Source organism: Scleropages formosus, chromosome 9 (assembly GCF_900964775.1).
Source record: "Scleropages formosus chromosome 9, fSclFor1.1, whole genome shotgun sequence".
NCBI lineage: Eukaryota > Metazoa > Chordata > Actinopteri > Osteoglossiformes > Osteoglossidae > Scleropages > Scleropages formosus.
The window spans coordinates 31317921-31388692 of NC_041814.1; the positions used below are offsets into that span (position 1 = coordinate 31317921).

Here is a 70772-nt window from a genome sequence, read left to right on the forward strand (position 1 = left end):
TGTTGGCAGCCCTGGAATGCGCACTGGTTCTGAGAGGCGGCCATGTGATCCTTGACATCTCAATGATGTTGGTGCATACATCTCATTTTCTGAGCTAAAACTCTATAAAAGGTAGTTACAGAACACACTTTAATGTGTTAATTGTAGCTCAAAAATATGAAATTCATTTTTCAGTTTGAGACTTCTGTAGGTCTCAACATGAGTTTAATGTTATACAGTCATTGTTGCCCCATGTACTAATCATGTAGGAAGCAATCCGGGTTGTGAAAACTTGTGTAACAGCGGAAACAACTGTATTTATTTTGAAAACTAGATTCAGGAGCGCTAGTCATTCATCAGTGAGAAACATCCAGTAGTACCTCAGCTTGAGACATCAGGTAGGCCCAGCAAACTGCTGAGTGTTCAAAAACCTCATTATCGTCAATGATTCTTGGACCTGTTCTCTTTGCAAGACTGGGCAGCAGTTCTCTGAATAGAAAGTACAGTCCTTCAACTAGAGCGATCTAAATAAGACAATTAAAAAAAAAGAAAAACCTTTATAAAACATTTAAAAGGGTCTATCTATCTATCTCTGAAAAGTTCTGTCCCGATTATGGGTATACATCACCTTTTGAATTCTTGTAAGAGTTTCTTTCCTGACCATAAGATGATGCAAACTTTGAGCCAAAGCATTACAGCCAGTGAGGTGTCGTACGTAGCCCAGCACTTTTTTAAATCCTTCTCCAGACTGCTTCATGTTCTATAGAAAAAATGTTAAGGAGGAAAAGTGAGACTTGTGGGAGCAAGTACTTTACTTAATCAAAACATTCAGTGTTTTAGCTGGTTGTTTCAAATTTACATAAACTGTAATAATTATAGGTTAAGATTATTTCTATGCAGACTAGCTGTATTGGTGTCTAACTACTTGCACTGGGCTGATCTCTTTCAGGTGCCTGACTCACTTATCAGCTGGGGTTGATGTATGTAATGGTGCTTCCTATCTTAAAATGTGTAGTCAAACACTGTTTTGAGAAGACAAACTTACATTAATCTCATCAAGTCATATTCATAGTCACTGTACAGAAGAACACACTCTCTCTTCCAGTAGAACACATTACCATTACGGGTAGAGAGACACACACATCACCATATCAGCAGCCTGTACCAAAAGGGTTCAAGGGTTCACGTATAGTCGTGAGATTAAACAGACCTAGTGAAATATGCCAGACGTACAGAAATACTGTACTTTGTTATTTTTTTCTTTTTTTTGTATTTGGTTTCACACAGTGTTGCAAATGGTTTTGTACAATAATAGCTAGAGAAAATTCAAATCTTTAAATGTGCTGATTGTACTGATTCAGCAAACATTGTGGTCAGAACAAATGTAAAAAAAAAAAGGCACAAAAAGTAACTTCTCACAATGGCAAGTAATGTTGAGAAGAAAACACTCATCCCCTTCTGTGACTGTTGTATTGAAGGACGAACATCACTTGTGAAGAACGTTTGGAAATCTGGTGTGTCTGCTTCAGATGATGACAGGTAAAATTGTACAACTGACTGGCTATTGATGCCAGCTTTCTCCAAGACTTCTGTGAATCCTTCTGTAATATTTCTGTGAATAGATAATAGACATTCATTATTATTATTATTGATGCTGCAACAGCCTGTAATCCCTCTTTGCCGAGCTATTCTCACAACATCATTGGCAAGTAAATAGTAATTATAAAGCAGCATAATTCCTAATATATCAAACATAGTAAGCTATTTGTTGTAATGATATCTTTCAAGAGAATTCTATGTGTTTGATCGCTTCAGGTTTTAAATGCGGTTATTTCTTTGCATGATCTTTCTTTGTTTAATCCCACAGTCCAAAGGCATATTTCAAGTGAATCGGCAACATGAAATTACCTGTAGTGTGTGTGTTAAGTACAGTACAAATTAATTGGAAAAATAAACCAGAAATATTCATATTTTTGGTATTGTGGCATTCACTTTTTGGTCCATGTTAGTCTCATACAGGGAACCCCATCTATATAAAGTCATGCTATTTTTTCGAGTCCTGCTTGGGGTGCCTTGTGATGGACTGGCATCCTGTCCTGGGTGTGTCCCCTCCTCCATCACCCTTGTGCCCTGTGTTGCTGGGTTAGGCTCTGGTTTGCCGTGACCCCACTCGGGACAAGCGGTTTCAGACTGTGTGTGTGTGTGTGTGTGTGTGTGTATATATATGTGTGTATTTATATATTTAGCAAACTCTTTTCTCCAACGCAACATACAATACTATATATTAAGTAGAATTTTGCTGACACTTATATCCAACATGACATTTACATGAGATGGCACAATTGGTAGTGTAGTGGTTACAGTTACTGCCTTTGTTTTGGATCCAAAGATTCCAGGTTTGATCCCCACCTCCAGCTGTAGTACCCTTGACAAAGGTAGTTACTGTACATTGCTGCAGTAAAATTACAAAACTGTGTAAATGGGTAAATAATTGTTAGCCTGCAATAATTGTAGCCAGAACACTGTGTGTTGCTAAGGAGAAAAGTGTCAGCAAAATGCATATAGCATTAAAAATATTACAGTACGCAGCCTATAGTCAGTTACACAGCAGAGCACTCTAAGGGCAAATGAGAGTCACCACTTCACCTGAAATATATTTCTGAACTTTGGAAAGAAACCAGAGGACTCAGAGGAAACCCACAAGAACATGGGAAAAACATGCAAACATTGCCAAACCAATGTCCTTTTACAGCACACTGGTGCTGTGAGACTCCAGCACTAGCTGCTGTGCCACCCGTACTATTTTGAATAAACTAATAAATAAATAAAACTCCTCCCACTTAAAATGCAGGACCCGTGCAGGTATTCCACTTTCGTGCGACAGCTTGTTTCTCAGATGTCGCAGTGTGTCTGTGGTCAGGTCAACGTTCACTTCAAAGTCCCCCTGTAATTGAGAAGCACATGAACAAATCAGACAACTTGCAAATGATAATTATGATAAGCATCTTTATAGAGGTGTTTACTTATTTACTTGTTTGCCTGTTTCTTTATTGTCCCATCTGTAATTACAATACACTGCTATTTCTCTGTGGATGTGGAATCCAGTCCCATGTCATGTTCAGTGTCCAGATCCATTCCCAGAATCTTTTTAGTAATTAAAAACTGAGGAAAGCTGATTCAGATTGAACCGTGTTACAAAGTTCTTGTCTGAAAAGTCACACACTGAATGTGGTAAACAACACTGGTACTAATACTGTGTTTGTACTCTTTTCTGCAACAAAGACAAAACTACTCAGGGATGACTATACCCATAATTATTTCCTTTTGGTGTGCATTAAATTCATCTGCCCCAAAAAACTAACAGCAATGAATGTAATAAAATATGAATTTTTAAAATTCCGGTTTTGGGACCAAAAATAAAGACATACAGAATAACATTTAAGCCTAATAAAAGTTTTAAACAGTACTGAAGAATAAAAAAAACATTGTTACTTTCATTAATCTGCAATGGAATTCAAGTTTTCTGCTGTTTCCCACATAAGGCATGACTGTCCACCCCGGTTTTAAACAGTAAACTAGTAAAGTGTGCAATGCTTACACAGCCATTCAACGGCGGAGACATCTGAATGACGGGTTATAAAGAGTTTTGCACAAGTACCTTAAGCATGATGTGGCATCGAACATTATCATCTCCATCAGCAAGATCAGAATCTGGGATTGTGTAAACTGGGACCTGCAGGTTTGCCTTAGGTGTGAATATGGCATAAATTTCAGCTCCATTTTCAATGTGCCTTTCATTCAAACACCCTGTCAGTACAGAAAATAATACCAGAAATTACCTGTAAGTTAACAGCTTATAAGTACTACTGAAAACACACACCTAACTGTATGACATCATCACATTTTAGGATATTTCTTTGCAGTACTCAGGGATTATAAAAGAAAGAAAATGCTTTGGTAACATAATATACCGTATTTAATGAAAAGAGCAACATCACACGTTCTCCACGACAGCTTTGGTTAATGTGATTTGAGTTCAGGTGATGATCTCAGTCTTGCTTCATAGTTACAGCAAACCATGCGAATGACAGGTGAAAAAGCATTGTCACTATATAGATTATATTCTATACACTATGTAGACTCACATGTGTTGAAGAAAGGGTCATCTGTTAAGGGCAAACCCTCAGCTGAATAAAGACACACAGCCAGATCGTTGCTAATGGTCTCCTGATGATGAATTCGTAGCATCAGATCCTCGAGTGTATTCTGGGATGGATCAAGATCTGGGTGTGAAAAAAACTGTGTTAAATTAAATCTTATAACAGTAACTCTGCATAGAGAGTTTCACTTTTTGAGGCTTAATCGAAGAAAATGTATTTTACTAATACTTTATATTGAGCCAAGATAGCTCTGCAAAAAATACATGGAAAACTTAATAAATTGTATTATTACACAAACACAAATGTGCTTTGCTTGGACAATTGATGGATTTGTATGAATGAAACATTTCTTGGTTTGTTTATAACTAAAACGTTTAATCTGGCAATGAAGAACGAAAGGTAAAACAGTGTTAAGGCATGATTTTACAATGATCTGGTTTATTTTCAGTGAAAATGAATGTTGCAGAAAATTTTCCTGTTAATGTTTGTAGTTTGTTACACAAGACATAAAAAGCAGAGAGGATTTCTGAATGTTTACCGCTCAGAAATAAACGTATCACATAAAACAGATGAAATGAGTGAAGCAAATGAGAAAGAAAGCAAGTCTAACAAAGGGCTCAAACCACTCATGTCATCTTTTCATGAGGGATGTGATCGATATCATGGGAAGGACACAGAGGAATGGGCAGTAGATGGAGAAAAGGAGAGAAATGTAAACTATTTATTACTACCATCGACTTACCGCTGATCGTTCTGGTCTCTGGACATTTTGGAAATCTGTACATCAGATGGTATGCTTCACTTGGTTTCTTCAAGACCTTCGCAGAGCCTGAGAGGGCTGCTGAGTTTCCCAGCTTACGAATTTTTGCCTGCATGCTCGAAAATCGTCGCTTTTCCACATGAGTTAAACCTTGCAGGGTAAAAGAAAAGTCATTTAAGTATATTTAATTTACTCCATATACAAGAAATCTAGAAGACACAGATTAAATATAGAAATATTAAGGCACAAGTGCAACACAAAGGTTTGTGCCTTTGGGTAAGAAAGGTAGAAATTTTATCCATAAACAGGTCTAACATTGTCATTCTTTTGAACAACTGCAAATCAAAATGGAATCAAGGAAAATATTACATGTCAGAGAAATTAGATGAAGTAACGACTGGACACATTACCAACAGCGTTCAAGGTGTCATCATCAATACTGTCTAGAAAATCTCGTTCATCTTTCACTCCCATTTCAATAAATTTCTTATAGTACATCTGCAGTCTAAATTGGTCAAGTAGGTTGTATATCTTGCGTTCCATCTGTGCAATAAAAAGAAGCAAAAAAGAAAAAGAAACTATAATACGTATTCAGCAGTTGGTTTATTTTTGCATAATGGTACCCCCAACAGCACTGACCACATTTCTAAAGTGTTCATAATACATTGGGGAGCATATGTATGGAGAACATGTATACTTCTCTCTCCCTTTGTGTGTGTGCGTGTAGAAAAAGTACTCATAACTTGTTTATTGTTATTGGAGCACCTGACAAATATTTCAACTGTTACAGTATAGCCCAACATGGCAACTCGACTGCAAGACTGGAAAACTGTTTGATTCGCATTCAGTTTCTGTCCCCTGTAATTTGCACGTTCTCCCTATGGATTCCCTCCCACACTCCAAAGACCCATAAGCATCTGGTGACTGTGGATGTACATTTACATTTATTCATTTAGCAGATGCTTTTCTCCAAAGCGACATACATCTCAGAGAAAATACAATTTGTACATTACATTAGGAGAAAGAGAGACATAGTTGCAGACTTGTGATTCGTAAGTAAACTTGTTTGTTTCTATCCACTTTACGCACCAATGTTCATCGCACAAGTAGGTGTACAAAATTCAAAACAGATGATTCCTGATCACCTTCCTACATTCTTTTTAAAGGTACACAAACATTTACATAGAATAAAGGAGTAGCAGCTGGGTAAAGGCTTTTCTGGGGATGATCATAAAGTTACGGTCCATGAACATTTACACCATATATGAGCTGGAGAGCTCATGAGTGAAGTGAGTCTGGAAGAGGTGAGTTTTCAGACCCTTCTGAAATGTGAATTGCCTGCATTGTGTGTGTGTGTGTGTGTGTGTGTGTGTGTGTGTTAGCTACATTTCTCTGTTGTGTAGCCTACATGAGGTAAATAACTGCAGGTCAGCCTCCTTCACTGTACTGTACCTAGCATGATAAGGCATTTACATGGGGGCAGCACGGTGGCACAGCGAGTAGCGCTGCTGTCTCACAGCACCTGGGTGGTGCGAGAGAACATGGCTTTGATCTCCGCTCAGTCTGTGGTTTGCATGTTCTCCCTGTGTCTCGTGGGTTTCCTCTGGGTGCTCTGGTTTCCTCCTACAGTCCAAAGACATGCTGTTCAGGTGGGTTCACCCCTAGTGTGTGAGTGACACAGAGAGAGTGTGTTCCACTGATGTATGGATGAGTGATCAATGTAAGTAGTGTATCTAGCAGTGTAAGTCACCACGGTGAATAAGGTGTGTGGGCTGGTAACACTACATAGTATCTGTTGTAAGTCGCTTTGGAGAAAAGCGTCTGCTAAGTGAACAAATGTAAATGTACTGGAAATCACCTGACTGGACTGGTATCAGAAAAGAAAAAAAAACAAGGGAAAATTCGAATATTAACGTGTTCATATGAGTGATGTTGCACCACTGAATAACTGGTTCTCTCACTTTATTTGATGTTTTAACCCATTTCTTTACCATTATTATTGTTATTAGTAGTACTAGTAGTTGTAATATTTGCAAATCTGTACTATTTCTTTAGTCCTGTTCTGTTACAGATCACTTTCACTTTCGATTTGTATAAAAGAAAGTGCTAAAACTTAATTTTAACAATGTTTTGCGTTTAAAGGCGGCACCTTGAATGATCATTGAAACTCTTTAAAAAAAAAAAAAAAGTGTCAGCTTTCTTTGATGACCTAATGTGCTTGTAATGAATAGATAGATGAACTAGATTAACTTTACGTTTACATAATTGCTCCAAATAGCTCCCAGATATTTAGAAGAGTTGTTGATCAACCGCTAGCCTACACCCCAACCAGACCTCGTCGCTCTTCCACATCTTCCCGCTTGGTTGGTGGTCCCGCGCACGAAAGGTAAAGTGTGAAGGTTCTCGGTTCTGTCTCCGTTGCGGTGGAATGACCTCCCCCCTCTCACTCAGAACTGCTGAAACTCTGCCCACATTTAAGAAGGGTCTGAAAACTCACTTTTTCGGGACCCATTTTTTGCCCAAGATCTCTCCAGCTGGTGTAAATGTTCATGCGCAGTAACTTCACGATCGTCCCCAGATAAGCCTTTACACAGCCACTACTCCTGTATTGCATGTGAATTTTTGTGTATCTTTTCATTAAAAAAAAAAAAAAGTCAAGAAAATTTTGGTAGGAGGTGATCGGGATTCATCTATCCTGCATTTTATGCACCTACTCGAGTCGAGCGAGGGATGAACATCGGTGCATCATGCGGAAAGTAACAAAGTAGGTTTACTTAAGAATCTCATGTCTGCAACTATGTGTCTCTTTCTCTTAATGTAATGAGCACATTGTATTTTCGCTGAGATGTGCGTCGCTTTGGAGAAAAGCATCTGCTAAATGAATAAATGTAAATGTAAATATATTAGAAGTATGTCATTGATTTGTCCACCAACTAGGAAATCACCTACCTTCCTTTCAACTGCACGAAGGCTGTCTAAGAACTCTGATCATGAGGACAAGGAGAAGTAAATGATCTTTGAACAGCACAGGTCAACAAACAGGATTACGTCATGCGCTGGTCAGTGAACGTGTCTGACAAACTTTTAAATATATATACTGTATATATAAAAAGAAACACACGTGAAGGTTGTCAGAGAGAGACAAAAATCATGACATCAAATGTAAAAGAAAGTTAAAAAGCTGAAGTTTTAAATCATTTTAACCATTTTAAGATGACAATGAATCACATTCTTCGTAATGACATTGATTTCGAAAACTTTCAGAGGAAAAAAGCAATCTGTCAGGGCAATTTAGAATTTCAACATATTTAGATCATGAATTATGAAATGGATAAAAATGTCACCTTAACAGAAGATGCGAGTTTTCCTGAACCGCTTGGCTGTTTTGAGGCAAAGTTGCAGTGTTTTTACTTTCACATTCCTAGAAAGGAGGCGCTTGTCACGACCCCAACTGCCAGCACATCGGCGACACCTGCTGCTCCTTGATGGGATAGCAGATAAAAGGCAACACCGTTGGGTCCTCAATGCGGAGCCTCAGTAATGAGTGACCGCTGGTTTCTGCTTGACCAGCAGTTGCCGCAACACTTCTCGGATTACTGGTCTTTTGCCTGTTTTCTTCTCGACCACGAATTGTGTCCTGTCCTGTCCTGTCCTGTCCTGTCCTGTCTTGTCTTTTCATCAAGGTTTGCTGATTGCCTGGCCCTTGACCTTTTTTTTTTTTTGCCTGATCCTGGATTGCTAATAAAGCAGAAAACTCCATCTGCACTTGAATCTGTCACCTTCCTGAGCCTTGTCACCATGACAGAGCTAAACTTTGTCAGGCAGGGTGGGGGTTTGTTCCAGTGAAACATTTTCCGGCTAAGACATGGGGGGCACACACGCACGCACACTTACTCGTCCTATACAGGGTCTCGGGAACTGGAGCCTAACCCGGCAACACAGGGTGTAAGGCCAGAGGGGGAGGACACACCCAGGACGGGACGCCAGTCCGTCGCAAGGCACCCCAAGGGGGAAATCGAACCCCAGACCCACCGGAGAGCAGGACCCAGTCCAATCCACCGCACCCCCTCATCTTAAATATATCATACTTTTTTAAAATGAAGTATTTTGTTTTTATTGATTTAACACCCTGGGGGTGCGGTGGCGCAGTGGGTTGGACCACAGTCCTCCTCTTCGGTAGGTCTGGGGTTCGAGTCCTGCTTGGGGTGCATTGCGATGGACTGGCGTCCCGTCCTGGGTGTGTCCCCTTCCCCCTCTGGCCTTACGCCCTGTGTTGCCGGGTAGGCTCCGGTTCCCCGTGACCCCATATGGGACAAGCGGTTCTGAAAATGTGTGTGTGTGTGATTTAACACCTTCCTCCAGTACACATATTTTGTTACAAGACAGAAGTTACAAAAGATATGTACTGCAGCGAACTGGGTTCTAACAGAGTGAAAAAGAACATTCAGACAGTTGTCTTTAAAAGCAATTATTGGAACCCTAGCACACAGCTAAAGATGCCAACACAAAAAAAAACAATATTTTTGGTTGGTGAGGAAAACTCTTTTCCTCAAGGACCTACACCTCAAGTCAGCCTTTCCAGCCTACTTAGCACCTCTCAAACTCTTCCTCCATGCTTTACTGGCCAACTCTCTCAGCCCCTTATATTCTCCGTGAGTTCCTGCAATGGTTGGACACCATTCCATCTTACCCACAATCAATCTATTTACAATAAACCCATTCCAGCCCAAACTCCCAATAATGCCAGTTATGCCCAGTAACGCACCATCCTAACATCTGTAGATTATGCCTGTTCATAATAAGATTTTCTGGTGTGTTTATTTAAAAAACAAAAACAGCTGACTTAATTACTTCATGGCATTCACACACGTTGTCAGAAGCCGCTGTGCCCGAACAGGAGTCACGGCAAGCTGGAGCCTAACTCGGCAACACAGGGTTCAGAGCTGGAAGGGGAGGAGACGCACCCTTGACGGGACGCCAGTCCATCGCAAGGCACCCCCAGAGAGCAGGCCTTGGCCAAACACATTGCGCCACCAAACACCCCTTACAACATTCAAAGTCCTGCAAAAATGTAAGCTTAGCAACTTAGCAATCCATTCAGTTCTTGCACAAGATGAGGATGGATCATCTTGAGGATCTCAAAGAACCTCGATTTGACTTCAGCTCCCCCACAGCGAAAGACAATATCGTAAAGAAGTCTCATCTTCTCCTGGCGGGTGACTGCAGCTCGCACCTTGGCACAGGCCTCTGGGTGGACCAGTGGGGACAGCTTGTCCAGAATGGTCTCCACTAGCGTCACCCTCTCAATGAGAGAGGCCCGGTGCTTGTCCACAAAGGCAACATCTGGAAAAGTGGTCAGTCAAGAAAGGTGCATTTCTGAGGGAATTCCGATATATGCTGTAACACTTGCATCTCGTTCCCTTAAATTTATTGGCTATTCCTTTTTGATTTTTTTTCCCACGAGTTAACTGTGTGCCTCATGAGGACACAATGGGAGATGTTTAAATGGATATATTTACTCATCACGTGGCACTTCTTTTGGCATAACACAAATAAATCTAGTAAAACAGAGTCATAGCTGAGTCCGTGTGAGGTGAACTAAGAGCTAGAATGGGTAAGACCTGTCTTGGATCCTGGAAAATAATCTTCATTTAGCATGGCACCTCCTGTTGTAAGTATTCAGTGCCTAAATATTTTGTGCTTCATTCATCAGGAAATATTTACACCCCAGGGCTGACAATTGTACTTACTTTCCTGATATGAGAGAGGGTCATTGACGGATTCTCGAAAGGCTGTAAAACAAAACATTGCTATCAGCCTACGGCTTTTCTAGTCTAGAGGAAATATACATTTTAATGTATCACAGATTTTTATATGTAAATAACAGCAATCATACTTCATTAATCTGTTAATTGACTTGGACTGCTTTGGCACCAAACGTGTTTGGACTTAAGGGGGAAACCCACACAAAAACAGGGAGAACATGCTAATCCAAAGAGACTGACTGGAGACTGAACGCCTTTTCTCTCGTACCATCCTGAGAGACAGCAGCGCTTTCCCCTGTGCCACGATGTCCACCTGTTTATTTTGACTATTTTAATGATCATTTTTATGTTAACTATATTTGTATTCTATTATTATTTTATTGTGTTCATAGGGTTGCAAAACATTTGTTTGCAAATGTTTTTTTTTTTTTTTAAAAAAAAAAAAGGGGTGCGGTGGCACAGTGGGTTGGACTGGGTCCTGCTCTCCGGTGGGTCTGGGGTTCGAGTCCCGCTTGGGGTGCCTTGCGACGGACTGGCGTCCCGTCCTGGGTGTGTCCCCTCCCCCTTACGCCCTGTGTTGCTGGGTTAGGCTCCCGTGACCCTGTATGGGACAAGTGGTTCAGAAAATGTGTGTGCATTGTGTACAGTACGGTAACCTGTGTTAATTCACTAAAGCGACTCACCTGATCTTTAGCTGCTGGTGTCCTTCTGTATCTTAACTTCAAGTATCTCTGGGTTCCTCTACGGTGCACGGAAGGCAGGAGCACCACTGACAAGAATCACAGCTACAGTTATCTACTAAGTAAGTGAAGACCGAGCGTAAGAAAGAGGAAATGATGCAGTGGCCCACTGGAGTCTTGTTCATGACTCGCTCTTCTGGAATCCTCTTGTGGGTGCAAAGGCTCTCCCATGTAATTAGTGTCTGAGTCAACAGATATTTCTTTGGCTTGGCTTGTGATAGTCTTATTTTCTACTACAGGTTCTGAAATCTTTGAAAAATGTGTATAACTGCCAAATAAAATTTTAATACAAAATAGATATACCTATAAGTATTTCATGCCTACTGGGGGCGTGGTGGTGCAGTGGGTTGGACCGGGTCCTGCTCTCCAGTGGGTCTAGGGTTCGAGTCCTGCTTGGGGTGCCTTGCGACGGACTGGCGTCCCGTCCTGGGTGTGTCCCCTCCCCTTCTGGCCTTACGCCCTGTGTTGCCGGGTAGGCTCCGGTTCCCCGCGACCCTGTATGGGACAAGCGGTTCAGAAAATGTGTGTGTGTGTGTGTGTGTGTGTGTGTGTGTGTGTGTGTGTGTGTGTGTGTGTGTGTGTGTATATATATTTCATGCCTTGTCACTGCCTGGACTTGACATGCCTTGGTGAATCACAAATACATGTTGTCTGAAACCACTTGTCTCAACTGGGGCCATGGCAAACCGGACAAAGTGGTGAGACAGCAGCAGTTAGAGCTTCCAGGAAAAGAGAAAGTCAGAGGCCTAAGGTGGTGGGAAGGGATGGGGCTTGAGGGTGCTATGCGTTAGCAGTACTGTTTTATCATTTCCTGAATGAGGGCCACTGCTTTTCTTGACTCGTATGGAATACATTTTGTTTTCCTTTAAGTAGTATTAGAAAGCGATGTGCATTGCTTTGGAGAAACGTGTCGGCTAAATGAATAAATGTAAACATAAAATAATGTATGTGCTGTGTAAATGGTAAGATTATGTGTCTATGTCATTAAAGATATGTATTTTTCATTTCAAGATTTTATTTTCAGAGGTATTGTGGCCAATGTGAAGGAGGATTTCATTGTGAAATACAAATGTTTTCTGCTGCTACAAACAGCGTGTGTTTAATTGCTTGTTTGTGGAATGAGGTCTACGGGCTCATTACTCTTGGATTTCATACTCTCAGTTATATACTGCAACAGCACACCTTTGAGTGCGATGTTATTGCTGATAACACCAGTTACGAAAACAGCGTCAACCAGTGCCGAGCGAAGATAGATAACCTCTGTTCCGTTCACCTACATCAAAGGTCATATGCATTTTATAAATAAAGCGATTGAGTCATTTCCTCTGGACACACGTTCATCTGTGGAGCTGTTGAACTGAAACTCCTCGATTGCTGCTGAACATTTAAACACATTTCGACACACACGACCCATTGTAAGTAGTGTATCTAGCAGTGTAAGTCACCTTGGTGAATAAGGTGTGAGGGCTGATAGTAACACTACATAGAGTTAACTGGAAGTCGCTTTGGAGGCTTGTCCTGAATGGGGTCGCTGTGAACCGGAGTTCAACCCAGAAACAAAGGATGCAAGGCTGGAGGGGGAGGTGACACACCCAGGACGGGATACCAGTCTGTTGCAAGGCACACCAAGCAGGACTTGAACCCCAGACCCACCGGAGAGCAAGACCTGGTCCAATTTAAAAGGGCTGTTCAGATGGGAGGAAAGTGCCTGCTAAATAAATAAATGTATAATATTAAATGTGTGTATATATACATATATAGATATAGTTACTATATATACATATCACATCTCAGTAAACGGTTTGTTCAATGTTCTTTACATGAGCTGTCATGGGGAATGGTGTGGGCTGATATGGCAGCCAAAATGATAAAATCGTCGAGCCCTGTCAGGTGCAGGCCATCACTCTCGTGTGGTTTGCACATAGATGTTTATTTTTGTTTGCTGAATTGTTAATTACTTTTACACAATAGAAAACACAACATGTCGCATTAACAAAGCAAATGTCTCTTGAGTGGTGGCTTGCAAACGTGCAAGAAATGATATTTTCTTCAGCATTGTTTCTTCCTCTGTAATGATTTACATTTCAGCCCTGAATTGAACGAATAGATGAATACTGACATTGACAGAACTGACACATTTACAATATTGCTTACTTTTCAGCCACATGCCTAGTTTGCAAAAATCTGAACAAACATTAGCCTCTTTTGGCCTGATATCATGCAACTTTTCTGGTTTTGTAACTGATTTCAAAAATGCCTCCCAAGTGCAATTTCAGTTAATATGAGAAAAGAAATTTCATTTTCAAGACCTCTTTAAGGCCCACTTTATTTCATTGTATTTTATTGTTTCAGTTCATGGCAAGTAGGACGATCTATACAGGTCTATATTCGGTACTGTATACAGTACTATATTGAAGATCTCTAGGCCATAGTTTGCATGTTACAGTTTGTTATTTCATCTCAGATTGCACTACTAGTTTTAATAAACTGTGAACATCTTAAACTATCATTTGCTTTGGAGTCAGAAAAGTTCTAATGATAATAATTCAGACAGTTAATGAAATAAAAATCACATAGTAAATATGAAACAATGCATCTTTGTTCATTTTCGCACCTTCAGTTGTCGCTCTACAGTTTGTAAAGTGAGGTGCTGTCAGGGTTAGTGGTGGGATGGAATGTGTGGAACTTTGAGATCAATATTGCCCTTTTGCAGGCAACGTACAAGTGTGTATCGTTGTATCTACGCACACATTTGGGATGGGTCATTTCTGCACTTGAGCACCTTTGATCACAGATGGCTTGTGGTTAACTGTGTTTGAAGGGGGTGGGTCTTGTGTTTCCTGCCTCTTACCGCCTCCTTAAACGGACAGAGAGACAAACGAGGAGCTGAAGGACGGTGATGTTCTGGACGAGCAGGAACTCACAGTCAGCATCCAGAGAGCTGCAGTCTGTCCCTACATATCCATGGCTTCCGTCCTTTTCCTCCTCCTCCTCGTCCTCCTCTTCTTCACCAGGTTCCCAGGTAAGAGAAACACGTCTCATTGGAACAGTACATAGTGCGTCTTTGGAACACAAGATGACCAGGAGCGTATGATTTGTATGTAGTTCTTATTCCCTGTTTGTTACCAGTAACTACTAATTCAGCATGGGGCACAGAACCAGTCCTACAAAGACAAGGCAGCTACACTCAACAGTGACCTCCAGTCAAACTATTTTTTTTTCATAATTCATCTTTCATCCACTTAAAAAAAAAAAAAAACATATAGTCCCACAGTGGTGTAACAGGTAGTGCAACTGTCTTGCAGAGCCTGGGCTGTTTGGTGTAAGTTGAAGCTCAGTCTCTGTGGAGTTTGCATATCCTGCTATATGACATTCTCTGTGTGCAGTGTGGACTGACAGTCTGCAGGGTAGTAATGCCAAAGGAGCTCTTTCATAGCGTCACTTGGAATTTTGACACCAGCGTCTCACTTTACATCTGCCTTACATTGTGCTTCATCCCTGTGCTCTTCGATGCTCTTCAATTAGAAATTAAAAGCAAGTTGTTCAGATAATAATTCTGATAAATTATTTACCTTTTCTGTATGTATATTTTCCTCACAGCTATTAAAGGTGTAAGGACTGAGAGCTGGTTGTCAGCAGAGAGAGGAGGATCTGTCACCATCTCATGTCACTATAATCAGAAATATAAACACCATGTAAAATACTTCTGTAAAGGATTTACATGGGAATCCTGTAGTACCATGGTACGCACCGACTCACCACAGAGTGAAGATGAGGTGTCCATCACTGATGACCCTGACAAACCGGTCTTCTATGTGACCATGAGGAACCTGCAGGAGAAGGACTCTGACTGGTACTGGTGTGGAGTGGAGACTAAAGGTACTATGGAAAAATCAAGACTTCTGTACTTATTAGTAACTGCAGGTAAGAAGGTTTTCCAGCAGCCTCCGTCATTTTTATGAGATGACACTTAAAAAGGATGTTCAGATGTGAACCATTTGATAAAGACACAAACCACGTAAATACACTTTTCATAAAACCATAATACTACTAATTCTGTATTAAGGGTTTCATATGAACTGGTTATATTTTTAATTTACCATGTCCTAGTTATATCACTTCTTCAGATTTCTTAATTTTATATAGCATTCTCACTTCAATATACTTTGTTCTGCAGCCTCTCAAACGATATAATGTTAGAAGGATTTATTATATATATATATATATATACTTCTGTTCTACAGGCATCCAGGGCGTGAGGGCTGAGAGCTGGTTCTCTGCTGTGACAGGAGGATCTGTCACTGTCCGCTGTCACTATAATAAGAAATTTAGACACCATGTGAAATACTGGTGTAAAGGTGAAACCGGGTCATCCTGTCTCACCATGGTACGCACTGACGCACCACAGAGTAAAGGTGAGGTGTCCATCACTGATGATCCTGACAACTTAGTCTTCAAAGTGACCATGAGGAACCTACAGAAGGAGGATTCTAGCTTGTACTGCTGTGGGGTGGAGACTGATGGAACTGTAGTTAACTCCGCACCTGTGTACTTAACAGTAACTACAGGTAAAAAGGTTTTACTTTTTCCTATTGACAGCATTTCTGTATTTATTTATCTTTATGGAAAATGTGATTTTTGGTATTATGATATTAGACCACAAGTACTATTCATCTTAGTTTTAAGTGTTTGAGCATTAGCTGGACTTTTAAAACGTACGTATGAATGTGCATTTATTTAATGCAAATAAAAGTAAAATGCTTATATTTTACTTGTTTTTTTAAACATTTTTCCAAGTTTTAGAATTTTCACTTACCCCTTGAAAATTTTTCAACAAAGATATGTGAAATTTTACTTTTGTGCAGTTTACCAACATGACTTCAAAAAGTTGATTTTAAAAAGACAACTAAACCACAAGCCATGTTATGCACTTGTATGTTTTGTTTTGGTTGGACTTGAATTTATACCTTTCAGTTTGTACTCTTTAGGAAGGAAGAAAGCGCTCTGAAACATTGGTTGTGAACACATTTCCAGAAGACTTAATGAATGTTCTGCCCACAACTTTCCTTTCTCTTTCAATTGCTGGATGTTCTGTTGAAGGATATCTCATTTTTATTCAGACTGAAATTAAGCAAATGAGCCTTCCATCATGTTTCAAATAAAAAGTTTTCTTTTCTTTTTTTTTTTTTTTTAAATCACTAACTCCCCAGGCAGGGAAACATAATTAAACATGACTGAACACTTAAATTTTGAATAAGCAAGTTTGTGACCTTTCAACCGACACATTAATTCCACTTTCGCTGCTGGAAACATTGTTGCTATGTATACACTGAAATGGGCTGAAAGTGGTGGGTTTCTTCATAAATCCCTCCTTGTGCTTCTTAAACTCATGTCATATACATGTTCAGTGTTTTTAACTCATCCGAGGTACCCTTTACCCTGTCAACTCCTCAAATATCTCTTCTCTTCAGCTACACAAAAGAGGGATGTTGTGCCAACAGCGACAGACCACACAGCGAGATTCACGGTTACAACAATGTCTGTAAGCGCCTTTGCTCTTGTGTCAACCGAAGTGAATTCCAGCATCAGCACTTCATTTTGGTAAGATTTCTTCAATAAGGAGTAGAGCGCCATTCAAAAAATGTACTTTTTTATCATTGGCCAGACACAAAAACTGACAGCTTTGTATAACAAACATTATCAACAGGGACATCTGGACAGTTGGTAGTGTAGTGGTTATAGCTGTTTCCTTTGGCCCCAAATGTTGCAGATTTGATCCCCACCTTCTGCTGTAGTACTCATGAGCAAAGCACTTACCCTAAATTGCAACAAGACAATTACCCAGCTATATAAATGGGTAAATAATTGTAGATAGACTAACATTATAAGTCACTTTGGAGAAAAACATCAGCTAAATGTGTTGAATATGTACAAATTCAGACTTTATATTTGAATTTTAAGTTCTTTAAGCAGTAAATGATAATCAGTAAATTCCTAAAGCAGAGCTATTCCACTTATCACAGAATAAATTGGAACAGAGATTTCTTCAGTCATACAAAACATTTTTTTGCTCACAAGGATTTGCACTTTCAAACACCTTGACATCATGTGTGAAAAACTGTTGTAGCAGTTGAACTGGAATCCAGCAGTGACGTGTCCATTGCGGACCTCTGAAATAAATCTACATTCTTTGTTATCAACATGGTCTCTTTCACCAGGAGGTGGAATACAGACACACTGCTGCACGCTGCTGTTGCTCTGGTGTATCTCATCTGCACCATCGTGGCTGTACTGAAGACCTGGACCCTGTGCAGTAACTCATACCCACATGGTTGTGCTTCTTTGTTCTTTCATGTTCATTAGCACTCCTTATTAACAACACATAGATATCCTTGGTTTCACATTGGTGTGCCACTCATCCTTGTCTCTGATGTGGAATGGAAGTCCATTTATCATCTCTGACCCTTGGAAAATGAATATTATTGGGTACCAATTCCGAGAATTGGGATTCTCTTCAAGTTAAATACACTTCCTATGCCATTTTTCAGAGGATCTCTCTTTTGCTTCGGCTCTGCTTATTTCTGAAGATAGCATAAGAGTTAGTAGAGGTACTTGGTGTGCAACAGACTTTATTTTTGGTTTGACCCCTTTTAGATTTTTAAGTTTGTGTAGTTTTTGAATTGCTTAAATGAAGGATTAGGTTCACTGATGTTGTTTTTGTTTTCTTTTATCGGTACACACACACACACACACACACACACACACACACACACACACACACACATTTTCAGAACCGCTTGTCCCTTACGGGGTCACGGGGAACCGGAGCCTACCCGGTAACACAGGGCGTAAGGCCGGAGGGGGAGGGGACACACCCAGGACGGGACGCCAGTCCGCCTCAAGGCACCCCAAGCGGGACTTGAACCCCAGACCCACCGGAGAGCAGGACTGCGGTCCAACCCACTGCGCCACCGCACCCCCCTTTATCGGTACATCTAGGTGTTTTTTCCTTAGAACTTTTAAAATACTTTAAGTTCTTAAGTTTTCCTAATATAAACCGATTATTATCGCACTAGAACATTAATGACAACCTTCTGTATGCTAAAGGTAAACAGCACTCTACCATTCCACCAAACACCTCATGTCACAGTGACCAAACAACAGAGTTTGGTCAAATAAATACAGATTGGCAAACACTAAAGAACAGAGATCATTGAGAAACAAATATGTACAGTAGGTAATACTGAAGAACAAGATATTGCTATTTTATCTTGAGCCCTGCCTTCCTGGTCTTCTAACTGAACGCTGCACAGCAGTGGTCTGTGGAGGCTAAGAAGAAGCTCTTCGAGCAACCATTCTTACTATGAGTAATAAACATTTCCACCAGTTCTCAAATGACATTTTAGTGTCAAAAATGTAGCTCTTCACATCTGGAGATGGGGGAGTTGGAGGGTTCAATCATTTTTATGAATTTCAAACCCTCTTGGAAGTATAAACATGACACCCTAATAAATGCTATTCAGCTCCTGGACAAGATGAGGATGGATATCCTTGAGGATCTCAAAGAACCTTGATTTCACCTCAGTTCCCCCACTGCGAAAAGTGATATCATACAGAAGTCTCATTTTCTCCTGGCTGGTGGCTGCAGCTCGTACCTTGGCACAGGCCTCTGGGTGGACCAGAGTGGACAGCTTGTCCAGAATGGGGTCCATCAATGTCACCCTCTCAATGAGTGTGGCCCTATGCTTGTACACAAAGTTAGCAGCTGGCAGGGAAGACAAGGTGATGAAGGGGTCATTTAAACTGACTTGATTCACCTCATGTCACCAGGACCAAAAGGTAAGAGGTATAAATTATATTTACCTTGCTCAGCCTCCAGAGGATGACTTAGGATTTTTTCAAAGGCTGTAAAACAACACATGAACTGAACATAAAATGCAAATACATTGCAAGCATTATACTGAAATAAAGACATTAAATAATTATTATACTGGCTTTGAATTATTATCAGGTCCTTCGTGTTTTAAAGTAAAATTACACTCTTCAGTCAGAAAAGACACAAAGAGAGGAAAAGCATATCGAAAGTAAGTTCACATTAAAAGCAGAGCTTCAAAACTTTGTCAGCACTAAGAAACAAGCAAGAATGTGTGGATAAATAAAAGTGGGACTGATTTCCAGGAAAGGGGGGGCAGTGGCACAGTGGGCTTGGCCAGGTCCTGCTCCTTGGTGGGTCTGGGGTTCAAGTCCTGCTTGGGGTGCCTTATGACAGACTGGCATCCCATCTGGGGTGCTTCTCCTCTCCCTCCAGCCTTGCAACCTGTGTTGCCAGGTTAGGCTTCGGCTCGCCACAACCCCGCTCAGGACAAGTGGCTTCAGACTATGTGTGTGTAAGTGTAATTATTATTATTAGTAAGTAACATAATGAGTATCTATCTGTTAGGCCAGATGAAGTTTGAGAGGTAGCACGGTAGCTGGTATACCTGGCAACTTCACTTTGCGTTTCCACACTTCTGTACCTTGCTCTTGGTCCATGACTTTCATATTCATGTCTTTCACATCCGTGTACAAGAAAACTTCAAATGTCGGATAGAAGTTTACATCGATGAAGCGATAAAATTTCTCTTTCTTAAAACAGAAAAAAAGTGAGTATGGTTCTCCAAAAAGAATTACATGAGATACAAGTTTCTACCCCCATTCAAAACATGCAACACAGAACATCACTGCATGAATCAAAGTAAAGCTCAAATCAAGGGCTCAAGGGCACTGGTGAACTCATATAATTAAACACAAATACTTTAAATTGCATATGTAGAACTAGGTAAAATTTTGATACCAAAATATTTTGTTAACTCTCCTTTGGCATGATTACAACCTTGCAATATCAGTTGTGGTTTATGAGACCCCGTGTCTTTACCTTGGGCTGAATGTAATGTTTCTCCTCCAAATCACAGTACACACTGTATTCCCGCTCATGAGTGAGGGTGCAGACGGAACTTGTTGGGATGTGGATGCTGTCTTTCTGGTATCCCTGTACCTGCAATGGGAGAATGTGGAAGTTAAGGTGTGGACAAATGGATTTTGTATTTTGCAAGACATGGCCCTTTAGTCCATCATTGAAGACACTGCTCCAGCTGTACACACATGGCTTACCTGGGTGAGCAGCACATTACTGGGGAGTAAGAAAACATTCAGTATCCGTTCCTGGTCTTCAAATATTGGTCTGAGGAACAGCAGAATCTGGCCACGAATTGTATGGGAGAGCCAGCTTGTGATGAGGCCAAAAAGGGAGAGGTCAGTGATGCTGATGGTTACATGAGTATCATTCACCTCCAAAGGCGAGAGAATCTCCACACCATCTACGGTCACATGAGCCACTGATAGGAAGTCCCTCCTTTCCCCTGGTGAAGAGACCAAGGATCAGCTATAAGGTCAATGGCTCCTAGTAGCAATGTGTGGGTCTGGAAAACAGTCCCGTCTTTCATTGTTATTTTATCTTCAGCCAAAACCTTTTCATCGTTTTATTTGTGACTTTCAATGATGATTTAACCATAGACACTTGAACCTTTGGTGAACCTTTATTAGGACCCTGATCTATTTCAATTCAACAAGCACAGAGTTCTAAACAAGGTAAATGACGGTCAAAGGCAGGTATCAAACTTTTTGATTTTTATTTGTGTGTGATAATTTTGTGTAGAAACACTTTCTGTGTTTCTCTTCTGTCTAACTTTTTCTCAATATCTCTTACATTAAGACACAACCTGACTCTTGGGATGGAGACGATACTCCAACTATCTCCAATCTACTGCAGCATCGCTTGTGAGCAGATATACTAAACTGCATAAAGAAGAATAACCTAATAGTCACTGATATGTCTCACTAAAACTCACCAGTGAAAATTTCACAGTGTGGGAACGTTATCTGAGACAGAGTCTCCTGAGGACATTTGATGTCCCATAAGGGTCCAGCAGGTGTCCACCCAGTAGGAATGTGGAAGGTACCAGCCCAGCTAGCTGTGCTGTAGACCACCTCTCCCATGTCCTTCATTCTGAACATCAGATGGGTTTCTCTGCACTGGAACCAGCCCGCCTGACTGCACAGGACACTGCAATATAAGCAATTAGTATTATTCCCATCAATATTAATTCATTATCACAAATAATGTGATCATATTAATTGTATGTGTTTCACCTGTAAATTGCATGTCCATTATTTTGCTTCAGCGTGGGCGTAATCACAGTGGGGAATTCACATCCGGACATCTGAAACATTTAAGTACATCACTTTGTTGAAACGGAACTGGCAAAAGTATTTGGTATTTGGAAAGGAAGCTTTAAATGTCAAAAACAACTGTCAAGTTTAACTTAAATAAGGCAAAAACATTCATTTTTAGTTTACAGCCACTGTGTTACCATGCATCTGTAGGAAATAATTTACATAATTACTGCATTTTAATAGAACAGTTCACTTGAAGTATTATAGAAGAACGACGTAGTGGTGTATAGTCTGGCAAATGCCACACTAAATCAAAATGAAGTGAGGGACATGGGGAAGGATATATAGATCAGCAAGGAGAAACTTACTTCTGCTGCAGATTTTGCTGTGAATCTGTCAACTGGGAATAGAGTAGACCATTCAGAAGTGCTTTCCTGAATTTCCTTAAAGTGCTTAATTTCACAAGTAATGTAGAAATACAATTTGCAGCTTGCCTGGCTGACTGCTTCTTAAAGTCATTTCTTTTCCTTTTTCTGGTGAAGTGTGGTGTTCTGAAACCACCTTCAAAGGTATCCTTATTTCATCTGTGGCTGTATCTTGCAGCTCTTTATATTTTATTACCCAATTAGCCATGCATATGACTGCTGAAAGACAAACTCTTATTAAAGTCTTTGATTTGGATCGGGTGAAAGTAGGAGAAAAAGAGCTGCTTAACCAGAATGGCGCTCTGACCCTGAGAGATGACTGGCAGAGCTAAAGATACGTACCTTTGTAAGGGTCATCCTCAGTACCACTAAAAACAGCAAAAGATGGAAAGTAAGTAACAGAAAAGAATCTTCATGCACTTAGAATATGGAATGTGGGGAAATACACACATACATACATACATACACACACACACATATATACATACATACATACATACATACACAGGGTCCAAAACCGCTTTTCCTGAACAGGGTTGCAGCAAGACGTAGTTTAACCCGGCAACACAGGGTGCAAGGCCGAAGAGGGAGGGGACACACCAAAGACACCAGTCCGTCGCAAGGCACCCCAAGCAGGACTCGAACTCCAGACCGGCTCATATTTAAACAAAACTCAGTAAATGTTATGCTTGATGAACCACTTACATGATGGTTTAAATATCTGCTGTTTCCGTAAATTGGTTTGACTGACCAAAAAACAGCTTTGTAAATGTTGAAAGAAACAAGCTGTAAAGACTGAAGCTCTTGATTAAACCAAAAACTAATGACTGTAGTATAATGTGTGCAATGTTCAGAATGTAAGGGGGGCGTGGTGGCGCAGTGGGTTGGACCGGGTCCTGCTCTCCAGTGGGTCTGGGGTTCAAGTCCCGCTTGGGGTGCCTTGTGATGGACTGGCATCCTGTCCGGGGTGTGTTCCCTCCCCCTCCGGCCTTACGCCCTGTGTTGCTGGGTAGGCTCCGGTTCCCCGCAACCCTGTATGGGATAAGCGGTTCAGAAAGCGTGTGTGTGTGTGTGTGTGTGTGTGTGTGTGTGTGTGTTCAGAATGTATGTTCCGTATTCATACAGTGAACTGAAAAACATGGCAAACACGATAGAACATACTGTAACTTTACCCAAACAATTTAAATCATATCAGAGATTATTTGTCTCTCACTGTTTTGTAATATGAACATGGATAGATTAGTATTCATACTCCACACTCATAAGCAGACTTGGAGGTGAAGGATGTTCTTGAGGTGGTGGAGATGGCTGGACATCCAGGGTATCCTGAGCATCTGTCCTTCTTTTGCATGAGCTGCGCATGAATAAAAAGCTGTGATGTTTGAATGTTCAGAAAAATAAACAAAACAATTCATATTTTCTGTAAACAACATCTACAAAACATGAGGAAATAGGGGAGGAAAAGAAAAAGAAGTATAGATGAGAAAACAGTGTGAACCCCAAATAGTTCAGGATTTTGAATAGAACTGTGCACTTACCTCTGTCTAGTGGAACAGATCCATTGCAGGGTAGCAACATTATTATTATTATTATTATTATTATTATTATTATTATTATTTCAGGTACTCCTTGATTTACGACACGTGACCTACAATGACCTGTACTAATGACAGCCGTTGCATTAACATGTTATTTTTAAGATCTGATGTTCATAACATTTCATTGTCAACTGCTGCATCTTCCGTAAGATAGTATTAACTGCTCACGCTTCTGTTCGTTTTAAACATGAATAATTTGTAAAATTATTGAAAAAATATAGCAAATCCTTGTCATACCATGCAACATTCATGCACGTTAATGGTTTATATAATACAGCATCAGGCTAACAGAAAAGTCAACGTACTATGAGATCGTCGGAATGTCGAAAATTGAGGACCACCTGTATTATTTCTTCTCAGGTTTTGTGTATATGTTTAGGACATACATGGGAACTTCAAACATGAGTAGACTGTTAGATTCTAAAGAGAAGAGCAATTATAGGGGTGAAATGTTTCCAGTATACTTGTAGCTATATAATTGTATACTTGTAGCTCTATAATAAGTGTGTCACTACGTGAGAAGAGCACTCTATAAAATAAAAAAATAATAATAATATGGTTTATAACTGAAAGACTGTCTCAAATGTTGCCATAACCTGAAATCATAAATCCAAAAGTCCAAAGTCAGTGTTCAGTGTTATTAAACATGTATTAAGCATAAATTTTCTTCTTCAAAATAGTGTCAAAAAAGGCTTTTTTAAATCTCTTCACTGTATTTTGCATTTCATTGAAAGCTGGATTCACTGAATACATTGACTTCAGCAAAGAACTTCTGAATGGACTTCACAGGTTACATGAAATCATTCTGATATGATACCATCAAAAATGCTAAATTATTTTGCAGCGCTTATTTCTAATTGCTGATGGCAACTGCTGACAGCAAAGCGTCTGTATCTCGGATCGAAAACGGGAGGTGTGTTCCAGGCACAAAGCAGAGCTGCTGGTGTGATGTTACTTTCAGGGGGGTGTACACACCTGGGGGTTTTCGGGTGATGTCTGGAGAATCCTCTGAACTTCTGAAAGTTGGGTTTTCTGTTCCTCAGACGTGTCAACAGACCATCATTCCTGTGTTGTTGAAGGTTTCAGAGACATGTGACCGTAAGTCATGGTTCAGCAAGATGAAATCAAGTTGGTTTCACAGGATGAAACAAAGGAGAGTTTATTATTATTATTATTATTATTATTGAGCTTCCTAATTTACAAGCACTAATGTCTGCAGACACTTGACTGATGACTTGAAATTAGTATTTTTGGAGTTATTTGGTTTAGCTGTTGATGTTGTGTCCAAAATATTATGTAGTCAGTCTGTAAAATCAATTCTTCGCTGGCGCAGTCATTGATAACTTAAAAATGAAGACACAGGGGAAAACATTCAAGATCCAGAAACATTAATTCCAGGAAAAATAAGTAGAAATTGTTTTGCAAAGCTCTAGAAATGGGTGTCAGACTATTGTGAAGTAACTCTTACTTTTTGTTTAGCTCACATTTTTCTCCAAACCAACATATATCTCAGAGAACAATACAAAAAGTGTGTTGTATCAACAGAAGGAGAAACCTGCATACAGACACGCGATTCTAGTTTCGATCAAACTTGGTAGTCCGTCAAAACTGCCTTGAGCACCCTGCCAAGAGAAACGCTCCAGCACCTGGAGGTCCTTGTATCTTTCTTTGCAAAAGCGTAAAAGTGACTAATACTTGAGAAACAATTCACTGCCAGGATTTTCACTTGTGACTTTTGTTGATCTTTTTCTAGTCTTTTGTTGTTTCTTAGCGTCGGCCGCAACACAGCTACGGAGAAATATTTTATTATTGGTGCCACGGCCCATTGTATCAATTTACTCTGATCACAGAGACACTACAGACTGAAATTTCAGTTACGTTTCCGATCCTCCAAGTAGTCCAAAATCCCGAAGAACAGCAGGTTGTTTACTTTCCGAATCAGGATCTGCAACCTCCCCTCCAACAGGGGCTTCTGAGAGCAGAACAAAACAGGATTTTGATTGTTAGAGTCTTGCTTTATATTTCAGACTCACACGAGATGTGTGTGTGTGTGTTTACCCTGCACTTCATCGGTGTTCCGTACACGGTGTATCCTTCCCGTGCTTGCACCCATTGATTCTGGAACAGGCTCTGGAGCGCCGTGACCCAAACCACAGCAAAAAGAATGAAGAAATTAATTTTCCCCAGTGTTCTACTCTGACAATATTAAAACTACTTACAATCATTTTTCAGTTTCTTTCTACTGTATCTATAGTTATGTAGCCCACCCACTCAATTCTGAGGTTTTTTTAATATTACTAGCATGGGAGGTGAATCGGTGGTGTCTACAACACAACTTTGGGATGCATGTACCGTTGCTTCCCCAATTGCGGGGTATGACTCTCGCCAGGGTGAGGAGAGGCCCAGTTAGCGTCGTGCAGCTACTGTTATACATACTGTGTGAGTACAAACCTCCCATGCATCACACTAGCAACCTCAGCCCCTTTTCCTTTCCCCAAAAAACATTCACACCCACACTGACAGACAGGGACCGTCAAGATTCAGGTGAAATAAACCCAACAAACATTTAATAAAAAACGTCCACACAAATAAACATTATGATTATTCACACCAACAAAGTTAAGTAAAACGTCCACACAAACATATTCACACCAACAAACGAACACTTTTTTTGTGCCGGGTTTTTTCTCTTTTTTTTTATATGACTCAGTCTCTGGTACCGTCGTCGACGACGTCTCGTTGGCGCGCTTTTTAGTCTGGAGCTCCTCGCTTGTCCACCACCGAGGGAAATTCCCGCCGTTACTCACGTGACACGGTTTTCGTGCGGTGCAGGAAACCGACAGCGACCTCAACCTGTCCTCACATCCACCCTCTCTCCAGCGAGGATGGAGCGATGATGGCGAGTCCTGGCGACGCTCTCTCCGCGGTCCAGTCGCGCTGGCCAAAGTACCCTAACACTTCCACTGTCCCACAACTCCGAAAAAAACTAGGTGCAACGCGGTGTCTCCCACACACACGCACGTGCTCCGTTCCCGCTCTTTCCCTTAACTACTCAAACCTAACTGACTGCACGCCGGCTGGGTGTTGCTCGCGCCGTTTTTTTTTTTTTTTCCCCAAACACCCGAGCGAGAACGAACCCAAAACCGGCTCGTTCTCCTAGCCCGGTCTCAAAAAAAACAAAAAAAAAACCTCCCGTTCTCCCCACGCGGTGTTCCAACCCTCCTTCCTACTCCCTCTTCTTTCCCTTCTCTCCCGGAACATCCGGCTCCACAAGGTCGCGAGCACTTTCCCCACCAGCACTAATTGGGCAGTCCCTAAATGACATCTCTCCCACCAAGAAACACCAAAGAAAACGTCACGTTGTTACAAAACCATAACCCCCTGCATATTTACATAACCATTTTCCACCCCAAACATCCAACCGCACATGGGGGACAAACTGCGTGGGGGCTACAGTTAAATGAAGATATATTGTGATTATTGAAAAATATATTGTTGGTATAAAACAAATATTTCATTAAATATTTTAATATGTCCTTTTGTTTAGAAGAAAAGTAATCTAAATTACATTTAGCTGACGGTTTTCAGGAAAAGCCACTTACAGTGTTACGCTTCTAAGAAGCAAAGCAGTTGAGTTTAGTGTAGGTATTTTCCTTGAGGGCTCTGCAGCAATTTATGGTCTTAAATGTGGAATTTGTTCTGTCATGCAGGAATATACTCACACAAAGATGTTCGTGGGTCTGAGAAATTGCAACACTGGTTCCTGCCCCCCCCCTTATGGTTGCGACAACAGGGACAGATGACTTTAGCTTCCTTCCTCCTTCTGTTGTGTTTACTCAATAAACACACTGAGAATGATATTGTTAACTGGCACGTAGCCTCGTTTAATGTTCACGCTGGGTTTTCACAACCATATGCTTTTTTACGTATATCTCCTAAATCCGCTTCCTTACTACGTAGGTATCCTTCCTGTACCTACCGAACACATCTGCCCTCTATAGGTAATAACAGAAACAACAACTGATCACCACACCTTCTATCACAGTAAGTTCAGCAGTTCAATCATGTCTTACAGACTCTGCATGTTGTGAAGACCTAATGTTTCCAACAATTATTACACACATAGAAAAATCTTTATATCACTGTAACTAGGAAATATTTCGTTGTTACCCGCAAATACAAACACATTTTCAGAACCGCTCGTCCCATACGGGGTCACGGAGCCTACCCGGCAACACAGGGCGTAAGGCCGGAGGGGGAAGGGGACACACCCAGGACGGGACGCCAGTCCGTCACAAGGTACCCCAAGCGGGACTCGAACCCTAGACCCACCGGAGAGCAGGACTGTGATCCAACCCACTGCGCCACCGCGCCACCGCACCCCCTACCTACCCGCAAATATTTTTCTAATAATTATAACTGTTTTTCAAAAGTGATTTAAAGTTTTTTTTTTTTTTTTTTTTTTATTTGCATTCATGTAAGTTCTTAATCAGTTACAGAACAGGGAGTTAAGTTCCAGTTTCCAGTTTTTCAGTTCATAAACAATAGCTGAGACAAAGTTGTAACTTCTGCGTTGCTCTGTGGTCCACAGCTAACACTGTACAGGAACACTGTTCTTTCAGTACTTTTTTTTAAAGTAGGCGGGTACATGGCATAAGGCCAGCACTGCCGTAACTATGATCCACTGATGGCTATGTGTGATTTTACCTGTACACATGATTTTATTTATACTGTGCATGCATGGTGATGGACCCTCATAGAGTCCTACAAATCTGTCTGCCAACACACAGAAATATTAAGCTATGGACACGCTCACCGATTAGTTCTGTATGTGCGGGAATATATTTTTCTTCCCTCTCAACTCTTTAGAGGTCCTTTAGTATTATTGCTATAATTCTGACAAATATAGATCTTATAAATTAACATAAACAACATATTTATGCAGAAATAGAGAAAAGATGAAAGGGTTTACAAACTTTCATACACAACTGTAAATACACACACACATTTTCAGAACCGCTCATCCCATACGGGGTCACGGGGGAACCGGAGCCTACCCGGGAACACAGGGCGTAAGGCCAGAGGGGCAGGGGACACACCCAGGACGGGACGCCAGTCCGTCGCAAGGCACCCCAAGCGGGACTCGAACCCCAGACCCACCGGAGAGCAGGACCGTGGTCCAACCCACTGCGCCACCGCACCCCCCCAACTGTAAATATTTTAACCCAATCACTCTCAATCAAAGGAACATAATATTTCATCAGTGCGAAAGGTGTAAACATCCACTTTATAACTGTTTATACAAGACTCAGGAGAAATATTTTATTACTGGTGTCATGACTGCTGTAAAGAATTGTTTAAAGGCTGATTTAAAGTTGGGATAATGAATTGTTCACTGTCAACTCAAGCTCATCCACAGCAGATGAAGTTAAGCTTTTCAGTGTCAGGCAAGCTGACCCACTGTTTCGTCCCCCCAGATTCCACTGCTGCTGTGGTTCCACATTTCTCAGCTCCAGTGCCATTGCCTGGGGCCCAGTGTTGGTACATGAGGGTTTCTGCACTGACCCAGAACCAGAAGTTCAGGACACATGTGAAACGTAAACCAATCCATACATGGGAAGAGGAGGCCTCCTTAACCCTGTTCTCCACATGGAGCTGAATCTCATAAGTGTGGATAGAGATCAGATCCACATGATGAGTCCTGCAGTAGTTCAGGGCTTCACTCCAAGTCATATTTTGCCTGATGAGGACCAGGTTCTCTGAAAGGACCAGGAAGGGGGTCAGACATTCCATTGCTCAGGACATTAGAATCATAAAAAATATTTCTGAAATTGTCAACTTTATTACAAAATGAAAATCTTAGAACTGAAATAATTCATTAAAAAAGGGTAAAATGAATCAGTCAGATATTCCGTTGCCTGAGAGGAGAAAATATTTTAATTTTCTATTAAATCCTTCAATCCGCAATTCTGGAAATCCTGCTGAAGTGTGAAATTTTATGTTAACATTTCATTATCAAGAAAATGTTTTGGTTGAAAAAGTAGTTTTGGATAAAATTGGATAAATCAGATAAAGCTTAATGTTCAAGTAGCTCAAAGACAAGAAGACAGATTTTGTAAGAAAACTTCAGATTGTTAGGCTGTGAAAAGAAGAAAAATCTTACCTCTGACTGTGTTTTTAAAATCCCTTGCTGTGTCAAAAGAAGTAGGTTTTTCAGAACTAAACAGCCGAGTATTAGTTTTTAAAGGAGATGAGTATTCTGGGTAGGTCCGAGTTACATTTGAAATTGATGTCAAAGCTGTCACAGTAGACACATGTTTACTAATAGATTGTTCCAAAGGAGATGTTTCAGCAGAATAGGTTGCAGTAGCGCTTGCTGCATTGGAATTTGGAGCTGGTTCCTGTGAAATTGTTGAGCTTGACATATTGTTTGCTGTGTTGACATTTGTTGGAGATGTGATGGATATATTGCCTGTATTTGAGTCTTCAGTGGATGATATTCCAGAAGAAGCAGTTACAGCAGAGGTTTCCACAGTTGAACTTTGAGCGTTGACACGGGAAATTGTTGAAGAGCTTGATGAATAATTTCTTGAGCTTTCGGATGTTGGAGGTGTTGTAGGTACATAGACAGTTTTTGAAGCTTCAGAAGAGGAGCTTTCAGTGGAATTGGATCCAGAACTTCCTACTCCATTTGAACTTGGAATAGTTGCACGGGAACTTGTTGGAGACCCTGAAATATCATTTGAAGAGGGTCCCGATGTCAAAGCTGTCACAGTTGGCATGGTATCACCATTTGATTGTCCCAAAGGAGATGTTTCAGCAGAATAGGTTGCAGTAGCGCTTGCTGCATCAGAACTTGGAGCTGGTTCCTGTGAAATTGTTGCGCTTGACATATTGTTTGCTGTGTTGACATTTGTTGGAGATGTGATGGATATATTGCCTGTATTTGAGTCTTCAGTGGATGATATTCCAGAAGAAGCAGTTACAGCAGAGGTTTCCACAGTTGAACTTTGAGCGTTGACACGGGAAATTGTTGAAGAGCTTGATGAATAATTTCTTGAGCTTTCGGATGTTGGAGGTGTTGTAGGTACATAGACAGTTTTTGAAGCTTCAGAAGAGGAGCTTTCAGTGGAATTGGATCCAGAACTTCCTACTCCATTTGAACTTGGAATAGTTGCACGGGAACTTGTTGGAGACCCTGAAATATCATTTGAAGAGGGTCCCGATGTCAAAGCTGTCACAGTTGGCATGGTATCACCATTTGATTGTCCCAGTGGAGATGTTTCAGCAGAATAGGTTGCAGTAGCGCTTGCTGCATCAGAACTTGGAGCTGGTTCCTGTGAAGTTGTTGCGCTTGACATATTGTTTGCTGTGTTGACGTTTGTTGGAGATGTGATGGATATATTGCCTGTATTTGAGTCTTCAGTGGATGATATTCCAGAAGAAGCAGTTACAGCAGAGGTTTCCACATTTGAACTTTGAGCGTTGACACGGGAAATTGTTGAAGAGCTTGATGAATAATTTCTTGAGCTTTCGGATGTTGGAGGTGTTGTAGGTACATAGACAGTTTTTGAAGCTTCAGAAGAGGAGCTTTCAGTGGAATTGGATCCAGAACTTCCTACTGCATTTGAACTTGGAATAGTTGCACGGGAACTTGTTGGAGACCCTGAAATATCATTTGAAGAGGGTCCCGATGTCAAAGCTGTCACAGTAGGCATGGCATCACCATTAGATTGTCCCAGTGGAGATGTTTCAGCAGAATAGGTTGCAGTAGTGGTTGCTGCATTAGAACTTGGAGCTGGTTCCTGTGAAATTGTTGCGCTTGACATATTGTTTGCCGTGTTGACATTTGTTGGAGATGTGATGGATATATTGCCTGTATTTGAGTCTTCAGTGGATGATATTCCAGAAGAAGCAGTTACAGCAGAGGTTTCCACAGTTGAACTTTGAGCGTTGACACGGGAAATTGTTGAAGAGCTTGATGAATAATTTCTTGAGCTTTCGGATGTTGGAGGTGTTGTAGGTACATAGACAGTTTTTGAAGCTTCAGAAGAGGAGCTTTCAGTGGAATTGGATCCAGAACTTCCTACTGCATTTGAACTTGGAATAGTTGCACGGGAACTTGTTGGAGACCCTGAAATATCATTTGAAGAGGGTCCCGATGTCAAAGCTGTCACAGTAGGCATGGCATCACCATTAGATTGTCCCAGTGGAGATGTTTCAGCAGAATAGGTTGCAGTAGCGCTTGCTGCATCAGAACTTGGAGCTGGTTCCTGTGAAATTGTTGCGCTTGACATATTGTTTGCTGTGTTGACATTTGTTGGAGATGTGATGGATATATTGCCTGTATTTGAGTCTTCAGTGGATGATATTCCAGAAGAAGCAGTTACAGCAGAGGTTTCCACAGTTGAACTTTGAGCGTTGACACGGGAAATTGTTGAAGAGCTTGATGAATAATTTCTTGAGCTTTCGGATGTTGGAGGTGTTGTAGGTACATAGACAGTTTTTGAAGCTTCAGAAGAGGAGCTTTCAGTGGAATTGGATCCAGAACTTCCTACTGCATTTGAACTTGGAATAGTTGCACGGGAACTTGTAGGAGACCCTGAAATATCATTTGAAGAGGGTCCCGATGTCAAAGCTGTCACAGTAGGCATGGCATCACCATTAGATTGTCCCAGTGGAGATGTTTCAGCAGAATAGGTTGCAGTAGCGCTTGCTGCATCAGAACTTGGAGCTGGTTCCTGTGAAATTGTTGCGCTTGACATATTGTTTGCTGTGTTGACGTTTGTTGGAGATGTGATGGATATATTGCCTGTATTTGAGTCTTCAGTGGATGATATTTCAGAAGAAGCAGTTACAGCAGAGGTTTCCACAGTTGAACTTTGAGCGTTGACACGGGAAATTGTTGAAGAGCTTGATGAATAATTTCTTGAGCTTTCGGATGTTGGAGGTGTTGTAGGTACATAGACAGTTTTTGAAGCTTCAGAAGAGGAGCTTTCAGTGGAATTGGATCCAGAACTTCCTACTGCATTTGAACTTGGAATAGTTGCACGGGAACTTGTTGGAGACCCTGAAATATCATTTGAAGAGGGTCCCGATGTCAAAGCTGTCACAGTAGGCATGGCATCACCATTAGATTGTCCCAGTGGAGATGTTTCAGCAGAATAGGTTGCAGTAGTGGTTGCTGCATTAGAACTTGGAGCTGGTTCCTGTGAAATTGTTGAGCTTGACATATTGTTTGCTGTGTTGACATTTGTTGGAGATGTGATGGATATATTGCCTGTATTTGAGTCTTCAGTGGATGATATTCCAGAAGAAGCAGTTACAGCAGAGGTTTCCACAGTTGAACTTTGAGCGTTGACACGGGAAATTGTTGAAGAGCTTGATGAATAATTTCTTGAGCTTTCGGATGTTGGAGGTGTTGTAGGTACATAGACAGTTTTTGAAGCTTCAGAAGAGGAGCTTTCAGTGGAATTGGATCCAGAACTTCCTACTCCATTTGAACTTTGAATAGTTGCACGGGAACTTGTTGGAGACCCTGAAATATCATTTGAAGAGGGTCCCGATGTCAAAGCTGTCACAGTAGGCATGGCATCACCATTAGATTGTCCCAGTGGAGATGTTTCAGCAGAATAGGTTGCAGTAGTGGTTGCTGCATTAGAACTTGGAGCTGGTTCCTGTGAAATTGTTGCGCTTGACATATTGTTTGCTGTGTTGACATTTGTTGGAGATGTGATGGATATATTGCCTGTATTTGAGTCTTCAGTGGATGATATTCCAGAAGAAGCAGTTACAGCAGAGGTTTCCACAGTTGAACTTTGAGCGTTGACACGGGAAATTGTTGAAGAGCTTGATGAATAATTTCTTGAGCTTTCGGATGTTGGAGGTGTTGTAGGTACATAGACAGTTTTTGAAGCTTCAGAAGAGGAGCTTTCAGTGGAATTGGATCCAGAACTTCCTACTCCATTTGAACTTGGAATAGTTGCACGGGAACTTGTTGGAGACCCTGAAATTTCATTTGATGAGGGTCCTGATATCAGAGCTGTCACAGTAGGCATGGCATCACCATTTGATTGTCCCAGTGGAGATGTTTCAGCAGAATAGGTTGCAGTAGCGCTTGCTGCATCAGAACTTGGAGCTGGTTCCTGTGAAATTGTTGCGCTTGACATATTGTTTGCTGTGTTGACATTTGTTGGAGATGTGATGGATATATTGCCTGTATTTGAGTCTTCAGTGGATGATATTCCAGAAGAAGCAGTTACAGCAGAGGTTTCCACAGTTGAACTTTGAGCGTTGACACGGGAAATTGTTGAAGAGCTTGATGAATAATTTCTTGAGCTTTCGGATGTTGGAGGTGTTGTAGGTACATAGACAGTTTTTGAAGCTTCAGAAGAGGAGCTTTCAGTGGAATTGGATCCAGAACTTCCTACTGCATTTGAACTTGGAATAGTTGCACGGGAACTTGTTGGAGACCCTGAAATATCATTTGAAGAGGGTCCCGATGTCAAAGCTGTCACAGTAGGCATGGCATCACCATTTGATTGTCCCAGTGGAGATGTTTCAGCAGAATAGGTTGCAGTAGCGCTTGCTGCATCAGAACTTGGAGCTGGTTCCTGTGAAATTGTTGCGCTTGACATATTGTTTGCTGTGTTGACATTTGTTGGAGATGTGATGGATATATTGCTTGTATTTGAGTCTTCAGTGGATGATATTCCAGAAGAAGCAGTTACAGCAGAGGTTTCCACAGTTGAACTTTGAGCGTTGACACGGGAAATTGTTGAAGAGCTTGATGAATAATTTCTTGAGCTTTCGGATGTTGGAGGTGTTGTAGGTACATAGACAGTTTTTGAAGCTTCAGAAGAGGAGCTTTCAGTGGAATTGGATCCAGAACTTCCTACTCCATTTGAACTTGGAATAGTTGCACGGGAACTTGTTGGAGACCCTGAAATTTCATTTGATGAGGGTCCTGATATCAGAGCTGTCACAGTAGGCATGGCATCACCATTTGATTGTCCCAGTGGAGATGTTTCAGCAGAATAGGTTGCAGTAGCGCTTGCTGCATCAGAACTTGGAGCTGGTTCCTGTGAAATTGTTGCGCTTGACATATTGTGTGCTCTGCTGACATTTGTTGGAGATGTGATGGATATATTGCCTGTATTTGAGTCTTCAGTGGATGATATTCCAGAAGAAGCAGTTACAGCAGAGGTTTCCACAGTTGAACTTTGAGCGTTGACACGGGAAATTGTTGAAGAGCTTGATGAATAATTTCTTGAGCTTTCGGATGTTGGAGGTGTTGTAGGTACATAGACAGTTTTTGAAGCTTCAGAAGAGGAGCTTTCAGTGGAATTGGATCCAGAACTTCCTACTCCATTTGAACTTGGAATAGTTGCACGGGAACTTGTTGGAGACCCTGAAATTTCATTTGATGAGGGTCCTGATATCAGAGCTGTCACAGTAGGCATGGCATCACCATTAGATTGTCCCAGTGGAGATGTTTCAGCAGAATAGGTTGCAGTAGTGGTTGCTGCATTAGAACTTGGAGCTGGTTCCTGTGAAATTGTTGCGCTTGACATATTGTTTGCTGTGTTGACATTTGTTGGAGATGTGATGGATATATTGCCTGTATTTGAGTCTTCAGTGGATGATATTCCAGAAGAAGCAGTTACAGCAGAGGTTTCCACAGTTGAACTTTGAGCGTTGACACGGGAAATTGTTGAAGAGCTTGATGAATAATTTCTTGAGCTTTCGGATGTTGGAGGTGTTGTAGGTACATAGACAGTTTTTGAAGCTTCAGAAGAGGAGCTTTCAGTGGAATTGGATCCAGAACTTCCTACTGCATTTGAACTTGGAATAGTTGCACGGGAACTTGTTGGAGACCCTGAAATATCATTTGAAGAGGGTCCCGATGTCAAAGCTGTCACAGAAGGCATGGCATCACCATTTGATTGTCCCAGTGGAGATGTTTCAGCAGAATAGGTTGCAGTAGCGCTTGCTGCATCAGAACTTGGAGCTGGTTCCTGTGAAATTGTTGCGCTTGACATATTGTTTGCTGTGTTGACATTTGTTGGAGATGTGATGGATATATTGCTTGTATTTGAGTCTTCAGTGGATGATATTCCAGAAGAAGCAGTTACAGCAGAGGTTTCCACAGTTGAACTTTGAGCGTTGACACGGGAAATTGTTGAAGAGCTTGATGAATAATTTCTTGAGCTTTCGGATGTTGGAGGTGTTGTAGGTACATAGACAGTTTTTGAAGCTTCAGAAGAGGAGCTTTCAGTGGAATTGGATCCAGAACTTCCTACTCCATTTGAACTTGGAATAGTTGCACGGGAACTTGTTGGAGACCCTGAAATTTCATTTGATGAGGGTCCTGATATCAGAGCTGTCACAGTAGGCATGGCATCACCATTTGATTGTCCCAGTGGAGATGTTTCAGCAGAATAGGTTGCAGTAGCGCTTGCTGCATCGGATTTTGGAGCTGTTTCATTTGAAATTCTTGAGCTTAACATATTGTTTGCTGTGCTGACATTTGCAAGAGATATGATGGATATATTGCTTGTATTTGTGTTTTCAGGAAGTGATATTCCAGAAGTACTGAATTCGATTGTAAATGTCATAGATTTGTTTTCAGCAGAAGATTCTTCAGCATTAGGTGTTTCTGTGGAATAGGATTCAGATTCAGTAGAGAGGTTTCCAGCATCACGTTCATTAGAAAAATTGGATGCTGTGTTGCTTTCTCTATTTGAAGTCTGAACAGATACATGTGGAATTGGGGAAGGGCTTGAAATACACACACATTTCCAGAACCGCCTGTCCCATACGGGGTCGCGGGGAACCGGAGCCTAACCTGGTAACACAGGGCGTAAGGCCGGAGGGGGAGGGGACACACCCAGGACGGGACGCCAGTCCGTCGCACGGCACCCCAAGCGGGACTCGAACCCCAGACCCACCAGAGAGCAGGTCTGTGGTTCAACCCACTGCACCACCGCACCCCCCTAGGGCTTGAAATATTGGTTGTTAAATTTTCCCATGTTAGAGGTGTCATAGACACATTTCCAGTGCTTGATGCCTCATTAGTAGGATACATTTCAGTGGAATCCATTACAGTTCTTTCCGTGTCGGTATTTGAAGTAGTTACAGTAGAAAGTGTTGAAAGTCTTGAAATATTATTTGCTGAGCTTTCAGATGCTATAGGCCTTGTAGACACATTCCCAGTTTTTAAATCTTCATTAGGAGGTATTTCAGTAGTTTTTTTAATAGTAGGGGGTGCATGGTGGCGCAGCAGATTTGGCCAGGTCCTGTTGTCTCGCAGGTTTGTGGTTTGAGTCCCGCTTGGGGTTCCCTGTGATAGTCTGGCATGCCTTTCTGGGTGTGTTCCCTCCAGCCTTACACCCTCTGATGCCGGGTTAGGCTCCAGCTCAGCGCGACCCCAAGCAGCTTCAACCAATGTGTGTGTGTTTCTAGCAGTTCTTGCTGTATTCGACCTTGAATTATTTGCATTCAACACTGATAAAGTATCTAAAATATTGTTTGCTGAGATAGCAGTCTTAACAGCGGGTAGGCTCTAGCTCATCACGACCCCACTCGGGACAAGATGTTTTTGACCTTGGCTGGTTGGTTGGTTGACAGTCTCAACACTGTCAGGCATAATAATATTAGTCTCATCTCCCAGCCCTGTAAATGAGAAGTAAATGTTACTTTTGGTTTCACTATTTCACTCTCTGACAACCTAGATTGATTATTAAATAATTGCTTCTTCAAACTATGGAGTCAATTTTTTTTTTTCAGTTTAGGCTGTGTGAAAGTCTCAAGTATTGCTATTGAATAAAAATACTGTAAGACCTAACTATTTTAAAATTGGCAGGCCTTGGGTTCAAACTCCTAATCCTGGTGAAGTACATTGTCCCTGAAAAAAATTAACTTGTAGTTGTCAATGAGTGTTTTAATTCATTTTGCAGCGGTAATGTAGAAGGAGCCCTGTCACCATCCTTTACTGCGTTATGTATAATGTGGGTTTGTGCCTGTAGCACGCCGAGGCGGCTGGGGAAGGGGCCAGAGATGGGGGCTAAGCAGCCACAGCTGAGTCTAATTACCTTGCCTATTTCTTCCCCTGCGTCCAGCAGTGAAAGAGAGAGATGGCGGAGGAGAGCCAACGCATGTAGACGAGAGAGATCACAAGTACGAACCCAAACCTGAACCTGCAGACGACGCCGACAGGACTAGCCCGAAACCCCATCCTACCCTTTCCCGGTTCCCCCTTTTCCATCCCCTTCCTTCTCCCCTGCGAGGGAGTGAATAAACGCCAGCAGACGGGCACCGCACCTGTTGTCTCCTGTCTCATCTGTTGCAGTGCCTGTGCCTCGTCTTATAGTATTACAGTATAAAAATCCAACATTTTAAGATTTCTTAAAGAAAGCAAGTCATCAGCTAAATATATACAAATGAATGCATGGTATCAATGACATTTATTTGTAAACTTAAAAGAAAGGGTTTCTGAGGTACTTCCTCTGTGTGTATGTGTGTGTGCACATAATTAATGACTATAAGGAATCAGCACACTGGTTCCTCACCTTACAAACATGTTTGTCAGCAGAGTATTAATAAATCATGTTGATTACTTAGTCACAATCAATAAAATCTTAATACATTTATTCGATTAGATAAATGAATAAATGTATCATTAAGCTACTTAAAATTATTAATCCATTTATAAAGCTTGGCAATTTTTTACTGGAATTTAGGGTAAGTACCTTGCTCAAGGGTACTACAGTCGGAGGTGAGATTTGAAGCTGTGACAATTTAATGGTTATGTTTCACACAGATCTCTAGTAAATTACACTTACTGGAATTTGATGGAGGAGACCTGGGATGGTCTTTTTTACGGGGACAGATGGACAAGCAAGTGTCCTGACAGCAAGGAGAGTGCAGCTACTTATGTCTGTGATGGATAAAACCTGGTGATATACTACAGAACTGTATTAAATCCTTTTTAAGATGTGTTGTGCATCGTTATTGAGATTCCAAAGAACCTTGGATTTTCTCGACAACTCCAGAAGATAAATTCCAATAATGCCAAAAACAAAATTCACACCAGTTCCGGGTTCATCAGCATCATTACAACTGCTGTGACAAATACTGTGTGATCACTCACCCTGGAAGAGGAATAGGAAGAGCACTGTCCACTGCATTGCTGCCAACTCTGCAGACACACAGACAAACAAATCACTGACCTTTGAGCATTGAACAACGTTACATTTTCACGATCATTTAAATAATGAAATTTTTTGATAAGTTCTTTTTCAAATTGATCAATAACATGCAAGTTTGTGAATCAATTCGTAGTTGTTTTGCTGGAGATTTACAATTAATTACTTTAACTTCTAAGCCACTGTCACGCCCACAAGCCAAGCAGCCCCACCTGTCGGTAATCAAGGCCAGGGATAAAGGCAGCGAAGTCCCGGCATAAGGTTGTGGGATCTTGCAATGCCCTGGCTTGCAAATTCAGCGGTTCATCCCTTGCACCCTGTTCCATGTTCTTGTGCCTTCCTACCTCTGCTTGCTTTCCCTTGTTTTTGAGTACTATCTTGCCCTCTAAATGACGTTTGCACCTCGATCAACCTACGCCTGTCCCTGACCACCGATTTTATCTGTCACTGTGTGTTTGACTGGATCAGGGAAGACCTCACCCGCGCTTGGGTTCGAGCCACCTACCACCTGTATCCCGTTCCTGACTGTGACAGTCACAATGAATGAATGCTTAATAAAACAAACTTTCTATTATTTATTTATTTATTGGGTTTCATACAGACATAATGTTAAAATAACGAAAACATGCTCTGCATGACATTTTTTAAAAGTCCAAGATCACTACGACTGAAAACCTCCTGTTCAACCCCAATTGTTGACAAACTCATACCACAAAGTTTACATTTACATTTATTCATTTAGCAGACGCTTTTGTCCAAAGCGACATACATCTCAGCAAAAGTACAATTTCTGCATTACTTTAAAAGAAAGAGACACAGCTGCAGACATGTGACTCAAGTAAACCTAGTTTGTTACCCAACACTTGCTGCACAGAACTTCATGATTCAAGTAGGTGCATAAAACACAGGATAGACAAATCCGGATACCCTCCTACCAATTTTTTTTTTTTTTTTTTAATATTATAAGATACACAAACAAGGAAATAAAATTCCGGAGTAGTGGCTGAATAAAGGCTTTATCTAGGGATGCTCTTGAAGTTCCAGTGCATGAACATTCACACCATACATGAGCTGGAGAGATCTTGGGCGAAACGGGTCCAGAAAAGGTGAGTTTTCAAACCCTTCTTGAATGTAGACAGAGTTTCCGCAGTTCTGAGTGAGAGGGGGAGGTCGTTCCACCACAATGGAGCCAGATCCAAGAACCTCCATGCTTTACCTTTCGTGCGATAAGTTCCAATATCTGTCATCGCATTACTAATCCCCAAAAGTTGGAAGCACGCACACACACATTTTCAGAACCGCTTGTCCCATACGGGGTTGCGGGGAACCAAAGCCCACCCGGCAACACAGGGCATAAGGCTGGAGGACGGGGGACACACCCAGGACAGGACGCCAGTCCGCCACAAGGCACCCCAAGCGGGACTCGAATCCCAGACCCACCGGAGAACAGGACTGGGGTCCAACCCACTGCGCCACCGCACCCCCAAGTTGGAAGCAGAAAATGGCTAAATTAAGACACTTCCTACAGCTCTAATCTGTCTCAGGTCTGAGTGCACTTTATTGGTATCTGTTAAAGTCTCTTTCAGTCTGAAACAGGTATACATTTCTGAAAGAAAGCCAAGAAAATGCAGTTGAAAATAAGTAAGCTGGAAAATTAAGTAAGAAACAAATTTCAGTTCAAAAGATTCAGTTTAATGCTTTGAAAGTTACGCAGAATCCTGAGAACAGATCACATGAAGGAATGAGCAGAACACTACCTGTTGGTGGATATGGTAAAATAAAATAGTAACACTGTACTCATTAGCTCATTACTGCGACAAGCTCAGATTCCATCCCAGGGAACAAAATATGAATCTTTAATCATATTTTTGTCTTTTTTTAACCTATGAATAAATAAGACAAATAATAAGCAAATAAGTAAAGTGACATGGAAACAGACAAATTTGCGTGTAATAACAAAGACAAAACTATATCATATTGCCAAAATACAGATTAAACAAGTCTTACCTATCAAATTGCGTGTATAAACTGGTGCTTCTCAATTTCTCTCACGTCTTGTGCCTTGTCGCTCCGTTCCTGCATCCCACGATCAACCGGTGACACTTGAAAAGTTCTCTAGTGTGTGTGTCTTTCCTTGAAAGGAAACCTCATCTGCGTGTTATGCAGTGAGAACCTATTTGTGTAGCACTGCGGGGGAGGGAAATGCACAACAAGCACGTAACAGTAAGTACTTTTCTTCAGCACAAAGTGTCAGGGAGACAAAGTGGTGCAAACCAGTTTTTACAGTAAGGAAACGCAGAAGAGGAAATGCCATTTGGGATAAGCAACACACACCTGCATGCGCTCGGTATATTTCACTCCCGGCCTGTCTGGCACCGCGGCGTATGGCTCGGTCGCACGGGAGAGGCATTTCCTTCACTCTGATGCGGCACCTAACGATAAACTAAATAATTGTTTCTAGAGACTTTCCACACCGCAAGAGCCTTCTTTCAAACAAAACTGCTGAGACAAGCTTGTCTGAAACAATAATCAATAAAATTATTCACATGGACCCATCCATTCATTTGTACTAACCTCTTATTGTGATCAGGGTTGTAGGGGTCCAGAGCCTACCCTGGAATCACTAGACGCAATGCTGAGTGAGGGGTGTTCAAATGTATTTATACTTCAAAGTTATGCAATACCAAGTCTTTCACGTTTAAAAAAAAAAAAAAAACATCAAATCAAATGAACGTAGCATTTTTCACCAAATCAACTCACATGACATAACTTCCAGAGCCAAGTGCGGACAGCCTGCTGATGTATAATGAAGACGTGACTGTGTGTGTTTAGGTTTGGTCCCATCCATGCAAGGTTTTGTGCGTACTACTGTCCACCTACCTGCATCAGAAGGAACTCAGAATATGTTTGAGGTGATACAAGACCTGTTCGCTCGAGTCTTTAATGAAGGAGCTTGTGCAGTATCACCATAGAGAGTGTGGTGTGTGTGACAGTGAAGGAAGCGCAGAAATAAACACAACCGCTTGATTGTTCTCATGATATGCGAAGGAGGTGAGCGGAGAGGAGCCCATGCAGACTGAGCGCAGCACAGTGTCGGAGTACCATGCCTTGTGGAAGATATGAGACTTTTGTAAATGAAAACAAATGAAATAATTAAATTAGCAATGGGGGGCTCGGTGGCGCAGTGGGTTGGACTGGGTCCTGCTTTCCAGTGGGTCTGGGGTTCGAGTCCTGCTTGGGGTGCCTTGCGGTGGACTGGCGTCCCATCCTGGGTGTGTTCCCTCCCCCTCCGGCCTTACGCCCTGTGTTACCGGGTAGGCTCCGGTTCCCTGCGACCCCGTATGGGACAAGCGGTTCCGAAAATGTGTGTGTGTGATTAAATTAGCTGTGAGGAAAAAAAAAAAGTATTCTGTAAAGGAAGTAAGTACAACCATACACTCAAACATCACACTTATCCTCTGAAGTCACCCCTTGCAAATTACCATAGTAAAACAGTCACATGACAGAATGCAACAAAATTGTTCAAAGTTCTTAGTTATACCCTTTTTTGCATTGATTATGATAAAGTTCACTGATTACAAAAAACACTATCAGTTTAGCCACTTTCAATTTATTAGTTTAGCTAAATACCACAATATCACTTTTAGTTTGGCACTTTACAGCCATTTGAAGATTCTAGAAGGCACCATAACAATGTAGAAAGTGTCACTACAGACAGCATCAGATCCCAAAAGGTACTTGATAATTTCAAGAATGTGGAATATTTTTCTAAAAAACTGACAAATTGTACAAACTAACATAAAACTGATGCTTAATCTAAAAAAAAAAAAAAAAAATTCCTAAGAAAAACTTTCCTGTGGCATTATCTTTATTCAAAAATAATAAAAAAAAGTTGGTTCCAGGGCAAATTACACCACTTGCCATTAAAGAAATTTATCATTCACAACAATAATAATACCAATGTATTTCACATTTAACAAAAATATGTGATAATTTAAATGTGATATGATGATAAAAATACCAAAAGAGGAATTGTAGGAATCTGATTAATTTATTACCACCTCTGGGAAACCATGCGGGGAGTGGATGGTGGGAGCAGGCAGATTTCATGTTATTTTTTATTGAAATTAAATAGGGAATATTCATTCACATTACAGTATTTATGCTATTATTTATGCTATTTAAAAAAGGAAATTATATCCCTCTGGATTATTAGAAAAAAGATTCATTCATTATTCTTTTGTAGCTAAATGGAAGAAGAGTTGTTGTGTTCGATCGCTGTACACGACTAGGCTGGTGAAACAATGACAGCATCAGAGTTTCTCACAGAGGATGGAACTCTGAAGTGTTGGCTTTCTGTGTTCAACTGAGACACTTAGCTACTCTGCATTTTTGACCTGTGGCACGTGGCATGTCGCCCAATATCTTGAACATGGTGCAATGCAATGGCTGCTTTACATCTCTAACAAAGTAGCTGTTGAGCAGTGCAACATCAAAAAAAAGTTCATGCAAAACATATTTTCTTTCAATTTATGTCTCAGTGAATGCAGTGTATTTCCTGGTTATGCCTTTGAATATATTTTCCTGCAGTAAACATTACTTTGCATTTGACCTCAGGCACATGGGACAATGTGCATTCTTTGAGGTGCTGGCATGAAAAGGAGAAGGTGTATCGGCGTCACTGTATCACACACAAACACGCACCACCAACATCACTCCGGACTGGTAAGATGTCATTTCTGCAGTTTTCATTACTCCACATCAAAAAAAAGTTTTGATAACTGAAAAACAAAAATGTTGTTTTACTTTTTTGGTCATTATTGTGCTGTTTATTTGCTGCGTTCTTTAATTGTGCAGCTCTTCATACTTGAATGTGTTTTTACATTTCATTGAAAAAATCAGCAGTCCATCAGATAATAAGAATATGTAACTATATCCTTTTGATGTTCCGGAGTGAAGGACAGTTTTGTTATACAGTTCTCATGAGAACACACCACAAATGCTGTTCCTCTTGATAAGCCCTCTTTCTGTTAATGTAACTGCTTCTGTTTCTTCGTTTAGTTGACACTTTTTTTGAGATCAGTTCACATTGTTAAGTTAGCTGCAATTTGGTACCCATTTATACAGCTGGATATTCAAGATAAGTACATTGTTCCAGCACTAATTCATTACACACACACCCACACACTGTCCGAACCTCTTGTCCCATACGGGTGTAAGGCTGGAGGGGGCACACCCAGGACAGGACACCAGTCTGTCGCAAGGCAACCCCAGAGGAACCCGAACCCTCGACCCACCGGCGAGGAGGACCCGGTCCAACCCACTGTGCCACTGTGCTCCCTAATAATTCATTACTCTTATTGGAAAAAAATATATATTTACATGGGGTTGTATAGAGCAGCAGGGGAAACTCCTCAGTCATGTCAATGTTGGCATAAAATTATGCAAAGATATTGTTACAATTTAAAAAAGTATTAACAATAACGATGTCGCATTTTACTCTTGTTTCTATGCACGAGGTGGACAAATTACTTTTTCAAAACCTCTCTTTCAAGGTGACTGGACTGAATACTTTAAGAATTTTATGTCTGCTTCTGTATCTCTCCAGCTGTTGGTGGAATGTAGTTTTGTTTACTCTGAACTGTAAATCACAAAAGTTTTACTAGATTTAATAAATTGCTAAATGCAATCGTAAGATCAATGCTCCTCATTAAATCCATTAATTCTTAATTTCATGTGTTTATTAATGGCTGCAATCAGAATCAAAGTAATTTTGCCACTTTAGTAATGCTATTATTTATTAGGGTTTTTTTTCCCCAAGATAAACGATCGCTGAATAAATTCTTTTCATTTACCCATGAGTAACTATTTGTGGGTGTAACAGTTTAAGACACAGCTGAAGAGGGATCAGACACATTTAAAACTTCACACAATACAGTCTTTCCTTTCCTTTCAATAGTTTCACGTGGCCCCCTCCTAGTACATTTAAAGCACCATGCATACTTCCCCCACTATACACACCATTCTGAATGATTCCTGAAGTGTATGAATTAGTGAACAACTCTCCTACTGATGTTCATAGTGTTATATATAGCTTATAGTGCTACACATAAATAAGGCTGCAGCCACTGAGGTCCTCAGTAAACCATTGGCTTCTTCTTGTTACGTTGCTCAAGTATCCTGTTTTTGGATGATCTGCTATGTCGCCCCATCTTTCTTATAGTTGTCATGCGCATCATGGCTGTGCTCCATTTGCATGATATAACTTGAAATCCCTTTTTCTTTTTCTAAATTGTGAACCATCATAGAGCAGGAATATTTAAAGATTACATGTAGGAGAAGAGCTGCAGTAATGGAGAGGACCGTGCTTTTACTGCTTCTCATCTCAGGTCAGTGTCTGTTTTCTTCTGTGTCCACGTCATTTTGTTATTATGGTGCGTTACGTGTGTTACGTTGTGTTACGTTGGCGGGTCCACATAATTGCGATACTAATGTGTTTTCCATATTTGAAGAAGTTTCTGCATGGATTCTCATGCATACCTGAATTTACACCTGTTTTTGTTTTCCTCCTGGATACCTTCATGTTTCTGTAAATGTGTGTTTTCCACCTTCTAACTCCACTGATGATTCCCCACTGGATATATATTCCTTTCCTGTAACTAAGTGTGTTTAGTGATCATTGACACAAAGACTCCCAGAGAGACTCACTGGTTACAAATTTACTCATAATTCTGTTTTTTTTTTAAAACAAAAACATGTCATGGTGATTTAACCACATATTAGTAGATCTGCGGAAAAGTACCTAGTTACAGAGGTGCTTTGTCTTCTAGAACTCTGTATCACAGGCACACAAGAAAAAGAATACACAGATGAATGCCATAGGCTGAATGATCTTAAAATAGTCAAAGAATAATTCAAAGTAAACTATAACAATCCAAATCAAATGCAAAACAGTGAATAGTGTCAAAAGTACACTCCTTTAAGCAGAGCGAATAGTTAAGTTAAAGTCAATAAAGTAAAAAGTCACTACAGCTCTGTCACATGTTCCTGTACATTTTTGAAGACTTTCCAAAAGTAAAAAACTTATCTTTTTGATGTGATCTTCCTGCAGGTCCTGCCAGTATAGTGACATACAGGGCTTTTTCAGCTCCAAGTGGCTCATCTGTCACCATCCCATGTCACTATAAAAAAATGTGTAAACATCATGTGAAATACTGGTGTAAAATATATTACTGGATATACTGTAGTACCATGGTACGCAGTGACTCACCACGGAGTAAAGGTGACGTGTCCATCGCCGATGACCCCGACCAGCTGGTCTTCACTGTGACCATGAGGAACCTACAGGAGAAGGATGCTGGCTGGTACTGGTGTGGAGTGGAGATTAACGGTGCTGTGGATGACTATGAATATCTGTCCTTAACAGTAACTACAGGTAAGATTATTTTACGGCAGCTTTCATAAACTTTTTTCATCATATTCCAATAAGAAAAGTGAAAATGGCTGTTCAAGAAAAGTATAAATGTTTTAATCAAATAGGAACAACCTGTCAAGATGAACAACAAGCCACTATCAGAGTTTACTTTATCGCTCATTGTTTGAAAGGACAAAAAATCAAGTAATTCAGACTTATTTCATTCTTTGAGTCATAGAATGTCTCAAGCACATGAGATTAATACTTGATGAAATTTGTAATATGTTGTACTAGTATATCCATGTATGTTAGTATACAAATGTCCAGCTAAAGATGTATTTTGTTAACATTCATTACGTTCTAACCTTTGTATCTAACATTTATTTTGGTCGTATCTAATTTATTTTTGCTAACTTTCAGCATTTTAAATTATATAGCATATCCTGTTTTTGCTGCTCTGTAAGCTTTCATTCAGTATGCTTTTAAAATGTTTCACTGTTTATATTTGCTTTTACCTTCAGGTGTTCAGAGTGTTTGGACTGTGAGCAGGATATCAGCAGAGAGAGGAGGATTAGTCACCATCCCATGTTACTATGATCAGAAATATAAACAACATGTGAAATACTGGTGTAAAGGGTACACATGGTCATCCTGTACTACCATGGTACACAGTGACTCACCGCAGAGTAAAGGTGAAGTGTCCATCACTGATGACACCGACCAGCTGGTCTTCAGTGTGACTATGAGGAACCTGCAGATGAAGGACACTGACTGGTACTGGTGTGGAGTGAAGGATGGACGGGACAGAGTTGGAGCACCGCTGTACCTCAATATCTCAGACAGTGAGCTGTATTTGTCATCCATTGAGCAAAGTGAAATTACTTCCTGAACATCTTTCAGCTATTTCCGACTGTATTCAGTTTTATTTATTTATTTTTTTAATTTTGCAGAAGATGCTAATTTATTATCATACAGAGTATTCCATAGGCAGTTCCGGTATTATTTTAAAAAGTCAAACTGTAAACAATGTGTAAATTGTGTAAATTCATATTTGTTATAGAAACAAGTTATAAAATCGCTGAACTGTGTCAGTTGAAAATTACATCTGCTATTGTCTTGTTGTGGATAATTAAATGGATACTTGGCAAACTGCAGTTACCCTAGAGTGTGGTCCTGTTGAATACTTTTACATTTTCTGAAGAATCCAAGCAAAGGCTGGAACTTGTGCACCTCTCGTATATTTCATAATTTTGCTCAACAAATTCTTGAATTTTATTACAACCGATTGAATCCATCTTTGTTTTTCAAATATTCATCACCTGCTTTATTCCCTGACCATTTCAGACAACCTGGTTCTCATTAATATGAACATGACCTGGAATGAAGCCCTGAACTACTGTCGGACCCACCACGTGGACCTGGTCTCTACCCACACTAAGGAAATCCAGCTCTGGGTGCAGGACAGGGTTAAGAAGGCCTCCACTGCACACGTGTGGATTGGCCTGCGCGTTACCTGTGTCCTGAACTTCTGGTTCTGGGTCAGTGCAGAGACATTTTTCTACCACAACTGGGCCCCAGGCAATGGGACTGGAGCTGAGAAATGTGGGGCAACAGCAGCAGTGGAATCTGGAGGGAGGAACCAGTGGGTCAGCTTCCCTGAGACTGAGAAGCTCAACTTCATCTGCTGTGGATGAGCCTGAGGTGACAGTGAATAATTCAATCTTATAGTCTTAAAGAATAGGACAGCAATGGGACAGCTGGTAGTGTACTGGTTAGGGCTTCTACTTTTAGAGCCAAAGGCTGCAGGTTTGCTTCCACCTCTAACTTTAGTACCCCTGAGCATCCTAAATTGCTCTAGTAACTTTACCCAGCAGTATAAAGGGGAAAAAAGTTGTAGATACACTGTCATTCACTTTGGAGAAAAGGGTTAGCTAAATGAATCCATGTAAATCAATAAAATAGTCTATATACCAGTCATGACAACAATAACAAAAAGAGGTGATCCTCAGGCAGGGAGTGCTGTGGTGCGGTGGGTCTGGGGTTCGAGTCCCACTTGGGGTGCCTTGTGACAGACTGGTGTCCCCTCCCCCTCCAGCCCTTTGTCCTGTGTTGCCAGTTTAGGCTCCAGTTCCCCATGACCCCATATGGGACAAGTGGTCTCAGACGACTGAGGGAGCTCATTTCACCATGTTGGACCAAGAACCTATGAGTTTTCGTTTTTGATTTACAATTTTCTCTTGTAAATGGGACCACGAAGTGGCCAGAGGCAGAGGAGCAAACAATCTGGTTGAGGTGTAGTGAGTGATCAGGTCCTGTAGGTAGTCAAACAGATCATTTATGATGATAATTGTAATAAAAAACTAAACAATTCAAATTTCATAATTTCTTTTAAGATAAAATATTTAGAAGATGGCTACAGGGATTTCTGAACCTTGATCTCTCCCATGTTTCTAAGAGCTTAGAGGAACTAGCAGTGTATAATGTTTAATCTTGTTCTTCACCCAGGATCACTCCACATATCTGCAAAAACTGACATTTATCACAGTAACAGAGGATTAGAAATTATATTCAATTCATTGCAATTTATTTTTTAAGAGTGCTCACCTAGTGACACATTATTAATACATTTATAATTTCAAGAATTAAGAGCTGGGCCTTGTGTTTTTTTCCTGTAAATGCATTATATAAACAATAACCATTTCTTTTTAAAATAATGTTCTCTACATTTTTAATTTGTCAAGTAGTAAAAACAAGAATTGATTCTAATTTTGAGATAAGGTAGACTGAAGCATTTTCACACACAAATTTGCACCTACAAACTCAATGGCACATATCCCAGAGACAACTGTGTTCTTGTTCTTGTCTCTTAAGCTTCAATAAAATATACTGGTGAATGGATCAATGAAACTGTCATGTATTGTCATTATGTTATCATTCACATGAGTTGTAAATGCAACATTATGTATAGGTTACAAAATAATAATGATGTAGACACCCCTCAACTTATGCCAGTAGACCATTCTTCAACCCCTTATGTAAGTCAAAATGTATTTATGTCGGATTCCCCTCCTCCCCCACCATTCAACATAATAACATTAATAATTTTTCCATCTCAGGTATTGCACCTTGACATTTCTTCATTATTATTGTTGTTTTCATGCTAGCTGTTTCGTTCATGTGCTCCTTTATATGTGCAGCATCCTTCACCATCGTATTCACAGTCGATACGGCTAAGCCTGGTTCCCGAGCTATAGACGATAATCTTCCACTTTCCAACATCCACCTTCATACTTTCGTATTATGTTTCATTTCATCTCCAAACTGATTGCTGTACGCTTGTGAGATCGCTCCTGTTTTTCTTCAAGTGCACGTTTACCAGCAGGTATTCTGAATAATGAAACAGGTAAAAATATGGGGAAAAAAGTATCACACTAACGAGAGGTGATGTGCTCATGGCTCAAAACACATGGGAACTGAGAAGATGCAGCTTCCTGCCTTGTCTGGCTATGCCGACTTGTTCTTAATGAATTTCAGATGTTTTGTGTAAAATAAAAGCACTATCTGGAAATTATGTGTATGCCAGGATTTTTTTTTTTTAACGTTAATCCAAATTTAGGTAAATCAAATTTACATAAGAAGGAGCTTGCCTGTAGTGATGATCACACATAGTCTGGCTATCTCAAACCTCAAGCGGATGTTCCTTTTCAATGTTTGCTTAATAAAAAACCTAGTTTGCAATGTGGTTTCACTCCCTCACAATTTAAACGTGCGGAAAGGCGTTCATGTCATGTGACTGCAGTGCACTTCCTGATCTTGTGGTATTACACAAACAATTTCTGACCATGTCACATTTAAATCACATGCACATCGGTCTATGGTGGGGTAATAAAAAAGATTTCCAGTTTTCACATTGCAAAAGGGGCATAACATGCAAACAGTAAATAACAGAAACATTAGTCTGGCTGATAATGAACAATAAACAGAGATACAGACAGACAGAAAACACAAATTCATCACAATTCCTCTATGGGAAAGGTTTTCTACTAAAGAGTTGTGTGTGGCACAGTGATTGTTACCATGAAATATGTTTAAAATATGTTTAAAATTCAGTTCCAGTCTTGACACACAGACCCTGTCATTAAGATTCTAAAAAGCAGCAATATTATGTTGTTAATTTTATATTAAATTAAAATGAATGAATGAATGAACCTGTATACCTCTGCAGGAAATCTAAATGCAGCAGATTAATACATTTTTAGTGTTTTGTGCCTCTAGGATTGAGATTTTGCAAAAAGTCTTCAACGCAACAATTACTTTTTAAGTGATAAGAAGTATTTAGATGTGATTGTTGTTTTGGGGAAGTGTTGGAAGTGTCTGAAGCCTTTCCATTGTGTCTGTGAGTCCAGCTGAGGGCTCAGAGGTTCTTGAGACCCTACTAGGACCCCGCTGAAACTAAAGAAAGGTGAATATGAGGTGTTCAGTCGAGACTGCAGAGATTTGTGGAAGCTGACATGCTGTATTTGTGATGGACAGGTAGGTAGGGGAGGTCTGACATTTCTCTCCTGAATATTCATTTTTGGACCGTAACAAAATTAGAAACTGTGTAAAGCAGAATCCGATGGTTAAATTTAATAGAAAGTTTCTGAAAACATGAAATGTGGGATACATGGCCGTGTACATTTGTGAATTATCAGATTTTTTCATATTTTATGATGTTACATTTCATTATATTAATTTTGGTTTTAATTTCACTGTATTCCCAGCTAATCTGTGATATCTTCATGTTAGTATCCTTGAAATTAAAAAGCTTCTGTTATATGGGTATAGGTCGTCTTGCTTTTGTGCTGGCCAGTTTATGCAGGCAATATGCAGACATATTATATTAGCATTTGGATTCTGAAGGAATCTCGAAGAAGCCTGAGTAATTACATCTGTATGAATGTCAAAGAATATTGAGTTGATATCTTTTAAATCTTGGAAAAGGTGGAATAGTAACACCGGTATGAATTTCAGCCAAGGTGTATTGGAAAGAATCTTGTGGTATATCACTGAAATAAGATCCATCTCTCTGAATCCTTGTGGAGGTAGATATATGTGATTAACTTAAGATACCATCAGCGGCCACAGATTGATCTTGTTTGTCCAACAGGTTTGTCATCTCCATCCAGGCCATGTCCCACTGAACCTCGGTCGTGTCTGGTTTCGTTTGAGGTGTTTGCTGCCCACGCTGGACCTCTCGAAAGCAGCTGAGCTTCGATGTGTCTGATCGAGACCTGGGGATGTCAAATGTAGTTCTTCTAAATTGCTATTTATATATAGACTCTGGCTCCTGGTATTATGAAAAATAAATGTACAAATGTTCTAAGACATAACCATTTTCTATTTATTTGTTTGTTTGTCTTCTTTTTTAAAGTATTTTCTCATCTAAAACGCCAGTTTGTAACAGAGAAACTGTGACCTGTTTTTGCTGTTCAAGCCAGCAGACACACACAGTGGTGTAGGGTTACCCTAATTTAAGTCAAAGTGTTTGCAGCTCATGTCTGGTGATCCTGAGGGTTGAGGAAAGTTTCACATTTATGGGATGAAAGTAAATGATCAATAGTGAAAAGGACTTTTTGGGCAGAAGTTTTTATTTTCAGATTTTTAAAATTTGTTAGAATTTTTATGTGCTTTGAAGTTAACAAAAAAATTTGAAGATAGTATTTTAAATAGAATTATACGTATTATTATATATTACAATATGGAATTATATTTATGAGATTTTAGAATAAATATCATTATAATATATAATTACATTATTAATTATATATCTTTAAAATTACATTCTATGATTTCATACCCATATCCAAGATTTTTGATAGACCCCAATTTGTGAATAAACTGGTGGCCCCACTTTTGTGTGTTTGTAACTTGCAGACCATGTGTATTTCATTGATTTTGTGTGTACAGTTAGAGTATAAATTCACATTTGCAACTGACAAAAAATCAAAATCAAAATCAAGAGAAGATGACAGAATTCAGGAATGAACTGTTTGTGTCCGTGTCTCGGTCAGCAAGTCATCCAGCTGCCATTTAATGAATCGCGACTAGTGTTCTCGGAACACACATAGTATTTCTTGTTCAAATCAGACTTTAATTGTCTTACCAGCACTGATAGACCAGGATGCCCAATGCTGGGACAAGTAGCAGCAATCCGGCAATGCAGCAGAGCACCACCACCCACACCCAGGAATCTGATTGGAGAACCAGAGAGGAGTGAATATGATCCACTGGACTCAGCAGAGCTCGGCCATCAACCCGTCCGCAGAGACTCTTCAAGAACATCTAAGTCCTAATAGAGGTGCGCAGTAATGTGCTACATTTATCTCCGTTTCTGGAGATACTGTAGTTTTCACAGTAATTTTAAGCATTGCTGCTTTTTACATTTACTTCAGTAAGTGTGTCTTTTTAACATTTACTTTTACCCCATTACATTTCTGTCACCCTCTTCTCCTTAATTTAGAATTTTTGAAATTTTAGGCCAAAATGTAATTTAACGTTAATGTCAGCTAGCCTTAAAACTAATCTAAACACTTTCACGGTGACCCATTTCGTCTACTGTGGATTTAATCGGCTATTGGCATTTGTCAAGTCACGGTCACTTTTACAGTGAAATGTTTATAATATCTCTTCACTGTCAGCAGTTATAGTACTCATCAGCTGGAGTTAAGTGTTGAGGTTTGTCCCTCCTTGACTGATATCCCAGCTCATTCACTTCGAAATCAGTGATGAAAAATATGAGTGTGGGAGTCACTGTTGTTCTTTGATGGTGTTTGAGTAATTTGACACATGGAAATGAGGGACTCAACATTTAAGCAGGAAAACTGTGTACATCTTTGACTTTGAAATATATGGACTCAAATGACTCTGCTGTTCAAACATTTTGAAAAAATGCTTCAATAATTAATCATACTGAAACAATCTAGAGATGTCATAACTCCAGCTGTTTGTTAAAGCATATGTACGTATTTTTATACTGAGGAGTCACTACTCAACCTTCACTGAACATGGTTGGATTTTCCTCTAGGGTCGGCTTTTTCTCCTCAGCATTCACCCCTCTGGTTGAGTTACCTGTCAAGTAAAGGGAAAGATATCTTTTACGAAAAGCAACCCTTTTCAATAGTGCAAGATCTCTTCTCCTGTCACTGGCTGTCCAAGTTGGGCTGTCCTCTACTCCAGGACTCTGATGTGGTGGGACCTGTCAAAGGCTCTCACCACGCGGTCAAAGTCTCACCTGTCACTGACACCCAGGTTTCTGAGCTCTCCTCTTGTGTCAGATAGTTGACACACTTGTAGAAGCCCTCATTCGCTTTGGTTGCATTCCATATGGTCATCTCTGTACTGTTTTGAGTTGCCATCATTACACCATCTTTGTAAAAGCTGGTAGTGTTTGAGGGACGCCACCGGTAAACACAATGCAGCTTGAAGTTCTCTCCCTCAGAAACAGGATGGGCTGGGCCATGTATGAACATAGAGCCATCTTTAAAAGACAAAATATGTATGCAATACAGCGCTATGACTAATACAAGAATCGCCTACATTTCTTTCTATTGTAAATACAGCAGTACACAAGCCTGCCTCTCACAGCAAGCATAACTGACCCTTCAATATTTGTCAAAAAAAGTGTATTTACATGTGAAAGCAGTGTGTTCCTGGAAAAAAATGTATATTATATATATATTTCACCCATTTTTTTCGCCATTTTTTCAGTTAACCTACATGTATTGGAACTCATTTCTGCATTACTGAAAAAGCACTTTCCAAAGCTAATTTTAAATGCACTATATTAAATTGATGATCATGATGATTTTATAATATATTCACAATGGTTGCAGGCGGCTGGTAGTATGATGGTTAGTGCTGCTGCCTTTGAACTCAGAAGTGCCAGATTCAAAAACCCCTTCTGCTGGAGAACCCTTGACCAAGGTAATTACCTTAAATCAGTACAGTAAAATTATTCTGCTGTATAAATGAGTAGTTAACAGTTTTACACTGTAAGTCTCTTGGTAGAAAAGCATCAGTTAAATGAATCAATGTAAATCACATAACCCAATGATTTTCATAATGTAATTACTGTAATTATTCATAATACTTGTAAGGACTCTGCTAAGTTATTTGATTTGTATCATTTATCATTTCTGTAGAGCAGCATGCCTTATACTTTAAAATGAAAAATTCTGAAGTATAATCTCATTCTCTGATTAATTGCTTCTTGTAAGTTTGAGTTAATTGCTGGTAGGGTGACTGTCAGCATGGCTGGAGGGACGGTCTCAGCAAGAGAGCCAGAGACAAGCACAAAGGCAGGAGAGGCACAATGGGACACTGTCAATCACAGACAAGAGGGGAGAAGGGCAAATGTGATGTGTGTCCAGCGTGTTCCCACCTGACACATTCAGAGTGATGGTGTTGCTGTGCCACAAGTTTTCATCCGTCCCATTCTTCCTCACTGTACACCAGTATGGCCCCTGGTCAGCTGCTGTCATCGTGGTGATGGTGTACCGGTCCCCTGCTGTCTGGTGTCTAGGGTTGATTTGCTGGGACCAATTGTAGATCCAACCCAGTGAGGAGGCCCCATCTACCACACACCTCAGGGAGACAGGCTCCCCGGCAAAGACTCTGGAATCTGGGGGCTCCAGTGTGAGCTGGACCTTGATGGAGTCTGCAGGAATGAGGGCACACCTGTCACACCATCACATGCTCTGTTTCCTCTTTTAAAACCACCTTCTTCCACAACAAAGTACAGTAACTGCAGCTGACAAGCGACACAGATTTTTCACCACTTTCTCTGAGAAGTTCTCAATACCCACCTCCCCAAAGCATGCCCGATATCCCTGTGAAGTGCTGTTCTCCACAATTCGACCCCTGTCAGAAAGTGAAATCTCTGACCTCCTGCTATCACCACCACCAGCTGTTCCCTCAATCCCGTCCCTTCACCTCTCCTACAGGACATTTCTCCGCAACTTATGTCTTTTATCTCCAGGATTGTCAACTCCACTCTCTCCTCTGGTTGCTTCTCATTTGCCTTGAAAACAGCTCCATTTTCACTGCTCTTAATGAAAGCCTCACTAGATCCCAGTTAAGTCCAGACTACAGGTCAGTCTCTCTCCTCCCTTTTCTGTCAAAAACCTTGGAACAGACAACATGTGGTGAGCTTTCCACATTGCTCGATCAGAATGATCTCCGAGATGATTATCAATCTGGATTAAAAGTTGAACATTACACCAAAACCCCTCTCCTTGTAACATCAGATGCTCTCCAATTGGTTAGAGTAGCTTCCCTGTTGTCAGTCCTCATTCTCTTTGACCTGTCTCCAACATTTGAAACTGTAAGCTACCAGATTCAACTAGCCTCTTTTGGACAATTTGCTATCGAAGTAATAGTGCTGAAATAACTTTAGATGTATCTATCAAGTAGACCGTACCAAATTGTCTCGTAAGGTTCCCGTTCATCTTCTTAGCCCCTCTCAATTAGCGTTCCACAAGGCCCAGTGCTGGGCCCCCTACTCTTCTCCATCTATACCTTTTCCCACACCTCACCTCCGACAGATTCTCTTACCACTCCACACCTGCCTTCCGGACATCTTAGCCCGATCACTACGTACAGTTCAACTTGTTCAAAATAGAGATCTTTCACCTCCCAGCTTTTCGCATTTTTGGTCCAGGCTTTGGTGATATACAGCCTTTGTCATCATACCGCCCCAGCTGACAGAATGTTGCTTTACAAGTTGTGTGTGACCTACCAAAGTGTTTTCATGACCCCCTCCTCACTGCTCTCTACTGCCTTCCTTTTGCAGCCCACCTAACATTCAAGACTCAGGATATAGCCTTCAAAACTATTGAAGGATCTGCTCCCTGATGCCTACAAGAACTGATCGCTTGCTATGTCCCAACCAAAATGTTACACTCCTCCACCTCTGCCAGCTTGGTGGCTCTACGCACCAGCGGTTCAAAATCAAAAGCGTATGTAATTTACATTTAGCCGATGCTTTTCCCCAAAACAGGGGGTGTAGTGGCGCAGCGGGTTGGACTGGGTCCTGCTCTCCGGTGGGTCTGGGGTTCAAGTCCTGCTTGGGGTGCCTTGCGATGGACTGACGCCCTGTTCTGGTTGCGTCCTCTGGCCTTATGCTCTGTGTTGCCGGGTTAGGCTCTGGCTCCCCGCAACCCCGAGTGGGACAAGTGGTTCTGTGTGTGTGTGTTCCCCAAAACAGCTTACAATGTTAAGGTTACAATTACTTACCCATTTCTACAGCTGGAGTAATTTAGAGTAAATACCTTACTCAAGCATAGTACAGCTAGAGATTGACCCTGTGATATCTGAGCTAAAGGCAGATGTTCTAACCGCTACACTACCAGCTGTCCCTAACTGATGAAAGTGTACAACTATCATTTTAAGAATTTAAAAGAAAACTTCATGCTCAACTTTTACATTTTGTACTGCTTTTCAGGTTTTCATGTATACATTTAATAATTTTCTCCAAAGAAATATTAAGCCATTTACCCAGCTAAGTAATGCCATTGGAGCAATTTAAGGTAAATACCTTGCTTGAGGGTACTGCAGCTGGGATTTGAAACTAAAGCCTTTTGGTCTCCAGAAAGCAGTGCTAACCACTTGACCACCAGTTGCCCCCATTCTTTTGGTAGAACGAGACAAATTGACTCTACTAAAGAATGACACGTCTGTATTCAAATCTGTCCTTCAGCATGATACACTTTTTCTGTTGTTCTTGGAGATGTATGTCTCTTTGGTGAAAAACAACTACAAATTGAATAAATGTAAATGTAGGTGTTGTGCAATAATGGACAGGTGTATACCTTCAGATAGTCCAGGCAGGAAACCCACAGTGAGCACTGCAAGAGACATAGAAGTTGTCAACATGCACATAGCACTGATAATTCCTAACTTGTGAATTTGTTTCTACACTGCATAATTTATGATACTAATCTGTCTGAGGATAAATGTGGCACATATCCGCATATTAACAGACAACACTTGTTGCAATCGGAAATCTTTATTGTGAGCTTTTTTGCCCCAAAACCATTTTAACTCTCCTTTCACCAGGGCACTGTTAAATACTTGTAATAACCCCCCATCCCTCCCAAAAAAACCTTATTCCATTCATAATTATACTGTTTCCTGTCTCCACCTAACATGATGCCTGTATCACACGAATATCTAATTTGTTTCCTTTCTGTAGTCGTTTTGAAGCCAAAATAAAATGCATAAATAAAGCAAAGCTGTCTTACTGTACAATTTAACTGTTTATTATTAAGCAGCAACTTACTATAATTGTACACTATTCTGTTTACAGTTTTACCCAGGGAAATACCTTGATCAGTGTTACTACAGCAGGAGCAGGGAACTGAATCAGAAAACTTCATCTTAAAAACAATTAGCCTTAATCCATCCATTGCATGGATAAAAACAACAGCAGCAGCAATAACAACATCAACAAAAACAATAATAAAGGTTTTTCTTACAAGTGCTTTTTCAGTCTTCTATTCACATGTCAAATGTCTTCAATGATTCTCACATACATGCTCATGTGTCGTCAAATCATAAAATCCTATATACTAAGAATTTAATCAACTTTAGATTTGACCAAATCAGTCTTCATACTGATCACTACCCTTTTACCTCAAAAAAGAGTATAAAGTAATAAAATTAGTACAATGTGAAGTACAGTTTTTTTAATGCAGTATGTAATATAAATCTGTTGCAAAAAATTTGGGAAAGCCAAAACATTTAGAAAAAGACTTGATGTTGTACTCTTAAACAAGATACTTCATACATATTGGTGCAGCTGGTAATCAAGTAGTAAGAGCTGCTGTCTTTGGTTCAAAAGGTTACTTATGCAAATCTTACCGCCAGCTGTAATAGTCCTGACAAGGTACTTATCCTAAATTTTTCCGGTAAAAAGCAAAAAAAATTGCCTAGTTGTATAAATGGGCCAATAATTGTAAATAGCTTCACACCATAAGTCACTTTGAAGGAAAGCATGAGCTAAATATACATATATTGCTCTGGTAAAATGTCTTTACCATAAAGCAGTTAATAAAAAGAAGTGAGCAAAAATGAAGCAATGACGTGACTCACCCAAGATGACATGGAGGAGAATGGCTCCCATTCGGAAACTAATTTTTGTCACACTGCTTCAGTACTGAACGCTTGCTCTTGGACGACATTCAACAGACGCTCACAAATACACTCTCAGCCAATCTTGGAAACACTTTATCTGGCTTTTGTGAGTTGCTCACAACTCTGTGTTATGATTAAACTCTTGATTGTCCCTTGGGTCTGGATGTATTTCCTGTTTTCCCCTTTGTGGTTAACATAGACTAATGAGGGTGCCTGCTCATTTGGCTCATTGCGTAAAGATTAACTGCAACCCAAAGTAGCAGGGACTGCATGATTCTTCTCATTTCAGAGAAAGAGGCAACAACACACACAGCATCCTACAGGGCTGCACTTTCATAGACACAGGTGCACATAAAGAACTGGGAAAAAAAGTGCATTCATTTACATTATCAATTCATTAATTGTAATTAATTAATTTCTTTAGCAGACACTTTCTCCACAGCTAAAGCGTTATATGCAAAAAACTACATATAAATATACATATATATTCAGTTTCATTCATAACAAAGCCTCCATCACACCTCTCAAGCACCCACGAGATCTTCTCTGACATGAACACATGAGGAAATACACACACACACACACACACACACACACACACACACACACACACACACACACACACGCACACACACACCACACACACACATAATGTCTACGACTGCTTGTCCTGAGCAGGGTCATGGTAAGCGGGAGCCTAACCTGGCAACACATGGCACTGGGCTGAAGGGGGAGGGGACACATGCTAGATAGGACGCCAGTCCACCACAAAGCACCCCAAGCAGGACTCAACCCCACCACAGAGCAGGCCCCAGCCAAACCCGCTGCACCACCACACCCCCCATGAGGAAATACCAATCATTAAATGCTTCCTCACATGCTATTATCTGTTTCCAGAGGATCCAGACATCATGGAGCACCAGATTGTCTTAGTGTGGCACACTGCCATACAATACAGCCCTTAGTGGATAAGACATATACACTTTCCCCAATGAATTGCATGGAATTGCAGTCAAACTGAGGAAATGATCCCTGAATGTTATACCATAAGCTGTTTGTAAAAGTGAGGATCACTATTTTTATATTGTATGCAAGGATTTAGGCGTGGTGGCGTGGCAGGTTTGGGGTTCGAGCCTTGCTTGGGGTGCCTTGCGACAGACTGGTGTCCCATCCTTTGTGTGTCCCTTCCCCCTTTGGCCTTGTGCCCTGTTTTCCTAGGTAGGCTCCGACTTACCGCAACCGCCCTCGGGACAAGTGGTTGTTGACGTTGTGGTTATGAGGACTGAGCTACTCAACCTTCTGTGATCTTGGTTGGCTTCTCCTCAAAGGCTGTCTTCTCCTCAAAGGCTGTCTTCTCAGAACTCACAGTATTGGTGGAGTTACCTGTAACAGGGAAGCAGTTTTTTTTTTTTTTTTTTTGATATGTATATGTATCAGGAAGTAGTCACTGATATTTATTACATGGTGAAAAGTCTGTTCTTCTAGAAGTGACTGTCCAGGTTGGCCACAATCACATTTGATAATTCTGTAGCAATAGGCTCAGTGTGGTGTTCCATACATGCACTAGAGTCCCACTCCATAAGTTACAAGATTTCAATACATTATGACTAGAACATCTTCATGGTCTTACTGTTCTTTCTTAATCAAGAAAAAAAATGTTGAAAATACCAATACATGCACAGTCTTAATCCTTTATGTTTCAACTGACCATTGGCTATAATGAAACTGCTGAGATTCAGAATCTATGAATTAAAATGTTTGATTAGTATTTGATTCAAGAAGATAGAAACACTCAACATCACAATGAAAAACTATGGTCCACTTGTACTGTTGGAAAAGATTGAGCTACTCAACCTTCTCCAAGCTTGGCTGGCTTGTTCTCTGTGGGTATCTTCTCAGAACTGACTGCACTAGTGGAGTCACCTGTCAAAAGGAAGGAGTCCTCAGATCAAGAAGCAACCATTGATACTTATTACTGGATGGAAAATCTCTTCTCCCAGAAGTGACTGCCAAGGTTGGATGCTGTTTCATTGAAGAACTCTGTCGTGATGGGCTCAGTGAGAAACTGCGATCATGACATGGAGCCCTACTGCATAAATTACAAAAGTTCTAGGAACACATCATTATCAGAACATCTTCATGGTCTCACCTGTCACTGACACCCAGGTTTCTGAGCTCTCCTGCTTGTTGACGGAGTCAATACACTTGTAGAAACCCTCATTTGCTTTGGTTGCATTCTGAATCATCAACTCTGTGCTCTTTTGAGCCACAATCTCCACGCCATCTTTGTAAAAGGTGGTTGCGTTTGAGGGATCGTGCCAGTAAATGCAGCGCAGCTTGAAATTTTCTCCTGCGGAAACAGGATGGGTTGGGCCCTGTATGATCATATAGCCATCTGTAAAAGACAAAAAGTATATTAAATACAGGACTATGGCTAATAAAGAATTCCATATTTCAATATTCATTGTAAGAATATTCATTGGACAATTGCTGCTGCAGTCCACCATGGTTGTATTGTTCTTGTTTTCAGTAAACCAGCATGCATTTCTCCAGTGTAAATTTGTGTATAAACCTAGGTAATCCGATATTGTGTGTTGTATTTCATCTTATTTTTTTTTATTTACAGTTTTGCTAGCTGGCTCCAAAATCTGATATCTTGAGCTGCAGACTGCATGACACTCAGGTTTACAATAATCGCACCACCCCTGTTTTCACATGCTTATCATGGAATGATTTTACTTTTTGGTTTTCGGTTGAAGTAAATTGGTCAGTTTCATATTGCAACAACTGACATGTAGCAACAGCATTAGCAGCAGCCTTGTTGTGCAAAGACAAGGAAGCCTAACTGCCAGAGTTCAGCAAGGGAGGCGACCGCTACTACATGAGTTCTTTTGTCCGTGTTGTGTTCTGTGAAATATGCACAAAAAAATCTTTGATATTAAAAGTGTCTGTGCTAACAAAACTAAGTGTTATCCCCATCATTACAGACCTAGACACTCCCGCTGCGACGGAAACCTGGTGTCCCCTCCTCTGTCCAGTGATTGTTCTCTATCGCTCCCCTGGCCCTCTCAGACAATTCCTGGATGACCTCGACATCTTTTTGAGCTCTCTGCCAAGGGACAAAACTCAATTGATTGTCCTGGGTGACTTTAACCTGCATGTGAGGAACATCGATGCTTGCATATCTCTCTAACCCTCTTCCTTCTCCTCTGCTGCACAATTCTCTGAGCTTTCCACAGACAATGCTACCAATTTCTTCCTCTCAACCCTATACTCTTTTCTTGACTCTCCCTTTCCTCTTACATCCAGGCCAACATGATCCAGTTCTACCCCTATGGCAATGAAATATACTACATGATAACTGGACTAAACTCCAAGTTGCAGAAAGACTATGGCGGAAATCAAAGACTCTCATAGACCTGGCAGTTTACAAGGAACTTCTAGAGTCCTTCCACTTTGCTGTTTCTTCAGATAAAGCCACCCTCTTCCACAAAAACTACAGTCTGCAGTTTACAATCCAGACTTTACTCTTCATCACCTTCTTTTCCCTATTCTGTCCTCCCCATTTTTCCTCCTCTCTCACCTCTGACGATTTTCCCTTGTTCTTCACAGACAAATTCAATTCCATCACAGGAATGTTCTCAGCATCCAACTGCCTGGATAATTCTCTGTATTTCAACCCCTCTAAGAAACTGAAATCTGTGACTTCTGCTATCATGCCTGCAGTCATCACCTTATCCCTCAATCCAATCCCTTCACCTCTCATACAGGACATTTCCCTGCAACTTACCTCTGTTATTGTCACGATAATCAGCTCTTTGTTTTCCTGTGGTTGTTTCCCATCTACCTTCAAAACTGCCCTCAGCTCACCTTGTTAAAGAAACCATCTCTGGATCAAGACTCAATCTAGGACTACAGGACAATCTTCCCCCTTCTTTTTCTGTCAAAATCTCTGGAACAGGCAACCTCTGATTTATATTCCTCACCCAGAACAATCTCCTTGATGGCTATCAGTCTGGATTAAAAGTCTCCACCAAGACTGCTCTCCAGTCAGTTAGAATGGTCTCTTTCCTTGGTCCTCTTCTCCTCTACCTGTTTGCACCATTTGACACTGTCAACGACCACATTCTGTTCCCCTCTCGTGTACAGTTTCACATCAAAAGATCTTATCAAGAAGTGGATTGGCATGTCTCCCGCTCATCCTTTTAAGATCTCTCAACTGGTGTGCCACACTGATCATGCTGATCCTCCTACTTTTCTCCTTCTATGCCTCTTCCTTCAGCCCTGTCATCACCTTCTATGGATTCTCCTACCACTGCTGTGCTGACGATACCCAGCTTTTTTTTTCTTGCCCCACTGGAACTACAGGTGTTTCCTCACACATCACCAACTGTATCTTGGAGATCACTGCCTGGATGTTTGATCATGATCTCCAACTCATCCTTTTCAAAAAAACAGAGATCGTTCACCTCCTGGCTGGTCCATCCTCCTGTTGAACACTCTCTATCAAACTGGACAACTTTCAGATTTCAGCTACTTCATGAGCTGAGAACTGTAGAGTAATGGTCGACTGAGATCTATTTTGCTCTCATCATACTGAAGCCGCAGTCAGGTCCTGCTGGTACAACCTGCATAAAATCCACAAGACCTGCCTTATCCCACAAAAAACACTGACATATTACATTGGCAAACAGTAGCAGACCCTTTACTGATTTATTGGATATATTTTTTTCTTGCTGGTAATAAATACATTTTATTTCAGTTGCTAACTTGTTTTAGGCAGTCATTAATTTGCAGAGAAAGAGTGCATACTATTTGCCACATATTGGTGTATTTCTTTAGCTGGTACTTTGTCCAAAGCAGATTATAATGTAAAGCTTACTATCATTTACCCCTATGTGCCTGGTTAAGTGTTAAAGGAATAGTTTCTATTAAGCACTTTGCTCACGGGCACTACAGTAGGAGTTAGGACTTCAGCCTGGGTCCTTTTAGTTGCTAGCAGTAGCTCGAACAATGACTCCACTTGCTGCCCTTTCTTATGCTTTGTTGTACATTATACATCTGTAAGGTATCTTGTAGTTTGGTCTTGATATAGTGGTAGTTAGTTTGCAACTGATGAATGATCACTTTTCATAAGCTGTATCGTATTAGCCTGAGTGATTCTGAGTGCACATCTGGGTACACAGCCATTTAGAGATCATTACCCCTGGTTTACTCACATCCCACTGTGATGTTGACAATCCTGCTGCGCTGGTGACCATCTGTGGATTCACACCAGTAGGGTCCACCATTCCCTGAGTAAAGGCGTGAAAACACACACTCTCCTTGCTTCATCATGCTGATTCTACCCCCTAATGTCACACACCCAGACTCCACTTTGCCCTTCACGAGGTGTTTCAGTGTCCAGCCAGTAGAATTTCTTCCAGCAACTTCACATTGCAGGGAGAAGTGCTCGCCCCTGAAGTGCTGTCCACCTGGTGGGGTGACTGTCAGCATGGCTTGGGGGATGTTTTCTGCAAGAGAGCCAGACATGTTGTGGAGAAATGCAGGTAGGGGGAATGAGAAAGCTGTCAATTACAGAGGAGCAGGAGACAGGGAGAGTGTGATGCGTGATGTGTGTCCAGCGTGTTCCCACCTGACACATTCAGAGTGATGGTGTTGCTGTGCCACAATTTTTCGTCCGTCCCGTTCTTCCTCACTGTACACCAGTATGGCCCCTGGTCAGCTGCTGTCATTGCGGTGATGATGTACCGGTCCCCTGCTGTCTGGTGTCTAGGGTTGATTTGCTGGGACCAATTGTAGATCCAACCCAGTGAGGAGGGCTCATCTACCACACACCTCAGAGAGATGGCCTCCCCGGCAAAGACTCTGGAACCTGGGGACTCCAGTGTGAGCTGGACCTTGATGGAGTCTGCAGGAATGAGGGCACACCTGTCACACCATCACACACTCTGTCACTGACCACTAACAAGTCAGTAGGGATTGGATATTTATTTATTTATATTTATCTGTATATCAGTTTACAATGATTAACCTGTTTATACAGCTGGGTAATTTTTTACTCTCAGAATTCATGGTAAATACCATGCTAAAAGGCCTTACAGCAGCAAGTAAAATCTGAACCTGCAACCTTTCAATCCAAAGGCATCAGCTGTAACCCCATGCTACCAGATGTCCTGTATATATGTGAATGTCTTTCTTTCTTTGTTTTCTTGCATGTAAAATATTGTTTTTTTTTTTTTTTTTACAATTGCTAACAAGGAGTTCACATTTGTGGGTGTGCGTGTGTGTGTACAAGTGAGTGTTGGACCATAACGGGCCAGTGTGTACCTTCAGATAATCCAGGCTGGGACCCTCCCATGAGAACTGCAGGAGACAGTGAAATCAGCACAAGCATAGCACTGATAATACCCAAGTCATGAATTGTTATTTTAATAAAGAATAATAAAGCATAATGGTAATTTGCAGGAAGATGAATGTGCCACACGTCCATACATCTACACCAAAGCGACACACATCTGAGAGAACAGTACATTAGACTGTATAATAAGTGTGTGTTGCCATTGCTGACCATCACCCTATAGTTCATGAGACACATGCAGTTTGAACATGATGTAATTTTTTTGTTGGCTGATATTTGTTCCAAAGGTAACTTACAATCATAGGCTGTCTACGGTTTTATGCAGCTGGATAAATTTACTGGGATAATTTTTAGGCTAAGTACCTTGCTTCAGGGTACTGTACAGGACATGGGATTGGAAGCCTTCCTTTGAGCTGCAGATCTTTCTTCTGAGCTCATTTCTGACCCCTCACATCAGGAAGCTGATAACATCTTCTCGTTACCCCCAGAACATGCCTTGTTGAGACTGTTTTTGTCTCCACCCTGCATGTATCTCACACATGTCCAATTAGTTTCCTTTCTGCAGTCATTTTGGAAGCAAAAGAAAAAGTAAAAATACAGCAGTACATTTTTTAAGCAGTAAGACTGCACACTGTTCCACATTAATCTGTGGAACTACTTCAGCTTCAGGGTGGTGTGGTGGCACAGTGGTGCAGTGGGTTGGACCAGGTCCTGCTCTCCAGTGGGTTTGGGGTTTGAGTCCGGCTTGGGGTGCCTTGCAATGGACTGACGTCCCGCCCTGGGTGCGTCCCCTCCCCCTCCAGCCTTTCACCGTTTGTTGCCGGGTTAGGCTCTGGCTCCGCGCGACGCCACATGGGACAAGCGGTTTCAGACTATGTATGTTTGTACTTCAGCTTTAATTCATTTACTTCAGCACCTTTAATAAGTCACGTTACTAATACATTTACATGAATTCATGTAGCAGACGCTTTTCTCCAGAGTGACGTACATCTCAGAGAAAATACAATGTGTTCATTACATTAGGAGAAAGAAAAACATAGTTGCAGACATGTGATTCTTAAGTAAACCAGTTTGTTTCGCATAAGTAGGTACACAAAACTCAGGATACACTAATCCTGATCACCTTCCTACAATTCTTTTTTATTTTTTTAAATTTTTTAAAAGGTACATAAACATTTACATACAATACAGGAGCAGCGGCTGTGTACTACTACTACTACTACTACTAATAATAATAATAATAATAACTGAGGTTAATTTGACAGGTACTGTTTCAGCCTTCTAGTCACAAATTAAATACCTTCCTTAATTCCCACATACGATTTCATCTGCCATCAAATCATGGAATAGTTATTGCCAAAAATGCTAGCAACTTTATATCTGATTAAATCAGTCATACCCTTTTACCTCAAAGGACACGTAATGCCACTTAAGAAGTAATAAAAGTAGTACAATAGTAAGTACAGTTTAAATCTGCAGCACAAAGAATTTCAGAAGAGAAAAACACTTGCTGTTGTACTTTTAAATAAAACACACTTCAAACAGATTCACAAATACTGCTTTCGTAAAATGTCTTTATAATAAAAGAGTTAAAAGTGAGTAAAAAGAAGTAATTCTGGGACTTACCCAGGATTGCATGGAGGAAGATGAGTCCCATTCGGAAAACTGATTTTTGTTACCGTGTTTCAGTACTAAATACTTTTCCTTTCACAGCATTAAAGACACACTCACAAACATACTCTCAGCCACTGTTGGAAACACTTTATCGGGCTTTTGTGAATCGCTCACAGCTCTGTGTCGTGTAACTTTTTTCCTTCTCTGTCCTTCGAGTCTTGAGGTATTCCCAGAATTCCATGTTGTGATTAGCATAGGCTGATAAGAGTGCCTGCTCATTTCTTAGGGAGAGAGAACATGCGTGCAACTATATCTTTTATGAATATATATATATATATATATATATACAGTATATATATTTAGGGTATATGAATGGTGGCAAGACAGGATAGGTTTGATTCCAGCTCGGTCTTTGTGTAGCTTGAATGTTCTCAGTGTGTCTGTGTGGGGTTCTGGGTACTCTGGTTTCCTCTCCCAGTCCAAAGACAGGCAGTTGTATGTCTGTTGAACACTCTAAATTGCGAATAGTGTGTGACTGTATGTGTATGACTTTACTGTGATGGAGTAGTGTGCCACCCAGGGCATAGTCTCTGAGCCTTCCACTCTGAGTTTTCTTAGGATAGGCGGTGAACCATCATGACTTTGACCAGGACAAGCAGTTATCAATAATGCAATATATTTATGTATAGACACTCCAATGTAGTTTAGAACCCTGCTCAGGGTATGTGGAATTTCACAGTTTGTTTGTATATTAAAAGTTGTATAATATCCTAGTTTAAAGGATACATAAAAATGTACATCTGCCCCCCTGCCAGATTATGACTGGGGGCTTATTCTGCAGTGCTCGTTTTGGGTAATTGCAATGGCCGGGTCTGTTTCACATTTAATAAGGCCTTAGGGTGTGTTTTATTACCAAAATGTCTGAATATGTAGTCAAATGTTTGCAGATCTTATTAAATGTATGTCTTTAAAATCATTAAAAATTATTAATTTTCATGTAAAATCTTAGGCTTAGGTGGGTGCAATGGTGCAGTGGATTTGAGTGGGTCCTGCTCTCCAGTGGGTCTGGGGTTTGAGTCCCGCTTGGGGTGCTTAGTGACGGACTGGTGTCCTGTCCTGGTTGTGTCCCTTCCCCCTCCAGCCTTGGGCCCTGTGCTGCTGGGTTAGGCTCCGGCTCCGGCTCCCACGACCCCACATGGGACAAGCGGTTTCAGATGATGTGTGAGTGTGAGCTTATGCTTAAATTCTTTGAATTTGTTTCTAAGACAAATAGAAGTAGTGAAGTTGATGGCTATGTATGACTTTCTTTCCAAAACAAAAATTTCAGTAAAAGAAAATAGCTGTAATCAGATGACTTGGCCTCCAGAGTCACTCAACATAAACCCACTCGAGATGGTTTTGGGGTGACAGCGTAAAGCAAATGCAGCCAGTGCTATGCTTGCTTGGGAACTCTTTGAAGACTGTTGGAAAAGCATTCCAGGCAGCGACCTCATGAAGCTGGAAAAGAGAATGTTGAGAGTGTGCAACGGGTGGATACATTGAAGAATATAAAATATTTGTCACTGTTTTTGTCATATCTGCTGTTTTATTGTTTTGATGCAATTTTTTATAAAATGTAGAAAACAGTAAAAGAAAAACCTTTTCATTGGGGTGTCTCCAATATATGTAAATACACATATGTAAAAAGTGAAAGTTCTTGGATTTGGAGTGTTTTTTAATTCCAATTCTTCATTGCTGCTGATGTTGCTGTTATGGTCATTCATTATCGCAGTATCACAGAAGTAATTGTTTAAACTGCAAAGTACTAATTAACTGAGTACATTATGTTTTGAAAGACCTTCCAAAGATCATAGATGGGATAGATCCCACCTCTACCACAATCGACATGCTACAGACCCAGAAGATATTGGGTAGGTCATTTTCTTTGGATGTTTTGCTAAACAAAGCTAAATGAACTGATCATTGGGGGTGCGGTAGCACAGCGGGTTTGGCCAGGTGCCGGTCTCTGACAGGTCTGAAGTTTGAGTCCTGCTTGGGGTGCCTTGCAATGGACTGGCGTCCCATCCTGGGTGTGTCCCCTCCCCCTCCAGCCTTGCACCCTGTGTTGCCAAGTTAGGCTCTGGCTCACTGTGACCCCACTTGGGGCAAGTGGTTACAGCCAGTGTGTTTGTGTGTGAACTGACCATTGGCATCTGCTTCTTCCACGTGTGATGCCCTGTTGTGTTTTCTGCAGTATGGTATTTTCTATCACAAAATATTACCACAAGGTGGCACTTGGTCTACACTTTCTCAAAAGCTGGTTTCCTGCTCACTATGCACTTCCAAGGGAATTAGTTATTTAAAAAAAAAAAAAAAAACACATAACCTTTCCCTGGTCCACTGGGATTCAGTCTATAATGATACAGTGTAAATCACGGTTCTCTTCTTCCTTCATCCACTGTTTTCCTGCATGCTTCAGTTGGCAGGGAACAGGAAGAGTGACTGGCAATGAGAAAAAAGATCTTTCTTCCTTCTGTTGACATTTTGTATGGAGATTCACCAGTCAAAGAGATGAAGGGAAAACACCAGCATTCTGATGCTTAAATACTAAGATAAATTTTTAAATAAGCGTTGGGTTTAGTTCTTCTCACTGTACTGCAGTATTTCTATGTAAGCAGCCCACTTTCTGTCCCAGTAACCGCCCCCACCTTCAATCTCTTTTACAAAATTGTAGGAGAATTCATATGTCACAAAGATTCTAGGACTCTGTCGTCTTGACAACTGTCGCCCGGCAACAATCTCCTGAAATACCATGTTATCTCCCCTTTGGCTCCCCCATAGCCTTTCTGTATTTTGAAATTTGTTTCTTTGGAGGAGTGTGTGTCCTAATTTATTCACCCTGCATGGTCATGGCAGCTCAGCATACCCTGATATAGATCCTGTCACACACCACCTTGTCACTGCATCATCACTCCCATCACAGGCAAACCAGGCAAGCAGCTACATAGCATTTCTGCTGAAGACACGTCCAGGGAATTTACAGAGAGAGAGAAAAGCAATTAGACAGTAAAGGACAAGAGGAAATTGATAGTTTTTCCTTCAAAGCCTTTTAAACAGAAATACATGAACATAATAATAAAACATATTACTTAATAATAAACATAAGGATGAATATATATATCTGTGCACACTATCACAGGGCTGCACCACATATACCGTTTGGTTGAAAGCTTGTGATATTGTGATTCCAGCATGACAACTGTATAGTTATGGGGTGTGCCAGCTTGAGTATACCACTATAACTTCAGGGATTAATCATCATGTATTATCTATCTATCTATCTATCTATCTATCTATCTATCTATCTATGTGCTTCTTTAAAAATTAGTTTATGCTGCATATGCTGTATATGCTGCATCTTTTCTCAGTTCTACAAAAGTACTGTACCTCCTGGATCTCAAAACCTTTTTTCATATGCAGATTTTGTTTGTTTGTTTGTTTGTTTGTGGGTCAGACCTCTAACAGGTGAATCACTTTGTTTGATGACCGCTCTGGTGCACACTGTCACAGCTGAGTCATGCAGCTACCAGAAACACTGAAACATGAGTCGGTAATCTCCATCACCTCCTGCGCAAACACAGATACTCATATAGAAATATCCACACAGTCACACAAACACAGTTCACACACACGTTTGTCTATTCATTGTGGTCATTTCTTACACATCACAGGTCTAATGTAGCAAATGATTCCTCACTCCCCAGCCACGAGGTTGAAAACACATTTTTTCTGCACTTTTCCCATATTTACCCTGACTAAGCATTGATCCCTTGAGCGAGGTGCTGGGTTTCAGCAAAGGATGTCAGCAAAATCATAGATTACCAATTACCACCAACAAAGACTAAAACAAGAAACTTTAAATCACAGAAACAATAATAGACACTTTATTTAAAACACCAAAAAAAAAAAAAAAGAGCTCTCATTTGCTTTTTTTTGTTTGTTTTTTATTTATTTATATATTTTTTTGGGCTCTGATGTCAGAAGATGATAAATTCCACCATTTTACATGGGTTGTTTTAAGGCATTTATGGGTATTATATTATGAAGGTAAAATTAAACTGCCCCCCCCACCATCCATAGATGGGATTTTATGAACATCTGTGAAATTCAGATCTTTACATACAAGTACAGTTACAAGGAGCAGGCAACATATCATGCAGCATATCTAAAATTAAAATTACTGAGGGTGTCAATATCTTTGCATAACTATGATTTATTTTATTTCATTTGCTACCAGTCATAGGAATGTAAGGAAGTGTGTCCATAAGCATTAAAATGCAAACGCACGTCGAGGGTTTCAACGAGAATGTGCAGCTGTGGGAAAA

The 70772-nt window shown here is 40.7% G+C and overlaps 6 protein-coding genes across 10 annotated transcripts; 1 reads left to right on the forward strand and 5 right to left on the reverse strand.

Annotated features, from left to right (window-relative positions):
* Positions 1-565: 565 nt before the first annotated feature.
* Positions 566-8316, reverse strand: LOC108922761 (uncharacterized). The gene is made up of 8 exons (XM_029254519.1): positions 8244-8316; positions 5310-5442; positions 4882-5049; positions 4125-4262; positions 3638-3786; positions 2820-2923; positions 1399-1591; positions 566-739 (listed from the first exon to the last, which is right to left on the reverse strand). The coding sequence occupies exons 2-8, from the start codon at positions 5440-5442 to the stop codon at positions 566-568; spliced, it is 1059 nt and encodes a 352-aa protein (XP_029110352.1). The 5' UTR covers positions 8244-8316.
* Positions 8317-18330: 10014 nt separating this feature from the next.
* LOC108922808 (NACHT, LRR and PYD domains-containing protein 1-like) lies at positions 18331-25910 on the reverse strand. Of its 5 annotated transcripts, none has more exons than XM_018733172.2 (14): positions 25698-25910; positions 25518-25611; positions 24615-24704; positions 23294-23395; positions 22384-22409; positions 22111-22257; positions 21985-22016; positions 21593-21663; positions 21292-21506; positions 20555-20802; positions 20319-20438; positions 19885-20029; positions 19268-19309; positions 18331-19169 (listed from the first exon to the last, which is right to left on the reverse strand). In XM_018733172.2, the coding sequence occupies exons 1-14, from the start codon at positions 25750-25752 to the stop codon at positions 18910-18912; spliced, it is 1647 nt and encodes a 548-aa protein (XP_018588688.2). In that variant the 5' UTR covers positions 25753-25910; the 3' UTR covers positions 18331-18909. The 5 variants fall into 5 exon arrangements, with proteins under 5 accessions (XP_018588688.2, XP_018588687.2, XP_018588690.2 ...); XM_018733171.2 differs by having other exon boundaries at positions 22111-22260; XM_018733174.2 differs by lacking the exon at positions 22111-22257.
* A 2923-nt stretch (positions 25911-28833) lies between these two features.
* Positions 28834-34315, reverse strand: LOC114911231 (serine-rich adhesin for platelets-like). The gene is made up of 2 exons (XM_029254520.1): positions 29803-34315; positions 28834-29398 (listed from the first exon to the last, which is right to left on the reverse strand). The coding sequence occupies exons 1-2, from the start codon at positions 34274-34276 to the stop codon at positions 29049-29051; spliced, it is 4824 nt and encodes a 1607-aa protein (XP_029110353.1). The 5' UTR covers positions 34277-34315; the 3' UTR covers positions 28834-29048.
* Positions 34316-46096: 11781 nt separating this feature from the next.
* Positions 46097-47984, forward strand: LOC108922784 (uncharacterized). The gene is made up of 3 exons (XM_018733116.2): positions 46097-46280; positions 46781-47101; positions 47604-47984. Exons 1-3 carry the CDS (start codon positions 46097-46099, stop codon positions 47951-47953), a joined length of 855 nt encoding a protein of 284 aa, XP_018588632.2. The 3' UTR covers positions 47954-47984.
* A 1859-nt stretch (positions 47985-49843) lies between these two features.
* On the reverse strand, positions 49844-57548 carry LOC114911314 (uncharacterized). The gene is made up of 5 exons (XM_029255089.1): positions 57110-57548; positions 54682-54957; positions 53295-53369; positions 52405-52492; positions 49844-51532 (listed from the first exon to the last, which is right to left on the reverse strand). The coding sequence occupies exons 1-5, from the start codon at positions 57177-57179 to the stop codon at positions 51358-51360; spliced, it is 684 nt and encodes a 227-aa protein (XP_029110922.1). The 5' UTR covers positions 57180-57548; the 3' UTR covers positions 49844-51357.
* Positions 57549-59724: 2176 nt separating this feature from the next.
* LOC108922736 (basement membrane-specific heparan sulfate proteoglycan core protein-like) lies at positions 59725-66616 on the reverse strand. The gene is made up of 7 exons (XM_029254521.1): positions 66421-66616; positions 64764-64799; positions 64069-64344; positions 63653-63946; positions 60583-60828; positions 60288-60356; positions 59725-59816 (listed from the first exon to the last, which is right to left on the reverse strand). Exons 1-7 carry the CDS (start codon positions 66449-66451, stop codon positions 59725-59727), a joined length of 1044 nt encoding a protein of 347 aa, XP_029110354.1. The 5' UTR covers positions 66452-66616.
* Positions 66617-70772: the final 4156 nt, after the last annotated feature.

Bases quoted from the DNA above. Each gene is read 5' to 3' on its own strand.
- LOC114911231 (XM_029254520.1), bottom strand. From the start codon at position 34,276: ATGTCAAGCGCAACAATTTCACAGGAACCAGCTCCAAGTTCTGATGCA. The intron at 29,399-29,802 runs GTAAGATTTTTC...TGGTCCTTTCAG, and splicing joins TTTTAAAAACACAGTCAGAG to AGAACCTGGTCCTCATCAGG.
- LOC108922761 (XM_029254519.1), bottom strand. From the start codon at position 5,442: ATGGAACGCAAGATATACAACCTACTTGACCAATTTAGACTGCAGATG. The intron at 5,050-5,309 runs GTAATGTGTCCA...TTACCCTGCAAG, and splicing joins TGACACCTTGAACGCTGTTG to GTTTAACTCATGTGGAAAAG. The intron at 4,263-4,881 runs GTAAGTCGATGG...TTTCACACCCAG, and splicing joins AGAGACCAGAACGATCAGCG to ATCTTGATCCATCCCAGAAT.
- LOC114911314 (XM_029255089.1), bottom strand. From the start codon at position 57,179: ATGTGCATGTTGACAACTTCTATGTCTCTTGCAGTGCTCACTGTGGGT. The intron at 53,370-54,681 runs GTGGGAACACGC...TTTACTTGACAG, and splicing joins CATCACTCTGAATGTGTCAG to GTAACTCAACCAGAGGGGTG. The intron at 51,533-52,404 runs GTAAGACAATTA...TGACATCCCCAG, and splicing joins ATCCTGGTCTATCAGTGCTG to GTCTCGATCAGACACATCGA.
- LOC108922784 (XM_018733116.2), top strand. From the start codon at position 46,097: ATGGTACGCAGTGACTCACCACGGAGTAAAGGTGACGTGTCCATCGCC. The intron at 46,281-46,780 runs GTAAGATTATTT...TTTTACCTTCAG, and splicing joins GTCCTTAACAGTAACTACAG to GTGTTCAGAGTGTTTGGACT. The intron at 47,102-47,603 runs GTGAGCTGTATT...TGACCATTTCAG, and splicing joins GTACCTCAATATCTCAGACA to ACAACCTGGTTCTCATTAAT.
- LOC108922808 (XM_018733171.2), bottom strand. From the start codon at position 25,752: ATGGGTGCAAGCACGGGAAGGATACACCGTGTACGGAACACCGATGAA. The intron at 22,261-22,383 runs GTACGTATCTTT...TTTGTCTTTCAG, and splicing joins TGAGGATGACCCTTACAAAG to CAGTCATATGCATGGCTAAT. The intron at 21,507-21,592 runs GTGAAACACATA...CTTATATTGCAG, and splicing joins AATGGACATGCAATTTACAG to TGTCCTGTGCAGTCAGGCGG.
- LOC108922736 (XM_029254521.1), bottom strand. From the start codon at position 66,451: ATGGGACTCATCTTCCTCCATGCAATCCTGG. The intron at 64,800-66,420 runs GTAAGTCCCAGA...TGTCTCCTGCAG, and splicing joins CTTCCTCCATGCAATCCTGG to TTCTCATGGGAGGGTCCCAG. The intron at 60,829-63,652 runs GTGAGTAAACCA...TGTCTTTTACAG, and splicing joins TGTCAACATCACAGTGGGAT to ATGGCTATATGATCATACAG.